This window comes from Primulina eburnea, chromosome 7 (genome assembly GCF_022965805.1).
Source record: "Primulina eburnea isolate SZY01 chromosome 7, ASM2296580v1, whole genome shotgun sequence".
In the NCBI taxonomy this organism is placed as follows: Eukaryota; Viridiplantae; Streptophyta; class Magnoliopsida; order Lamiales; family Gesneriaceae; genus Primulina; species Primulina eburnea.
Window position 1 is genome coordinate 2513467 of NC_133107.1, and position 58823 is coordinate 2572289.

The 58823-nt window shown below is 35.0% G+C and overlaps 9 protein-coding genes across 35 annotated transcripts; 5 read left to right on the top strand and 4 right to left on the bottom strand.

The window, feature by feature from the left end:
- The first annotated feature begins 1950 nt into the window (after positions 1-1950).
- Positions 1951-7324, top strand: LOC140836561 (transcription factor GTE4-like). Of its 5 annotated transcripts, none has more exons than XM_073202169.1 (5): positions 1951-4647; positions 4765-4810; positions 4909-5022; positions 6198-6274; positions 6687-7324. In XM_073202169.1, exons 1-4 carry the CDS (start codon positions 2431-2433, stop codon positions 6257-6259), a joined length of 2439 nt encoding a protein of 812 aa, XP_073058270.1. In that variant the 5' UTR covers positions 1951-2430; the 3' UTR covers positions 6260-6274; positions 6687-7324. The 5 variants fall into 5 exon arrangements, with proteins under 5 accessions (XP_073058270.1, XP_073058271.1, XP_073058272.1 ...); XM_073202170.1 differs by having other exon boundaries at positions 6705-7324; XM_073202171.1 differs by having other exon boundaries at positions 6778-7324.
- On the bottom strand, positions 6907-21977 carry LOC140836562 (UBP1-associated protein 2C-like). 20 transcript variants are annotated; one of them, XR_012119124.1, is made up of 4 exons: positions 10209-10582; positions 9142-9286; positions 8664-8973; positions 6907-7774 (listed from the first exon to the last, which is right to left on the bottom strand). XR_012119124.1 is itself a non-coding variant. In XM_073202182.1 (2 exons), exon 1 carries the CDS (start codon positions 21805-21807, stop codon positions 20374-20376), a length of 1434 nt encoding a protein of 477 aa, XP_073058283.1. In that variant the 5' UTR covers positions 21808-21977; the 3' UTR covers positions 6907-7774; position 20373. The 20 variants fall into 20 exon arrangements, 8 of the variants coding, with proteins under 8 accessions (XP_073058283.1, XP_073058276.1, XP_073058279.1 ...); XR_012119125.1 differs by lacking the exon at positions 6907-7774 and adding an exon at positions 7781-8167 and having other exon boundaries at positions 10209-10593; XR_012119126.1 differs by lacking the exon at positions 6907-7774 and having other exon boundaries at positions 8492-8973; positions 10209-10280; positions 10414-10663.
- LOC140836565 (protein trichome birefringence-like 31) lies at positions 11218-13280 on the top strand. Its single transcript, XM_073202185.1, is given in 6 exon segments — positions 11218-11412; positions 11415-11556; positions 11665-11839; positions 12325-12524; positions 12642-12788; positions 12926-13280. Coding segments are annotated over 6 exon segments (1206 nt in total). The 5' UTR covers positions 11218-11225.
- Positions 21978-25589: 3612 nt separating the features above from the next.
- LOC140836567 (uncharacterized) lies at positions 25590-27875 on the bottom strand. The gene is made up of 2 exons (XM_073202186.1): positions 27529-27875; positions 25590-27035 (listed from the first exon to the last, which is right to left on the bottom strand). Exon 2 carries the CDS (start codon positions 27033-27035, stop codon positions 26199-26201), a length of 837 nt encoding a protein of 278 aa, XP_073058287.1. The 5' UTR covers positions 27529-27875; the 3' UTR covers positions 25590-26198.
- An 808-nt stretch (positions 27876-28683) lies between these two features.
- LOC140836568 (ABC transporter G family member 10) lies at positions 28684-31315 on the top strand. Its single transcript, XM_073202187.1, has one exon. It carries the CDS (start codon positions 28936-28938, stop codon positions 30751-30753), a length of 1818 nt encoding a protein of 605 aa, XP_073058288.1. The 5' UTR covers positions 28684-28935; the 3' UTR covers positions 30754-31315.
- Positions 31211-34839, bottom strand: LOC140836569 (cold-responsive protein kinase 1-like). 3 transcript variants are annotated; one of them, XM_073202189.1, is made up of 8 exons: positions 34682-34839; positions 34429-34585; positions 33942-34049; positions 33569-33684; positions 33249-33459; positions 32924-33161; positions 32539-32689; positions 31211-31798 (listed from the first exon to the last, which is right to left on the bottom strand). In XM_073202189.1, exons 3-8 carry the CDS (start codon positions 34000-34002, stop codon positions 31394-31396), a joined length of 1182 nt encoding a protein of 393 aa, XP_073058290.1. In that variant the 5' UTR covers positions 34003-34049; positions 34429-34585; positions 34682-34839; the 3' UTR covers positions 31211-31393. The 3 variants fall into 3 exon arrangements, with proteins under 3 accessions (XP_073058290.1, XP_073058289.1, XP_073058292.1); XM_073202188.1 differs by having other exon boundaries at positions 34429-34833; XM_073202191.1 differs by lacking the exon at positions 34429-34585 and having other exon boundaries at positions 34682-34828.
- Positions 34840-37198: 2359 nt separating this feature from the next.
- Positions 37199-40746, top strand: LOC140836570 (probable beta-1,3-galactosyltransferase 14). Its single transcript, XM_073202192.1, has 7 exons — positions 37199-37957; positions 38571-38723; positions 38803-38885; positions 39001-39100; positions 39277-39390; positions 39921-40063; positions 40375-40746. The coding sequence occupies exons 1-7, from the start codon at positions 37611-37613 to the stop codon at positions 40473-40475; spliced, it is 1041 nt and encodes a 346-aa protein (XP_073058293.1). The 5' UTR covers positions 37199-37610; the 3' UTR covers positions 40476-40746.
- Positions 40747-40816: 70 nt separating this feature from the next.
- Positions 40817-46120, bottom strand: LOC140836571 (phosphoenolpyruvate carboxylase-like). 2 transcript variants are annotated; one of them, XM_073202193.1, is made up of 10 exons: positions 45776-46118; positions 44901-45292; positions 44659-44743; positions 43971-44193; positions 43728-43831; positions 43527-43614; positions 43158-43312; positions 42020-43018; positions 41544-41930; positions 40817-41263 (listed from the first exon to the last, which is right to left on the bottom strand). In XM_073202193.1, the coding sequence occupies exons 1-10, from the start codon at positions 45941-45943 to the stop codon at positions 40970-40972; spliced, it is 2895 nt and encodes a 964-aa protein (XP_073058294.1). In that variant the 5' UTR covers positions 45944-46118; the 3' UTR covers positions 40817-40969. The 2 variants fall into 2 exon arrangements, 1 of the variants encoding a protein (XP_073058294.1); XR_012119133.1 differs by lacking the exons at positions 40817-41263; positions 41544-41930; positions 42020-43018 and having other exon boundaries at positions 43296-43312; positions 43707-43831; positions 45776-46120.
- A 9290-nt stretch (positions 46121-55410) lies between these two features.
- Positions 55411-55938, top strand: LOC140837359 (protein LIGHT-DEPENDENT SHORT HYPOCOTYLS 10-like). The gene has a single exon (XM_073203496.1). The coding sequence runs from the start codon at positions 55411-55413 to the stop codon at positions 55936-55938; it is 528 nt and encodes a 175-aa protein (XP_073059597.1).
- Positions 55939-58823: the final 2885 nt, after the last annotated feature.

Consider the following 58823-nt stretch of genomic DNA (forward strand, 5'->3'; position numbering starts at 1 on the left):
CAACACTGCGTCAAAATGATGTAAAACACCATTTTGGCGCAACTTTTGGAGCCCCAACGGGGCTGCGCTATTTTGGTGAAATAGCGCAGCCCCTCTCTCCCTGCGCCAAATTTGGCGCAAGGAGAGACCCCTGCGCCAAATTGGCGCAGGGGTCATTTTTTTTTTAATTTTTTTTTTAATTTTTTAAATGTGTATTTATTCTTAATTTTGTGTTTTAAAAATTGTAAATGTTATATTAAAAATTGTAAATGTTATAAAATAAAAGTATAATATTTATTTTAATAATTAGATATTTAATCTTAAAAAAATTAAAAAATATAATTGTTGATTTTTAAAATATTTATTTATTTATATTAATTATTAATATTTAAAAACTAATTTGATTTAATGATTTTTAATTAAAATAATCTAATATTAACATTAATTATAATTATATTGTTAAATTTATAATTAAATAGTAAACAAAAAGAATATTCTAGGAATATATTTTTTAGTGTAAGATTTGAAGTAAATGGGTTGGAGATGAATGTTATATTTGGTGCAGAAACTGCACTATTTTGGTGCAGAAACTGCACCAAAATAGATTTATGGGTTGGAGATGGCCTTAGTATTCCATCAATTTATATCAATATAGACCAAGAATAAAGTTGAACTTTATTATTATAAAATTTGAGCCAAACACTAGGATATGCAAAAATGTTCGTTTAACTATATTGTTAAAATCAATATATAATTAAATTTTGAAATATGCAGTTACGTGGACAAAACTCAAGTGTTTAAGAAGTGATACTATAATATTATTTAAGTTTTATAACTCACTAATTATTTTTTTGACGGTGAACTTGCAATTTATTGAGTAAAGTCGTTCTTTACAAGTTCAATCAATCAAGAGGGAAACTCACCGTTCATCCAAACAAAAGATGACGGGAGTGAAGAAGAAAAAAATGCAATATTGTGGGCTACATTATTAGCCGATCTAGATTCATGGATGATTTCTGAAACCACCGATGCTTTCAAGTCATTAAAGATTTCTAGAGCGCATTTCCCAACGTATCCCAAGTCATCCTCCATGGCCGTGAATGCACGCACTGTCAATAAAAAATCTGTTGCTACTTGAACATCCTCAAAATTCTTCTCATATAGTAGATTAATCTCATATCTGATGGCAAGTGATTCTCCATTGACCACCGAGATGGGTTGGTTTATTTGCTTCCCGAAAGCCAAAAGAAGCCTGCCTTGTTTGTCCCTCGCTACCCCACCTACACTGTATCGACTTAATTCTCTCGTCGATCTATGATTTACAGAGTACGAAAATATTATTTTGAAATAGAGAATTAAAATTTACAAAGTGCCTATGTGAAGTGTGATATTCCTACGTACATGATTTTTAATTTTTTACGGTTGCTATGATGTTTACTTAGAATTGTCAATTTGACTGAAAGTCATTTGTCCCTTGCCTTTGGTAAAAATAACATAAATAAACATTTTTTTTTCTTGGTTTAATTTAATTTATCTATATCTCACAACAATATAATATTTACCACCTTAACATGCAAAAGAGTAGTTGAATAAGTGGGGTTTCATCACAGTGGGATTTCTGCAAAATTCCCAAATTAGAAATAAAATCGAATTATATCTTTCTAATTCACCTCTCTATTTTTTTTTTATATAGAATTATTTGAATATTTATTTAATTACTAGACTAAAGAGACACCATTAAAAAAAGATTTTATACCCAAAAAACGAAATGGAAAATGAACCACACGTGGTACCAGATCCCTCTACGTGGCAGAGCGCGTGAGGCAGCACGCGAACGAAACAGATTCCCGTTGGTCTCGTCATCAAATCCGTCACTATTGGGTGACGTGGCAGCCTCTGCCCGCTCTAGGATCCATTCGTCAACCAGCGCGTGAGATTAAAGGCCAAATATAAACATATCTGTCATTTAGAGAGAGAAACTAATGATTTTTTTTCTAGAGAGAGAAAGTCCGTAGTGTTTTCGGATCGAAGAACAGAAAAACGCCCCCCGGCTTCCTCTTCTTCGTCTTTCGTTTCCACAAACCCTAAATTATTGATTCATTTATCACTCTCTTTTTCTTCGATATTTTTTCTCTTAATTATTATTCTGTTAGGGTATCGATATCCTCTCTTTGGATCTCTCATGTGTTGCTTATTTCGGGATTTAATTTTTCGTTTTGTGTTGTGAAAATCGGATTTGTGTTCGTCTGTGCAAAATCGTGTGTCGAGTTTATTGAGCTGGTTTTGTTTTTGTTTTTCTGAATCGTATGCATTGAAACCCCTTCGTTTGGGTGCTTTTCGTCTGTTTCTAGGGTTTTTAAAACCCTAGGTTCTTGGCAATGGGGGTTTTCAGTTCTTAAGGTTGATTATAGATAAATTAGGGTTTTCAATCATTTACTGGTGATTATATGTATGGCTTCTGGGACTATTGGGGATGATTCTGTTGATGATTTGAATTCGAGAGGGAGGGTTCGATGGACGCCGCATAGTAAAGTCTATACTCGAAGAATCCGCAAGAAAGTCAAAGAAACTGTTAATGATAGTGGTTCTTCTGCCGCCACAACCTCTCTGGTCACTGCCATTTCGTCCGCCACACGAAACGAGGGTTCCCCAGACACATCTGCGGGCCCCAGTAACCCTGTCTCTTCCGAACCTGGCATTCCAGATGCAACAACTGTCCACATTGAGAATCCATCCTATGATGATGTTCCATTGCCTGTTGATGCCCTAGTGACAGCTGAGGATGTTAATTCTTCACAGGAAAGAGTGCAAGAAGGTGGTGCCCTTCAAGTTACTGAGCTGCAGAAGCTTGAAGATTCCCCGTTTCCTTCAAGTGAGGCCGCCCAGAATTTTAAAAAATCATCTCCCATCCACAGTACAAATGAGTTGCTGAAGATAAATGGGAATGAAGCTCTGAACATGAGGGCAGCATCACCATTGTCAAGTGTGAATGATTTATCGAATGCCAGGGAAGTTGAGACAGCGGAGCTTCCTGTCAGAAATGATCTGCAGGGCGATGGAGAGTTGGTACCAGTCCCAACTCAAGTTCCGAGTGACAATGGAAATGTTAAACCATTGGTGATATGCACTGCTGAGGATAGGATTAGATTTCATTTATCTAAAGCAACTCCAAAGAATGATATTGAGGAGCTTAGGAAAAGGATAGAGTGTGAGCTTGATCAGGTTAGGAGACTAGTAAAAGAGCTTGAAGCCAAGGAGATTCAGATGTCATCTTATAATAATCCGATCAGTGATATGAATATTAGAAATTCTAACAATTATGTTAGTTCTGAGGTTGGTAGTGTTGGTGGGTTTGGTGATTCCAAACCTCAGCATGCCCGGAACAATTTGGTCGACAAAAGGGTGTTGTTGAGAGTCAATTCAAATGTGAGTTCAATTGCAAATCTGGAAAGTAGACCTGTAGGATTAGCACGAATGAGTTCTGATGTGGGCGCAGCACGGAATTTAGAAGTGAGGCCTTATGGTAGGCAGCTCAGTGTTACAGTGATTGACAACAATCAGAGGCCCGGTGAATTTGTTGAAAAGGAGAAAAGAACTCCAAAGGCTAATCAGTTCTATAGAAAATCAGAGTTTCTTTTAGCAAAGGACAGACTGCCTCCTGAAAGTAATAAGAGGTTGAAGACAAATAAAGGGAGGAAACACAGAGGAGAATCAGAATATGCCTTTGGCTTTGGTTTTGGCTTTGATAAGAGAGCGATCAAGAGCTGTGGCAGCCTACTTCAGAGGTTGATGAAGCACAATCATGGTTGGGTTTTTAACGAGCCTGTGAATGCCAAGGCGCTGGGTTTGCATGATTACCACGATATCATTAAGCATCCAATGGATTTGGGCACAATCAAAACTAGATTGTCACAAAAATGGTACAAGTCTCCTAGGGAGTTCGCAGAGGATGTGAGACTTGTGTTTCACAATGCCATGACTTATAATCCCAAAGGGCAGGACGTCCACTTTATGGCTGAACAGTTGTCTCAGATTTTTGAAGAGAGGTGGCAAATTTTAGAAACAGAGTATAATCCATATTGGAAATATCAGATGTACCTGGATGCAGGGTTGCCCACTCCCACCTTTCGTAAGGTTGCCCCTCAGTCTCATTTTGCCCCAGCTTCTGCCCTGAGCGCTGCTGCTGCTCCTTTTCCTGTGCTGGTTCCGTCTTACGCCCCGGCACCTGTTGCTACTCCTACTCCATATGCTCCTGATGGACACATGAGAACTTTGGATAGACCAGATTTGATTGCAACACCTATGGCTGTTGATCCCATAATTCAGAGACCGTTTATCAGCAGAACCCCTGCTCCAAAGAAACCTAAAGCTAAGGATCCCGATAAAAGGGACATGACTTACGATGAGAAGCAAAAACTAAGCACAAATCTTCAGAGCTTGCCTGCTGAAAAGCTTGATGCAATTGTTCAGATCATTAAGAGGAGGAGCACTGCTCTTTCTCAAAATGATGATGAGATTGAGGTCGACATTGACCGTGTTGATACCGAAACACTATGGGAGCTTGATAGATTTGTGACTAACTACAAAAAGAGCTTGAGCAAATACAAAAGAAAAGCTGAACTAGCTCGGCAAGCTAGAATGGTGGCTAATCAAAGACTTGCAATGACGGTAGGAGCTGGGACTGTCTTGTATTTTTTTGGGGTCAATCAGGTGTTTGGAATCCGTAGCCAGTTTTGTCATACTTATCAAGATCCCTAATGACGTGGATTTTTTACCATGTTACAGGATACGGCACCAGCATCAGCTGATGTTCAAATTGGAAATGGAGCAGGTACAAATTTATTATTTGATTCTTATGTTCCATATTAGTTTGAATGTGAACCGGGTTACTCAGAACTGTGATCTGACTCATGGATTCTGTTTTTAAAGTTTTAGATAAGAGTACAGCGCCTCTTGCTGCCGAAGGTGAAACAAAGGAAAATAGTGCTAGTAGGTCCAGCAGTTCGAGTAGTTCCAGCAGTGATTCTGGATCATCTTCAAGCGGTAAATTATTACACTATAGCTTGCTTCCAGATCCTTTAATCTTTTTCCAAGGTTCCAACTATGTTTAGGTATTCAATGTCTATGAAATTTAATGACTTTTAAAAACTCTATAAAAGTTTAGATGTTATTAAATTTATAAAAATGAAGATTTTAAGCTATAATTCATAAAAAAGTTTTTTGTTATAATTGATAAAATATATAGTTTCCTTTGTTGTTTAGAAGTTACATTTTATTTCTTATTTTATGACTTTTAATCTTGAAATTCTGCTACGTTTATAAAATTATAGTTATTATAAAATCATAAAATTATTGGCTCAGAGAATTGAAAATAATTTTAATTTTTTAATTAAATTTTTGACTAATTCAAAAATAATGTTACAAATTATTTACAGTGATGTATTTTTAAAAAAAGTACAAATATACATACAAGCTCATATGTAAACATATATGTAAGGAATAAATAATTTAATTTTAAATATTTAAATTTATTTACTAATATATATATATATATATATATATATGTATATGTTTTTAAAAAGCTCAAACTGAATATGTTATCTAGGTCAATTAATTATTAGTTCAAACAACAATAAAAATAATATGTTACAATTATGTACAGAAACTATAGAATTCTATAAAAAGTTGACAAAAATTTATAAAAATCTTGGAAAAAAGTCTACGTGATTCAATATAAATTTGTGAGATTATATAGAAGTTTATAAAACTTTATAAAATCGACAAAAGTTATCATTTAAAAAAGTTATTAAGACTGTTGATTGAATATGACCCACTTAGTACACTGTTGTGCAGATTAAAAGTTTGGCTGAGGTTCCAACTATATCTAGTATGTGTTTGTGCAGAGAATAACAATTTGCTCTTCTATCTTTTAGATGTTAATAGGTTAATATATTTAATGGTATCTTTGTTGTCGTATGCAGTTCTTAGAAAATTCATGTTTTCGAGTTTGTACCTGTCCAGAAAAGAAATGAGTGATCGGGTTCCACGAGTCAGAAGTGCACTTTTTCTTGATATGTTATTAAATTGACTTTACCCCAAGATATTGAAAAATTGTCACGCCGCTCACGCCAATTTTTAAGATAGTACTGCCCTGTGTTAACTTTGTTTTATCTGAAATGCTCTGTTAATGTCTTACCTTAGCTTTGAATTTAACACAGATTCTGATAGCGATAGCTCCTCGTCAGATGGATCTGATGAAGGCAATTCACCTAAGACATGAATGGATTTGATAAAGGTATTGGATAGACTTTCACATGCCTCTTTTTTTATTATGAAAAAATCTTGTATGCTATCAGTTTTGGCATAATCCATTTTAGAGTTTTGCCATGTTACTCTGTTTTGTTTGAATATTTACGACCAATTTTGTGGTAGTAGCGGGGATAATTCTGCACTTTGCTGAAAAGCAATGTATATTATTAACTATATTTTCCATGTTCGAAGTTGGTTTTGTTCCCATGGATTCCTATAGTTCTGACTTAATTATACGAGAATTTATGCTTTATTTGAGGGGAAAATCTGAAACAAATAATTGCTCCACTTTGAAGGATGTTTCATGACTTTTAGTTGGAATCTTTGAATGATTTTTGTTTCAATCTTGTGTTGGCTTGGTCTCGCAAATACGATCAACACGATTCATTGTTTCACAGCACGTCATATTATGGCAGCACAGCTCTCTGTGGCTGACGCCTATATACCCAATAATCGTGCAACGCATCTGTGTGCAAACAGTGGTTTCAGGACAGTTCAAAATGCTGCCTGGCATAGACGAAAGTAGATACCTTTAAATTTGATGCTTTAGGCAGACGACTTGAATCTCTTTCTTACCTGTCACGGATCCATTTACGAATGAGCTTTCTTTTTATTCTAATGTGTAATTTTGATTGGTGATGATGGTTGGTACATGGAGAAGGCCATGGATTTGAGTTCAGCCGCAATCGACATCAATTATAGATGATCAGAATCTTGTGGTAGGATATTTTTCATCATTTCCAGAAGGCTTTGATGTTGGAGCCAAGACCTAATTGTGGAACATGCCTATTTAGCCGGTAAGTGTTAGAAAGTTGTATCCTATGTTTAAGTAGGTATTGTATTATACTCTACCTGATGTCAGGATTGTAGTGTGTACAGGGTTCCTAATCGTGCTGTCACTAGTATTATTTCTTTGTGGATGGAATTCGGAAATCCAGGCATTGAAATTAGGGCTGCACGAAACAGTTAAGTTGCTAGGAGACCTTATACTTTATTTATTTGATCGTGCCAAAATACAGAACGAATTGAATTTGAATTAGCTAACTACTCAATTGAGCTTGAGTTGTTACTATTGTTAGATAGCGTATCAAATCAATAACATTGACAGTTTGGATGGGTGTAGAGGCTAGAACTGAATGATATAGGAGTCCGTTCAAGTGATGTCGAGTTTATGGTCACTCAGCAGCGTGCTTCGCACTTCATCCTGTTCGGCCTCAACAAACTTTTTCATAAATTTAGACTCAGATTTAAAATTAAAAAACGTATTGCGACTGGGGATTATTCAAGGTCAATAATTCTGAGCTGATTAAACCAATTGAAGGTGTCGACCTCCTCTGAAGCGAGAAATGATACCTTCTCGATCGAACTGTAAAACTTGACACCCATCTCAACCTAACCTTTCAACTCCACTTTTAGCTATACTTGTGGCTCAAAGTAGAAATTTGAGGTGAGTCAAAGCAAAGAACTTCCGCCTTCCCGAGTTCACCTGTGGATGCAAAATCATGAAATTAATTACCGCATATTCTGAACCAGCTCTCTATGACTTAGTGATCCATCCATAATCCATGTAGCTACGTTTCTTATAGTTTTAACTTCTTTTTTCTCCATTATACGAGGAGTTTCCAAGAATAGAAACCAATATCAACTACATAATAATTAGAAACAATCTTGTTAACAGAAAGGGTAAAATGGCTCTGCTACCCGACTCATGTTGGATCCAAAGAAAGGTAGCTCAGTCATGGTCGATTGTATAAACGAAAATTCCACATCTGGGGTACACTACGTTAGCCACCTTCAAGCATCAGCAAGTGTGGCCCCTGTGTAGCTACTCGGAAATGATAGTATTGTCAGAAAAACCTTCCTCCAATCAACTTATCATCTTCAAAAGACCAAAGATGGCGGTATTCAGCAATATAATAAAACAACACCGAGCAGACATCTCAAAATGAAGTGATTCTTAGTAGCATACATATAATGGTAAGATATAACTAAAATTCTCGGTTGACATACATTATCGGACGGAGGAAATGAGAGACTAGGATTCAACATTTTGAGCTATGAACCATTAGAGTTTAAAAATTCATAGCCTTATATATGATATGAGAGCGTATTTGTCACGTTTCTGCTCAATAAAGTACACACAAGAACAATGACTACCAAAACAAAGTGTCCGTTTTGCCACATGAAAAGATTTCTTGATACGACAATTATATATTAGATATGATTAAATAGTTAAAATAAAAGCGTGCAACCAAATAAGAAAGACAGAAGATTCCTGTATTTGAATGCTTCTAGTTGGTGTCATTTATAAATGAGATTTTGAATCAGGATGCCCAAAATCAAAAGTCTAACCACAAATATAAAAGAAAACTTACACCATTGTAAGTGTGGCTGAACTCTTTCCAGCCTTGGCTTCGACAATTTGTGTCCCTGCCATCTTGTGTTCGTTTTGTTAGAGCTTTGATGCCTTCGTCTGATAAATTTTCTCTTGGACTTGCGCTCCGGAAAGTGTAGATGAACCATTTCCAGCCTTGGCTTCAACACTTCTGTCCCACCATCTTATCTTGCTTTCGTTTTGTTAGAGCTTTGATGTCTTCATTTGATAAATGTGCTATTGGGTGTTGTCAATTGTCAAACGCATGTAATTGATACCCACATCAGATCTGCACTAATTGATGCCCATATCTGGATGCGTTTTGAAATGGCAAAAATCTAGTGAAATGATCCAGTATAATCACCAACTAAAGGTACATTCACATCATCCAAAATGGAAACAAGTTCAAAGAAAAAATAAACAAATCTGAAATAACGCTTAATCACAATAAAATGAGAGCACAAACAGTTTTTCCACACCTGCCACATTGACTTTACCTTGGCCCGGAAATGTCTTGGCCCTGACCATGTCGAGAGTGGTCATGCCGACCAGTTTCTCCTCATCATATGTTCCCTTGCTCTCGAATACCTCAGCAGCAACTGGGACTTTGAATTTCACAGGTTCCTGATTATGTTGATGCACTCATTATTTTATGGACTTTCAGAAGAAGAAAAGAATCCACAGTAAAAATGGGTAATGTTAGGAATTCCTTGGGGGTAATGCCAATTCCAAGCATTAATCTAAGAGGCCAGCAGCGGTCATGCTGGGCTTTTTGGTACAACAGATGGAGATAGAATTATGAAAGGTGAGTCTATGTTACGCCGGCTGTAAGCACTCTGGGTTTCTGTTTTTGTATAAGATGTTTGTGCAATCATCTCACTTTTATTTTGCTATTTTGCAGTGAGTTATTCGCACTAACATCTTATACAAACACATAAGGAGTAGCACTCCCAGTATAGCGTAGACTCACTCAATTATGAATATGCATGAACCCTCCAGAGCCTGCATAGCTGTTTTTATTATGAACACTCAATTGACTCAGAACTCGAGAAGCAAGAAAGACGTTAAACTATGTGAAAGATACAACTGATACTGATTCTAGCAGGTGCTGATTGTTCTTTCACAGATTCCAGAAACAACATTGATAAGAGGTAACATCACGAAATTTGAATTAAAAATAACGGGAGATCGAGGTTTCAGGCTTCCTCAAAACATCTTTTGCCCTTGCTTATGCTTCAACTACATCGAATATAGAACATAAAAAAGAGTGTTTGCAAATGGTTTACCTACCCTAACAAGAAACTGAAATTAAAACAGGAAGCTGCACTCAAACTAATTGAGGGGGCGACTACCTTATGTTCAGATAAAACTAAAATCAGAATACATAAATCCAAAATCATCGAAGCAAACTAGAGATACAAACATGAATAAAAACGTCAAAAACCCTAGATAAACAGTAAACAATAACAAGGAAATTATAGAAATCAAAGCGACGAGAAAAATAAGAATTCAAGCTCGAAACAGGAAAAAAAGAAGCGCGTGAGACCTTCGATCTGGTGTCCAGGTGGCTGACTTCATCGCGACGCCTGGGGTCCTGGCTATATCATTTAGCGCAAGCCTGGAGACAAGGAGATTCAACTTCATGAGTATAGTAGAGCTGGCCAATCCTGCCGGCGGCTCCCAATATAGCTACTTCCGGTCCGGTGCCCGCAACGAATGAGAAGCACGCCGCGATAGGTAGAGAGAAGCACCCGATATGTAGCCGGAATTCCTCCGGAAACATCTCAACATTGGAAGCCTTCATCCGTAAAGGAAAATCAAACGGAATCGATGAATATCATGATGCCATGGGGTAAACGGTTCTTCGTGACTCCTACAGCGCTAATCGTTTTATAATAAAAATTAACAAATAAAAATAAATAAATAAATTCCTTTCTCATTCAAATTTTGTGATCTACCTTTTTCTGGAAAAAGGGGAAAAAATTGTGATCTACCCTATTATATCACTGTTAAAATTTTTTAATTAACAAATAAAAAATCAACATATGAAAGACCACACAGTTTAAGATACTTCGAAAAACGACATTGTTTTTTATTTGCGACTTTTCTTAAATTTTTTTGTTTAGAAAAACGAATACCAAATAATAAAAATTCACAGTTATAATTAAATGCATGATCGAAATTTTGTACAACTTTTCTGAGCATTATTTCCTGTCTGGACTGAGTTGGAAATTTGAGGATGTAACAGGCGTCGTTTTGACACCAAATTGATGTTAAAATCCTCCAAAACGGCATGAATATATCATATAATTAAATATTTTTAACAAGCTCTTTGCTACAATTTAAACAAAAGATCGATCTACTAAGGGAAAGGAATCAAACTTACATGCACCAAACACTTTACATTTACCAACCAGTAGTTGCAAGCTACACCTCACAACTATGTACAATATGCATGCTTAAAAGCCAAGGTAACAAAAGTTTAATACTCGAGAAACGTTAACATCCCAAATCCACCATCATTACCAATACACTACTGCCCTCCTCCGCTGGAACTCCGACCATGATAAGACGGCAATACTGGCGGCTCCACCACATCTTCCGGTTAGCATTGATGTCAGTCCTCACACTAGGGGCAGCCCGAGTTGTCTTGGATGGTATAAGGAACAATCTTGAGTGGAGAGATCATAAAACAGCCAGAGTTCCCATTGAAGTTTATAAGGAAGAAATAATTGAAGATGGATGCAATGTATTTGGGACAACGTAAGTTATCCTCTTTATAGAGAAGAGAAGTGCCCCTTTTTGGTTAAACAAACCACTTGTGTCAAAAATGGAAGGCCCGATTCTTTGTATCAGAATTGGAGGTGGCAACCAAATGCATGCAATTTGCCAAGGTAATTAATTTACGAACACTTGTATAGGACAAAAAAACGCACACGATATCGGACTACTAGTGATTACATACAACCATGGAGTGAGATTTTGTTCGACAATTTGATCAGATTTGATGGCTTGAAGTTAATGGAGATGTTGAGGGACAAAAGACTTATGTTTGTCGGAGATTCAATACAACGAGGGATGTTCGAGTCCATGATATGTTTGGTACAATCTGCAATTCCTTCAACCGGAAAGACATCTCTACAAAGGATACCTCCTAGGAAAGTTTTCCAAGTAGAGGTACTAATTTGTCCTCCCAAATCTTTTCCAGTCTAACCTCCAAAGTATAGATCAATATCAGACGTTTTCACTCTGTGTCCCACCCCACATACAAAGCATAGTCGAGCTCGAGTTCGAGTTATCCTGTGTTTGAATTTAATTTATATTTACTACTAGAACTTGGGTTGTCGGCTGCATATGCTTAGTCACATGCTTGAACTCAACTCAAATGCATGGGTTGCTCAAGTTCGAGCAAAACAGATTGAAGCGATGAAAGTGCACATCTCATCTCATCTCAAGTCTATATAATAAGTCGTCAAAACTGAAAATTTTCAAAAATCTAGGGAGGAACAATAATTTAATAAAACTAAAACTCAATCAAGTAATATTCGCTCCACCCTTAATTGCATGGCTGTTATTTACATGCTTGTGTAAGTGCATGTGTCTCGGAGATTCACGTTAGTTTGAAGTAGACTCATATCTCAAAACTGCAAACCAAATTCCAGGAATTCAATGCATCCATTGAGTACTACTGGGCACCCTTTATAATAGAATCCATATCAGACCAAGCAACAAATCATAGCGTATCGAAACGCTTGGTGAAGTTGGATTCAGTGGCTAAGCATGGCAGGGAGTGGAGTGAAGTCGACATTTTGATCTTCGAGAGTTACATTTGGTGGATGTACAAACCTGTGATCAACGCAACGTAAGGATATCAGCTCTAAAATTTCGCCCATTTCCTGCAATTTTCTGGGATTGAAAGCGATACATATAGTCTCCATACTGCCTGAAAATGGTTCCTGATTTGGCGCTTGCTTTTCAGGTATGGATCAACTGGCAAGCTCCAAGAATACAACGTTACCACCGCATACAGATTGGCGTTGGAAACATGGGCAAATTGGATCGAATCCAGTATTAATCCTGTAACTCAGAAGATCTTCTTCATGACAATGTCTCCAACACATTTGTGGTGAGTTACAATAGGGACCATGACAGAGAATGAACATTATCATAAGTTTTTGTGATCAAGTACAGTAACACCGAAGCACGGCAATTACAAACAATTTAATTACATCGAACAAAAAATGTAACAAAATTCATGTGCAGGAGTTGGGAATGGAAGCCTGGAACAGATGGAAACTGCTTCAATGAGGCACATCCCATTGAAAGAGCATATTGGGGAACGGGATCAAATCTTGACATTATGGGAATCGTACAAGATGTTATCAGACAGCTAAAGGTCAATGTAAGAGTGTTAAACATTACACAGTTGTCAGAATTTAGAAAGGATGGACATACTTCAGTTTTTGGCGAAAGGAAAGGGAAGCTGTTGACCAGAGAACAGAGATCTGATCCAAAGAACTTTGCTGATTGCATTCACTGGTGCTTACCTGGGGTTCCTGATATATGGAATGAAATTTTGTACGCAATCCTTTTACAGGACTATCGCGCACAAAGATAGAGCGCTGTTTCAAATTCAAAGTCGAGGTTCTGATTCTTCTCACCCCATTTTTTTTCAAATGCAGCTTTTCATTTCAGAGCTGTAACACCGAAATCTATTGTCACAATGAAAAGTCGTCATATTATAAAATGCAAAATAAGACATGTAGTTTGACTTCTTACAGTTCCTTGAAGGGGCTACCAGTAAGTTCCAACATAACTTGGTATAAATACTACGTGAAAAAAGGTGAAAATAGCAAATACCGAGCTATATAGTAGTCTATTAACATTTCCTGAAAAAAATATATAGACATGATTCATCAACAGTATCATTAAATGTTCCATGCCATCTTTCCATGCCATCAATTTGAACACAATTCTCTTAGTTTTTCGACCTCATCTATCCTTTGCAACCGAACACAACATAAAAACCTTCATGGTTAAGTAGGCATTACTGCCCAAGATTCACGTAGACAAATAAGAAGACAACAAGAAGACAACGAGCCGTGAAACTTACATATCATATCTGTCAAAATCATCAATCTCCAGGTTATTAGATACGTACTGGTGGCATATTTAACCAACCCGGCATTTACTTTTTATCATTTTTAAGTCCATAGGAAAATATATATGCTGTTAAAAATAATGACAACAATTTGAACACGAAAAGAACAAGAATACCAACCGTAGCAACCATCTGAACAGAAAGCAGGAAACATCAGTTTCGCTACTATCATCATACTCACCAAATATAAACATCATTCTATGATTTTCTATATAAATTTATGGTAAAATTCACAAATCATTAGAATGAGATGAACTTTTGAGGTAGAAGTCTTGATGGTATCGACTGTACAAATCAGAAGATAATAAAATAAACAAAGCCAGTATACCACAATTGTAGAAAAGAATAAAAAGAGAACTAATCGGAAATCGATCTTTATGGCTGACCGTTCGGCCTCTCCTCAGCAGAATAGCGTGTTGATTGCTTGCTGGGTTCAACTTCCGCACGCTTACCCATTACATTGATTTTGTCAATTTATTAAGTTATTATTATTTTTTATTACATTAACATATACATATATAAATTAATAAAAGTAAAACGCCATTTCTTCGTTTGACCATAAAACCCTTGAAAATTTTTAACCCACATGTATAAAACTATACGTCTCATTGTCATATTCTAAATTTTCAAATTACTAAAATATAATATAAGATAAAACATATTTTAATTAACAAAATTTTAAAATTGGCATTTCAAAGATCATAATGGAATGAGTGAGTGGCATCAATAATCTTCCATATTATTGTTTTTTGGGACTGCATGAGATTAAATTTGCAAACCATGTCAACCGAATCACTACGTCACGTTTCATAATATTCGGAAGCCAATACGCAATAATAAAAAAAGCATACTCAATTGAACTGGCAAGATTTTACAAGGGAAGGTTTTTCCCAAATTAAGATTTTAGAGTCGACAATTTACTAGCCAGCGATAAAACCATGCGTCTACCCACCATATTACTGATCATCCAACTCAAATTCAAATTCTTTAAATCAGGGGATTAACATAGTGTCTTCAAATATTTTAAAAAAAATTATTATGAACTTTTCCTTTACAAAGTTCTGTAAATTTTTGAAAAAAGTGTAACACCAAAAAGTAATATTATACTAACAGTAATTATATTACTTTGTAAACACCATCTAAGGCTCACTAATTCCACTCCCTTTGGTTTTGTTCCTATGCGCAAGCAGTGCGGATAGAATATTGTCTATGACCGCTGCTGTCACGCTTTAAGGGTAACTCGTTTCACGGACTTTGGTGTTGGGTCTCATCGTTTGGGAAAGGAGAGGATCTAGGTAATTTTTCAATGATATCATGGAGCATTTGGCTTAATCGCAATAATTTTGTCCATGAGGGCAAAATGTTGACGCCAACTGAAGTGGTTTCTGGTGCCAGCTTACTCTGGACATATTATCTAACTTGCTAATCAATGAATTCACCAAGGACTCCATCTCAAACACAATCTTCTTTTTGGCTTGCACCTCCCTCTGGGTTTATAAAAATCAATATTGACGCAGCTGTTGTGCAAGGATCTCCACGAGTGGGTATTGGGGTGGTAGTAAGGGATGAGTTACGGAATAGTGTTAGTGGTTCAGACTACGTGCTTAGAAGGAATCTTCTCAGTCCATGTTGCAGAACTTCTGACAGTTCGAGAAGGAATGATGCTGGTTTCCAAACATCAATGTAATCAAGTCGCACTAGAGTCTGACCACCAGTCATTACACCACACAAATGCCACATCCCAAGAACTGTGGTCAATCACTTATTTAACAACCTACCAAACCCACAAGGTAATTTTCAGGGATGACATAGCAACACAAACATTCTATTCGGTAATCATAATAATTCCCAGTCTGATAACCGACTAGGCGGGTTGGACCTTTCATCAAAGCCTTCCACAAATTTTGGTGAACTTCACTTGGACACAATCAAAACGCCAAAAGCCAGTAAATAGAACTCAGATGGTGGTATCATCATGAAATTAAGTGATGCATCACCCAAACATAAACTTTCTAGGTGTGAGATTCAGCACAAAATAGACCAGAGAAATAATGCAAGTTTATAATCAAGAAAAATGTCATTTCAGCTTTCTCCCACGCTCCAAATTTACTGTAACATGAGATACCAATCTTAGTAAGTAATTGACCGAGATATCTGAATACAACCACGTACTACGATATCCACTCTTTCAAACCTTGAGTTGGGCCTAAAAATCAAGACTATGGACACAATTTCACTCCACATAGTTCAAGGACATATCAGAGAGAATTGTAACAAATGCCAACTCAATTTTGTACGTCAAACATCTTTTGCCATTACCTTCAAGATCTTTGACAACCCCTCCCCATGTAAATAACAAAATTCCATTTTTTCCTTCTTGAATAGTAAAAGACAATATTAAAAGATAGCCATAAAACATTAACCAGGAGCCATTACACTGGAAATTGAAAGCAGTAATTTTTCATTTAAAACGGATGCGAAAATAAAATAAATTAGACCACATATTGTTTATTACTAAGCCTACAGTCTCAAACGATGAACACCCTCTACGACAAATTTAATTTAACTTCATCAAAGCATTGTCGGAAACACTGTCTGTGTTGGCACTAATTACGATTCGGCATCATTAATTATTAAATCAGTAACTTACGCTTCTTGATAAACCTAAATTCTTGTTATTATATATCTTTGCAATTATTTAACAGTAGGTATGATGCCTAGTGATCATTTAGAAAAAGTGAAGAACACAGAGAAAGGCTTTTTCTAATGATTACTGGTTGTTCAAAGAGCATGAAACCATGTTAATTGAAAGCTCGTGCCTGTTTCACCTGGTTTTAAGGAGATCAAGTCATACCAAGGGTAGTTGTTCGTGATACATGTGCCTTGGTCCTCCTACTCAAGACATTCTTCAGGCGCATTCATGGTGATCAGTGAATCCGAGATCAGATAGTCGTTCATTTTGCCTACAAACTAATGCACACTTGTTTGGTGTTCAACGATTCGTATAGCACACACATACTACATAACCAATAATATCTAACAAAATTTCCTTCAAATATAAAACTTCTAGCTTATCATGTCTAAAACCAACATATGCCTTTATTTTATCACGTGTAATGCCTCATCTTACACATAGCTTAGGGAAACCGGTGCGCCTTAGTATACCTTGCGCTTAATAGAGACACATTTAATATAATTTACTAGTAACAACAATGTGTAGCTTTACACTAGGAATTATCACATACTTCAAATACAGACAACATATTACAAAAGTACAAAACTTCTACAAGCATTACATCACCCATCTCCTTCCATACGGACATAGGCTAGAGGGCATCATCATCACACGTGACAACTAATGAAAAAAAGGAATAAAAACTCGAACACAAGATACCAAAAAAACTCCACATTGCAATTGTCCAAGGCAGAAAGCAACATGATCAAAACGTATAAATGCAGTTATAAATACAAAAAGTTACAGCTGCAAGATTGTTAAGGAAATAACAATAAACCCAAGGTACAAACTTATCAAGAGAATCCTAGCATAGAATTATCCGATACAACCATTTTCTAGTAAATAGGCTCTGATTATTAATAATCTATCAAGTACCACTCCCGATCCTAATCAAGGAATTATAAGTTCAATACATGATTAATATCAGTACTATTTTTAAAGTAAAAGCTCAAAAGAAGCAAATATCACACACGACTAAGTGACATTGAAGAACAAAAAAAACTTGAAGCTTATAAAAAGTTCTAGCAAAAATGTCATCCCCAAATCTATCACTATTAATCCAAGGAACATAAGTGTCTCACTTCAAAAATTGATTAACATTGTTCTCCAAGAGTCAATGTCAGGCTATTTATCTTACCGACTTTCAAAATCATATTTTATTCACCTTCTTCATCAACCAACAAATTTATGAACCAAAAACATATATTAAACTTCGAATTATTTTTATCGGTTTTGAAAAATAAACCAAGCTCACTTTCAAATACCAAACATCGCATCATCTTCCCATGATTTTTTACCAAACATAATTGAAAAAGCATCTTCCATAAACGAATAATTGAAAGTACAACCACACCATCATTTTTTTCTTCTTTTAATTGAAAATCAAAGTCTCACCGTATGAGATTCAATTGGTAAGCACATTGGTCTGAAGTGTATACCAAGGGGAAAACATAAATCAGCAAAGAGATACAACAATATTGCTCTGTAGAGACACTATAAATGATGCAAAGAGCATACACATCATACCGCTTGATTTTCAAATGAGCGAATAGAATTACTGAGTGCAGGCATATAAAAATTATAAAACCTAATTGTAGCACAATTGGATTTGCTAATCAGGTGCACATTTCACAATTACTAAAACCCATAAAATCCTAAAACCTTCAGGTGGGACCTAAACCAAAGACCCCAAAATTATTGGTTTTAGAAGATTAACTTTTGCTTCTTGAGTTATATATATTTAAAAAAAATTTAAAAATAACTGTGTCATATTGAAAGCAGAGACAAATGTAAAAGCAGAGACAACTGTGTCAAAACAAAGAAAAATAAAGTATTTTCTAAACGAACAAAGAGGATGTTATTTTAATACAAGAAAACGATGAGGTATTGTGGGCTCCTCGTAAATATACACACTACACAGTTTTTTTGTTCTTCTTTTTCCCTTTTTTGGTCTCTTTTTAAATACTAACTTCAAATACTAGGAGAAATCTGAAAGAACGTCAAAAGAGTAGATGAAGTGAAGAAGACACCAAATACACAGCAAATCAAAATCATCAAGCCAGAGTTCACATTGTCCGCATGAAATCACCAGAACCATTAAGGCAACTGCGCCAACAAGCTGCTCATTAACCTGAATCAAACATCCATCATAACTGAAATCATTCCACATTTTACAGGGTAAAATAGGTTTCAGGCTAACAAAGAAACATATAAAAGTTAGAATAATAATCAACTAAATCACTTCCAAATAAAAAAGGCAAAAATGGCTAGTTTCATCATTTTCAAAAATTAGATTTGCGCAAGAATTTTACCAAAAAATGCTTTAGAAATGTACCAAAAGAAAAATCAAGTTAAAAAAATGGATGAACGATAAAATAAAAAAAATGATTCAGGCCTGGAACAAATTCCTGAGAGGCTAAGACTATAATGTTGTTGAATAATTGGCATTGTTTGGTTGTCCTCTAAGAGATTGTGAAATAAAAAACCAAGTCAAAAGATAAAAGGAATGTGATACTCTAGCTGATATGAGCACATCTAATGTAAGAAAGATAAAGATATAACATTATGGAAATTTTTTTTTATGTTTTATAAACTGCAGCTAGGTAGCTGTGCAGAGTAATAATTTTTTGTTTGCTTTTTTCTGCCACCACAAGCATTTCAATAAAACAAGGTCTACCGAGTTTATGTTACAGCGAGAAAAAGACATGCAGAAGTACATCCATAATCACTTGGATAGCATCAACTTGTAATGACTGGGCATTTCCAATAAAGAGGAAACCATTCCAAATACAAAAATCAGAAATATATCGACTACCAACCACAATCATGAATATCTGACACTTTCATAAGGGCATTCACTTTCAATCAGGCAAAGAAATCAACTGTGAACAGTATCGAAGCAGCAAGCGCCATGTGTACCAAGGATGAAAAAAACTGACAAATAGAAGAAACACTTGCTTAACAAAATTTAATCTTTGTAAAGAAATATTTGCAGGTAAAATAAGAAAATGCATACATAAGAGTCACGAGTGTCACATCCTATTAGTTCTATCCTTCTTGTTTAAGGTTATTATCCAAAAAACTTTGCCAGGATAGCAGAACATACCTCTCAGCAGTATGATATTTTCTTTTAAAGTTGACATCTAAAGAACACTAGCCCATTGGCTAAATAACACCATCAGAAAGGACAGAAGTAAGGAAAACTATAAATTTCATTTGATAAAATCAACAACTCTAGCACAACATTGATCTAGCAAACACATTGCAATGATAAAGAATTAAAACCACAGAAAAAATAGCATTGACATGCAGCAAGTTGAAATAGCAGGCAACAAGAAACAAATGCAAGCAATCAGATTTTCATTTAAAATAAAACTGCAATTATTAAGAAACATAACCGCAAATAAAAAGCTGGAATTAATGTCGAAGCCTTTCACTGCTCTACGCAGCAAGATACATGACGGTTCTAGATGCCAAATAACAACTAGAGCATTCAATGTAAAACAAAGTTACACTTCAATTGATAACCCAGTAAATAAAAAGTTTCAAAGAAAGGAGTAGCACCCACATGCAAATAAAAACAAATTCGAACAAAAAAAGTCATCAGGGACAAAAAAAATTATTACCACAATCAGTCAGAAAAGCTTTCAGCCATAAACTATAAAGGCCCAAAAGTAACAAGACACAAGTCAATCAAGAAAAGCGACCAAACCAAAAGGCTATGAATCACATAGTTGCAGGCTGCAGCATGCACAGACAACACAGTCAGAAAACCTACATCAACAAAACATGCAAAAATAAACAAGGGAAATTACCTCAATAGTAAGGGTGCATCCCCTGGTAGACTCCTCCAGGAGGAGCTCTAGGTCCTGAAGATTGTCCAGCTGGTTGATTGTGCTGGCCTTGATATCCACTGGAAGACAAGCTGTAATGTGTACTCTGCAGGTAATCTCCAGAACCCGTTCCAGCAGAGCTAAGAGGCATACCATACAAGGATGAACCACGACCCGCACCAGCTATTGCTCCCCCTGCACCAACAAATCCACCAGCAACTCCACCAGTTCCTCCACCAACACTACCCAATCCAGCGCCTACACCACCCAATCTTGCTCCAGCGCCATATCCACTACCAGGTCCACCTAATGCAGCACCAGCACCAGCACCAGCACCTTCCGATCCACCATACCCAGATCCAACAGGTCCACCAAAATGAGAGCCACCAGCATAAGGCCCACCAGGTCCAGACCCAAACCCACCACCCGCTGCCAAATTTGACCCTGCAGCTTGGGCTCCAATAGCTGAAGAACCAGGACCCACATCACCTACGCTCATCCCACTTGAAAAACCACCATATTGTCCACCAACCCCGCCTGCTCCACCATATGGGCCACCCGGAAAAGTGGCCCCGATTCCGTTTCCATTCCCCTGATTAACTCCTTGCACTCCCATGGGCCCCGGTACCCCAATCCCAGAGGGCTTCCCTCTTTTCCCATCAATTGCCAGCTTACAATTTAACTGATGCCCATCAATATTCTTTATCGGATCCACCAAAGAGCTCTTAGCAGCATCAGAAGTTTTATAGACAAACAAAGCAAATCCCTTGGACTTCCCCGTCACCTTATCGTATCCCAAAGGGCCCTCCTCAATCTCCCCATACATGGAAAAATGTTGAAGAAGTCTCTCAGCCATCATGTCATACGGCACATTCGCCACATAAATCTTCCTCGTAGAGACATCGGCCGGACTAATCAGTCCTCCAACACCACCAGACACTCCCGGACCTCCGCCAGCAGGATTACCAGCAGCTGCAAGCTGCGTAACAGTCATCCTACCATCTATCTTCTTACTCGGTTCCTTCAAAGCCATAATAGCTCCATCAATGTGTTTAAAAGTGACAAAACCATATCCTTTTGACTTCCCAGTGACCTTGTCTAGGATAACTACTGCCTCATCCAATTCTCCATAAGATGAGAAGAGGGAGCGGAGCTTTTCAGTGGTGGTTTCCCAACCGAGGCCGCGGATAAAGAGCTTGCGCTGGGTGGTGTCGCGGTCAGCGATGGATCTCACGGCATCGAGAACGTCGGGATGGCGGAGTATGGCTTTTTGGACAATTTCCAACAGCACCTCGTGTGTGAGGGGCTCCAGAATTTTCCGCACATCGTCGACGGTGAGCATGAGAGGGCTGAAGGGGTCGGCGTCTGCCACTATGATGCCGTTGTCATCGATTTTGCGCTTCTTGATCGGGTCCATTTCGCACGAATAAAACCCTAATTTTTCGTGACGGTGTGCGGTGCCAGGGTCCAGAATATTCAATATTTAGACGGTTGCGCCGGTTTGATTCCCGCTCTGGAGATTTTGGGCTTTGCTTCAATGGGCCCACTTATGAGAACCGCGATTAACACTCTGTTTGGATATTTGAAATTTTGGCTTTATATTTGGATTTGAAAATCTAAAGATTTGGAATTGGATCTGATGTTTGGTATGAAATTCAAGAGTAAGTCTATTGTGAAACGGTTTCGCGAGTCTTTATCTATGAGACGGGTCAATCTTACTGATATTCACAAGAAAAAATAATACTCTTAGCATAAAAAATAATATTTTTTCCATGGATGACCCAAATAAGATATTCGTCTCACGAAATACAACTCGTGAGACCGTCTGTAAGGACCGTGTATCGCATTATCATAAATCTTATGTTGATTATCGATAATTCATGAAATTATCATGTGATTATGTGTATGATATATATCATGACAATGGAAGTGAGAAAATAGGTTGTGATAATAAAAGATTGTATTAGAAATTAATTTGTGTTTGAAACGTGTGCCGAACCGCAACAGAAAAGTGACACATGTTACGATTTTTAGCATAATTAATTGAGTATTAGTCCAAATGACCTGAGACCAATTTCATTGGAAAGCTAATACATAGTACTAAAACTTTCATGTTTTGAGTTTTGTCCAAATCCATTTGAAAAAAGGGGCAAAATCATCCCGAAGTACATCGTGTGCGTTGCAGCTCTTGCACTGACACATTTTGGGAGAATGAGCATAACTCTCGCATCTGATATCCAAATTGAGTGAGGTCAGTGGCAAATGAAAGCCAAGACATAGACTACAACTTTCATGTTGATCACTTTTACTAATTCGGAACCTAAAACAGTGTTTCGGATAGAGCAAGGCGCGCACCCGCGCAGAACTACGCGCGCGAGCAGAACTGGCCGCGCGTGTTTCAGCCCCACCGCGCGCTGTGTCCTGTTGTGCACGATTTAAGAGGTGCTAAGGATGCGTTTTTTAACATATTTCTTCATTTCTTTGTTGAAGCTTCGAGAGAAATGAGAGGAAATTGATTTCTTTCGTACGAAATCACTTCGAAACGTTACCCAAACGCGAAACAAATTATATATTCGTAATCCTCGCGTCGAGAGGTTCCTTTTGAGGTAAGTTTCTTTTAGTTTCAGCACCTTTATTTATTGAAGTGCTGGAATAGCATGTATTTGAAGTTGAGATACATATATGTGATAGAATAACCGACAAAAAACTCGTATTTAAAGTCGGAATTGAATTATGTTATGATTTCAATTTGATATGAATTTTCAAAGTTTCAAAAGATATTTGAAACTTATATTGTTGATTTTGAATGATGTTATTGATTGAAATGAATATGTTATTGATGTAGATAGATTATTATACTGATATCTTCAAGCTACATCAACTGGAACGAAGAATTGAGGTATGTTGCGACCGAGTAACATACGACAAATATCTATGTCATATGATATATGTTTGATTGATTTGATGGAGAATATGTGTCTATATACCTTATGTGATGACTTGATGTGGCATACATGACATTGTGATTGGAATATCGATGTATAAAATAAATATTTTGTTAACACACATCGTTTGATGCATACATCGATACATGACATGTACGTTGAGCTATGATCCTTGGATATCCTGATATGATATGATTTGATTTGATTCTGGGGTTTGTGAACACAATACTATGTTTCGTATTATATAACCCTTAAATCATAGTCATTTGTGGTCCCGATGATTGATTGAGATTTGGGATTTGATGGCGCTTTGTCGACGCTATCATACGAGTATCCCTGATTGAGGTCGGTGTGCCAGCTCGAGTATTGATTTGATAACGATTTGATTGATTCTGACATATGCTCAGTTGATGAGCATTTGACCTGATACCTCCACGACATACATGCATTGCATATCATATATCATTGTTTAGATATCTGTGATATATATGATGGTTGTTCCATACAGAGCTTTGCTCACCCCCAAGAGGGGCTGTTGTTGTCTTTGTATGTGGATAATAGCAGGTACTCCAGGATATCAAGAGACTGAAGATGGTACTTCTTGAGGGAGTCATGGTTGATTTGAGGTTTCGTGGTTTTTTCCAGTATATATGTATATATATCTATATACGGGGGCATGTATCGAAGATATGAGTTGTTTGTATGTGGTTTGTTTGTTTATGTATGGACATATTTTATGATATGAGATGAAATACTATTTTTAGTATCCAAATAAGATATTTTGGGCTCATTTTAAAGACAATTTAAAACTCGTTTTTCGCTATAATTAATTAACTATAATCAAATTGCATTTTAATAACAATTAGGAGTTAAAGGGCCTCACACCGTCTCACACAAGTTTTTGTCGAAATGCAAATATGTTGCAGTATTAGGGAACTTTATGTTAATGGAGAGTTGATGAAGAAAAATTCGATTGATTTGATTCATACTTCCTATAATTCCTAGAAGTAGCTTGTTAAACAAGACAAGGGCCGAGACCTTAGAGATTTGTACGAAAAATTTTGTTGGGGATCACCAATACCGGAATACTCTGGCATATTTGCTAATTTCACTTCAATAGACAGCGTTTCGACTAAGATTTCAGTGACGTAGAGGATCGAAATTTTGTATTCGATATGTTGCGAATTTGAAAAAAATGTTTAATATTAAAGTTGTAAAATATGAAAAAACTCTCTTAAAAAAATCCGATAGTGTTTGACAGGGCGGAGAACTGATATGACGATGCATAAAAAATATCACTCATTGTCTCGATTTGCATGATTTCGATGACCTAAAATTTTTACATTTGATTTAGACAATTATGTTAAGATTGTAGTTTTTTTTTTACTTATATTTTATTTAAACATAAAAAATAAATATTTTATTGTATTTTTATCAGTTTTTTAAAATATAATTTAGAATTGTTTATGATTTATTTATGAGAGGAAAAATATAATTATATTATAAATTTACAATTATTTTAAAAATATATTATATTCATATATAATTTATCAATTGTTATTTCTATAATTTTTATACAAAAAGTAACACAATTATTTATTATAATATATATTCAAAAAATAAATTTATCTATTCAAAAAATAAATTTAAATTTATTTTTTGAATAGAAAATTTATACAACTATCAATATAATACAGTTACATTAGAATATAATTTTAATTATTTAAAAATAAAAAATAATTGAAACATTCAAAGTCACATAACCATTGCATCAGTATAATATGTTAGGAATACATTATACACGCGCGTACTCGAGTAGCCAAACAGCTTTTACATATGTATATGTATTTATGTATAACCAACCTTTCATTTGCATGTGTATACATACATATAAAAAATTTCCTTAAAATGGATAATCACATTTATTTGTCATTGTCAAATTCATGGAGGAAATGTATTAATATTTATTTGAGTAAGTTTCTTGTGAGATGATGTAATGAATTTTTATTTTATAAAAAAAAAATATTTTTGAAATAAAAATTAATATTTTTTCATGACGATTCAAATAAAATATTCGTCTCATAAAATTAATCCGTGAGATCGTCTTTCATTAGTTTTTGTATATTTAAATATAATAGAGTTTTTTTTTTTTTTGCTTTCAGACAAACATCTAGAGGTAATTGTATTCGACCCCATCTAAAATGATATTTCCAAGTGAGAAATCAAACAATAGGTAATCGTCATTCGATATGAACTTTGTTGAGTTGTATCGAAAAACATGAACAGAGGGAATTGTTAATGGATAAAACACGCTTTAATGTATGTGTATTCTACCAACAAATTGGTAGAAGTTAATGGAAAGTGCAAACAACCTCATCAAACTCCTCTCTCGAGTAGGCTTCAAGAGAATGAAAGCGATCCCAGTCAGACGTAATTTTGACATGTACAGACACAATAGAGAGATCAAGTATAACCTATGAATCTCAACCAAGGTATAGACGATTTGAACAATCAGAACACGTTGAAGTTTGAAGAATTTTCGACAAATACTCAGCGTTGATGATCGTCACGCCTTTCATTTAAACAAACTCAGTTTAGAAGAGTAAGAGTATTACCAACAAGTAACAGCTTGCCTCGGCAGTTGGTGCTTCTTCACACTTCATCCGATATAACCAAAAGAGAAGAAAGTTTACGTAGCTTTATTCTGTGTTTCCTATAGATGGTCGGTCACTGTGCTAGCTGTGAAGCCATCCTCCCTGCAGCGCATTTGTCTGAAAAATGGTGTCCATAATTGAACACCAGCCCATACTTAAAAACCTGTTTCGCATCTATATTCCCCCGTAAGCAGCTAGTCAGAGCACCATCATATATTAGAACTATATCGCAAGGGATGCCGACGATGCAAAATCCTTTGCAGCCATCTTCTGCGTGGTTCAGGGGGCAAACAAACAAAGCACTCTCTTTCCTCGGAATCCTGTAAAATCTCAATAGCATCCAAATACATCTCACTAGACTGAGGGATATCATTCATTTCATTCAAGCACTTCAGGGCAGTAGATATTGAGTAATCGGGAGTGGCAACAGCCAATGCCTGAAGAGATGCCACAGGAATTCGTCCATTCACGAGTTCAACGAGTTTAGTAACACATCTCCGGAACTCATTCATCCATGCCTCTCCTTTAGGATGAGATTTTAATGCAGATTGAAGGGGAAGTTTTACTCGTGAAGTTAATGGTTCTTGACCATCATAATCATCTTCAACTGCTTTAAGCACCTGATGCTCGGGATCAACCAGCCTTCCCGCTAGTGGTTCAATTTCAACAGCCATGCATTGTGGGATCGAGGATTGGCCAAGTCCTTGATCAAACTTCCATTGTAAATGGCTTGTTTTTTGCTCAGTGCCACCTCTCAGATAATTTGCTATCGGTATCGGTTTGCCCTTTTCTTTGTTTAAGACGGGGCATATTCCATCTGCTATGTGCCGGAGGAGATGGGTCGTCCCACTTCTGCTTGAACATGAAAATACCTTCTGACAGTGATTGCACTGACATTTATCACTTCTCCCATCCTCCTTAATAAGCTTCGTGAAATGTTCCCAAACTTTAGATCTTGACTTTCCTTCTCTTTTTCGCTTGTCACCCGTGCTCGCTTCAGAATGATAGATAATCTCCATATCAGTTTCATTGTTTGCAACTTCCATCTATACAAGCATAACATCCAAGAAATTGACATTGAAATTAATATTTAGATCAAGATTGATAAAATTCTACTTGGAATATCACATAAAAATTTAAAATCATGCTAATTCAAAACAGAAAGGTATTAGAATGAAAACCATATCAATTTTTTCAGCCAACAAGTTGATTTGATTACTTTTCCATCTCAAAAACCTTAAATTTTAGAGTTTTACGCAAAACAGGCGTTGGTCTAAATTCCTGCGGCACAGGAACGTCCTCATGGTAAAAACGCTAAAAATTTCTTCTCCTCCTCAACTCCGCATAATACTACACAAATGAACACAAAAAAACTTGCTGCACTTCGTCATCAATTTTCAAGCCGAAAAGTTGCGATAACTCCCGAGAAATAATATCACCAACTACTCCACTTCTAAAATTCTCCGATTAACATGTCACCGTTTTTGAACACATCTTCAACAGATAAAAAAAACTGAAAACATATAAAAAGGTACTCACATGTAGCCTTTGCCCTTTGCTGTCAGTTGGAGTCGAATGCTTGAGTTTGTGATCGGTGGCAATGACGAGCTAACGAAAACCCTAGTCGACAGGAGCTGGATCTTCGCGGCGGGCCGACCTTGGTCGATAATGGGCCTGAATAGCATTTCGGGCTAGAAATTGGGTTGAATCGGCCCGATTTGGCCCAACATACTTCTCCTCCTTCCCCATTTTACTGTCGCTATCTCCTCTCTTCCCTCGATCTAATTAATAATCCGCACTTCGTTTTTTCTTCTTTGACACAATAAACAGAACTGAAATTTTAGAGGTTTTTTCATATTGGAAAATTTCAACCAAATACCGCATCGACGTAATATTTTTAACTACTTATAATATCACATTGACGAAATGCATTTCAATCCCACCCCGTGCACAACACACACACACACATGTTTTAGTAAAAACTATAAAAATTATTATTATCTTCAATTCTCCTTATATTTTGATATAAATTATTGAAGATGTTAAATGCAAGGCATGTGCCCGCGGCTGGCTAAGATAATAACGACTAACAACAGAAATGCGAACTACATCGTGCAAAAATGGTGGGTGGGACAACAGTTTCTCTTCTTTTTTTAAAGGTAACACAACTGGTTGCTGAACACACAAATCTACCATAACATAATAAAGACCTTTACGAACTATATCGAAATAGTCAAACGAAACTTCAACACACGCACACAAATATAATAAAAATATAAATATACATACATATCATACAATGAATATCGCTTGTTGTATGTGATGAAACTGTATATTATGTGGATGTTTAAGTGATATTTACGTAATTGTGGTTGTCCATCTATCAATTTGGTAGATGAGATCCTATTTACGTGGACACTACCGTAATTTCATTTCAACAGGTAAGATCTTGTCACACATATAATTTAAAAAAAAAAAATGAATTCTATATGTATGGTCAAATTTTGGTCATCATCCTATCATGAGGATGCATGAAATAAATATATCAATTCTCCCTGTGTTTATATATATATATAAAGTAAGCTTATATATATATATATATATAAAGTAGGCAACAGTAAGTTGGAAACATACTCATCCAACTGACGAACAACGAGTCTGCATGGTCAACATATGGTTCACCTGAACAAAACTAAAACTCTTCCTTCCCTTCCCTCGTTTGCTTTCTTGAAACATCCTCAAAATTTTCTCCATTCCACAAGAAACCATACAACAAAGGAACCTGAAGTCAAGCCAATGTTAAACCTACACATTAACTCCACATTCTTACGTCCATCAGTTGTTAAAAGCATTGGCATGCGTCAAAATATAACAAGGTTTACTGCGTTGGCTCACCACTTTGTCCCCTTTTTCCTCAAAAACTAAATTTTGTTTTCGGTCCCATGTATGATGGAACTGCCAATCAAGGCGCCTGTAAACGGTGATAAGAGGGTGTTATATAGAATCGAAACGAAGAACTTGTCCTACAGTTTTGAGTGCCCACCTGAAAAATTCAGTTGGTTTTTGTCCTGGAGGAGGACAAAGGTATCTCCGAGGTTCATCATCCAGAATGTAAACCTCGTTGCAAAACCAGGGGAGATCACAGCAATTGCCGGTCCTAGTGGGGCAGGAAAAACGACCCTATTAGAAATTCTAGCTGGGAAGATTTCTCCAAAGAAGGTCTCCGGTCACGTCTTAATCAATGGCCGTTCGATAAATGGTGAAAGTTTTCAGAGATTATCAGGCTATGTCACTCAAGATAATGCCTTGTTTCCCCTTCTTACGGTGGAAGAAACACTTATCTTCAGCGCGCTTCTGCGGTTGCCAGGTGGAAAACAAGTTGTATTTCAAAGAGTTGAGGTTTTGATGAAGGATCTTGGACTTGATCACATAGCAGGTTCGAGGGTTGGTGAAGGATGTAGCCAGGGCATTTCAGGAGGAGAGAGGAGGCGATTGTCGATAGGGGTCGAATTAGTCCACGATCCTGCCGTCTTGCTCATAGATGAACCAACCTCAGGCTTGGATTCAGCATCAGCCCTTCACATCACTGCACTGCTGAAACTAATGGCGGTTAATCAGCTCAAGACAGTAGTCTTGACGATCCACCAACCAGGCTTCAGAATCCTCGAGCTATTTGACAGACTTGTCCTGCTTTCAAACGGACATGTCCTGCACAATGGTTCACTAAAGTTACTCGAAGAGAGGCTTAAATACGTCGGCCATTCCATTCCTTCTCATATCAACGTTCTTGAATATGCCATTGAAGCCACAAACACCATAGCCATCGAAAGTTCAGAAAATGGTGTAGAAACTGAACAAAAACTCATTAATGTTTCCAGCAACAATAGCGTTAAACCAGAATGTCCCGCCTACACAAACAGTCCCTTTCAAGAAACTCTAATACTCGGGCAAAGATTCAGCAAAATCATTTTAAGGACCAAAGAACTCTTTGCAACAAGAGTAATACAAGCTGTCCTAGTGGGGTCGATACTTGGAACTATATACATGAAAGTCGGCAAAGATGAGGGCCAGGTTGCTCTACAAACCCGACTAGGATTCTTCGCATTTAGTCTCAGTTTTCTGCTGTCATCCACTACCGAAGGCCTTCCAATTTTCTTACAAGAAAGAAGAATATTCATGAGAGAGACTTCAAGAGGAGCATACAGAGTTTCATCTTATGTGATAGCCAACACTATTGTGTTTTTGCCTTTTCTATTAATGGTTGGTTTTCTCTACAGTACAGCAGTTTATTGGCTAGTCGGCCTGAGGCGTGATATTGACGGTTTCCTCTACTTTACACTGGTAGTTTGGATGGTTGTTCTGATGTCAAATTCTCTGACAGCATTTTGCAGTGCATTAGTACCAAACTTTATCATGGGTACATCTGTTATTGCCGGGCTCATGGGATCTTTCTTTCTTTTTTCTGGGTATTTCATAGCTCGGGACCATATACCAGATTACTGGATCTTTATGCATTATTTAAGTCTTTTCAAGTACCCATTTGAAAGTTTCATGGTCAATGAATATGGAGGGAAGGGAGGCAACAAGTGTTTAGAAAAACTGGGAGATGAATGCGTGCTGTTTGGAAATGGATACCTGAGACAGCATGGATTGAAGGAGTCACAGAGGTGGAATAATTTGGCTGTGATGTTGGGCTTCATTTTGGCTTACAGAGGACTTTGTTTTTTCATCTTATGGTACCGAAGTTATAGAACCAGGAGATAAGTTATCAAGCACCACCCTCCAGAAACAACTCCTGAATTTTTTAGCACAGTGGAAATTGTATTATATATTCATGTAAGCATCTGAGAAAGAGTGAAAACAAATATTCATCTTATAGTCTCTTCTGATTTCATTCTGAACATAATACAATAGCTGAGATCACCAAAGGGAGTGTCGACCGTATCTGGCATTTTATACAGAAATATAATCCTGGATTAAGCTACATATTTCACTGGTAATAAATGTGTGTAACCATCTAGATTGTTAATTGGACTTTATTATTATCTGTCAAAACTGCAACTTGATATTAATTTTGCTGCTTCATTTACTACACAAAAGAACTTTTGATATCCATTAACCAAACTTGCAAAATGTACATAACCCACTGACATAATATTCTCTCTATTTTACCTATTTGGTTCAAAACTGATGACGGCAGTGGACATACATGTATTATGTATAATCGGCTACTTTTCCTTGTTCACTAATTGTAACTTCTGGTATTTTAAATACAAATCCAGATGATAAAATATGTGAAATTATATAAAAAAAAAAAAACCCAAAAGATCCACCAATTCTTGAAGCATTTTAATTGAAAGATATATAATTAAGGTTGAAAATAAATATAGTTAACGGAATTGCCTCATCTTTGGTCATATGTTGAAGTGAAAGTCATTGTGGCATGTGACATGTTTGTGCTTTGTGACGATGAAGACTCATCTTGTGTTCCCGATCCTGAAGACGATAGATTAGGCGCATTGCTCAAACTCTTCTGGGTAAATAGCTCTTTCACCACGCCCGGTCTCTTCTGGGTAAATAGCTCTTTCACCACGCCCGGTTTTGATATCTTCATCTCATCCACATTCATCTCACCTTTAAGCATTTTGGCAACAGTAGACATGGTTGGTCTGTCTTTTGGAAAATCTTGGGTACACAAAAGCCCAATTTTCAAATATCTGCAGGCCTCGGTAGCATTAAATTCCCCTTCAACTTCAAGTGATGTATCCACTAGATCAACCAGCTTACCTTTCTCATGCAGTCTCCACGCCTAGGCAAAAAATTGCAATGTACTACAATCAGTGAAGAAGTAAAACCTCATATTCATCAAACACCAGCATATCTAATTCCAATGTAATGCAAATGACGCTTTGCAAACCCATTCATTCCCAATTTTTAGAATTGCTGCATACGACCAACTGAATGTATCTCGCTTCTGTTGAGGAAATGCACTAGATAAGATTTTTAAGAGGAAAATAATCTGCTCTATCAACTCTTTTCCTCTACTCCTCCTCTTGATCCCACCATCAGTGCAGTCAAAAAGCTTTATTTAAAAACTATGGTACAACCCTTTCGCGAAAAAAATACAGATTCAGTAAATAATGGAGCCTGATGGTGGCACTGATTAGTTTACTCTCTACAAATGCTAATCAAATAATAGTTTGTTACTTGGTTTCATGCTACACGCAATGATATTCACCAGTTGCATTACTTAAACTCTGAGCTGGAGGTATATATTCTTACATTCAAAGTAGGAAAAGCTGAAACTATTTCCAATTAACAGGTCCATGGACTGGCTAAACTTGCTTCCAGTCGATCATTCTTGCAGCCAGGACAAATAAAACAATCCAATGGTGGAAATAACAAGAGCCAATTCCTGACGTTTTTGTTTTTTCGAATGAAATAGTCTCCTGTGTAGCTGATTAACATGAGTAAATTTGTTGTAACAAAAACAATCTCTAGATTACTTCTCATTGCTAACAAGCAAACTGTAAAACAAGATCTCCATACCCTTTCGAGAAGATTTTGATCTTCAGCGGGTAATCTCCTGTTTGTGTTGCATCTTCCGCACACGATTTCTATGAGAAGAACACCAAAACTATATATATCAGCTTTCCTTGTCAACTTGCCACAAACTGCATACTCAGGAGCCAAGTAACCACTGTAAATTGAAAACGTTGCTCCTGGTTATTGAAAATTAAATGACAATGGGATTAAAACCACATGGACATTAACGATACGAAACTCCGTAACTCAAAATTACACACACAGAAGTGTCATTTTTATCCTAAATACATTTACTAGTCCCATGCCAAAAATTCCAGTATTAATCCTGGTACCACAGTGTTAGGATCAACATCACACATACAACAGTTCTAGAAACTCAACAACTCACCGTGTTCCCGCAACCCGTGTGCTTACGTGAGTCAAGTAATCTGGAAAAATCTTAGCCAGACCAAAATCCGAGATTTTTGGGGTGAAATCTTTGTCGAGCAGAATATTGCTGGCTTTAATGTCTCTATGGACAATACGAGGCTGGGCTTTTTCATGGAGGAATTCAAGCCCTTCTGCTACACCTACGCAGATTTTAGCCCGTGTTTTCCAGTCAAATTGATCTGGATTGTAAAGGCCACCTACATCACAAGCTAATGTTCATCCTTCACTCATGTACAAGAAATTACAAGAATAATTAAAAATATAAATATGTATGAATATTTTACCAAGAAGAGTTTGAGCAAGGCTATTATTTTCAAGATAGCCATACACCAATATTCTATGGTCTCTTTCTGTGCAGCAACCATACAATTTGACCAGGTTCACATGTTCCACGCCTGATATCACCATTATCTCGGTTATAAACTCTCGTACTCCTTGTATAGACTGGGCTGAAAGAACTTTTATTGCTGCTAAGTTATCATCCTTCAGCCTCCCCTACAAATTATAATATAATTTGACTAGAATGTTGAGTAAGTGTCGAGCAACGTGCCTAATAACATCAAACTGCTCAAAACCTGGATCAATCAAGATGACATACAATTACCTTGTAGACAGAACCAAAGCCTCCTTCTCCAATCTTATTCTCTGAACTAAAATTTCCTGTTGCATCTTGTAATTCTTTGTAACTGTACAGTTTAACACTTTCAACGCTTGAAATTTCTGCAATTAGTTTTGAATACTCTCAGAGATGCTCTTGCAGATATAAAGGTTAAAAAAGAGAATAGACTAAAAGGACTCGACAAGAGTATCATATACCACAATCAGAAACTACAGTTAAATGGTTCTTAAAAAAGGAAAAAGTACTCAGTGGTCGAACTGCAAATTGAACTTAAGAAGTCACACGACACCTGTAGTAAATTAACTCAAACATATATTTCAGTTACACATGATTTGAAACATGGATACAGGATACCTACCTCTATTGATATCTAAATCTTCTACGGCTCGTGACCGAAAACACATGGTGAAACAAGTCATCACACCCGTCTACGACTTAAAATCTGGAGTAACATATGTTCCTCTTCCTGTGATTAAGAAACATAAAAAAATATTTGATTTCATCATATATACTGTTGCGGATAATATAGATAAAAGAATGGTTTAAGATATTTGTGAGACATTGGAAGCTTAAGAGAATTGCAAATGCTTAGGTGTATGAGTGAGTTCCTGTTCAACCACTTTAACCATAGCAATCTCCATCTGCAGGATTCTATCTAGGACCATAACTAAAGAAAATCACTTAACAATCATATATACGACCTCAGGACTTCACCAGAAAGGACGGATAACATTGGATCGGAGGCAAGAAAAGTGCAACATTTAGGACCAAACGAAGTACAAAGACAAAACTAGAAATAAAAAACTTTTGACATTGGAAAGCACCTCATTCAAAACAAAACTTACATCATTATTGTCTCTTTCTAGATTGCACGGCTGCAGCACTCTCCCAGAAAAAGGTGATGGCAAGAAACAAAAACAACTGGGTGTGAACCAATAGGGGGTAGAAAGTATTTCAAAATCTTCGTGTCAACCCCGCCTTACTCAACCGCCTCGCCACTTTCTATGACCAAAATTTATTGTAAAAACTTCTTGTACGCGACACTGCCAATGGGTAGAACTGATACAAATATATAAATATAGAATTTACCCATCGCACCTGTAGAGTTAGTATAACATGATTGAAGGCCTTGTGCTCAACTCAAGCAATTTATCTGGAAAACACAAGTATATTTTACAGAGATTATCGGCTTTGACGAGGCCGATGTGAAGACTTGGGATTCGAAGAAAATATCAGCGTAGCATTTAATGACGGATAAAGTCTCTGTCTTCTTTGACTCTCCACCTACCTATAATGATTTCGCTGTAAAACTGTCTTTTAATGGGACATGCATAATAATTTCTTATTGACAAAAACTTATGTGAGACGGTCTCACGGGTCGTAGTTGTGAGACGGATCTCTTATTTGGGTCACCCATGAAAAAGTATTACTTTTTATGCTAAGAGTATTACTTTTTATTGTGAATATGGGTAGGATTGACCCGTCTCACAGATTATGACCCGTGAGACGGTCTCACATGAGACTCATTCTTTCTTATTTACTTACTAGAAAGAAATCTGTGGGGTATTAAATAATACAATTTTTTAAATAATTTTGATTTTTTAAAATTTTAAATGTAATATTTTATTATATTTTTTAAATGAAATTTATTTAATGATTAGAAACAGGAAACGAGAAAATTATATTTTTCGTCATATATGATTTTTTTTTATTTTGATAATGAACAAACCTATGACACGTCTTGTGGGGCTTAACCTACAACCGTGCCAAAACTGACCAAATAGTTATCTTTTTCGGTAACATAAATGAGTAAAATAACAATAAACGAATATAGTGCAAAAATACAATTAAAGTTTATGTTTTTAAATTTTATGTCAACTGTTTTAACAAATTAATCATAAGAAGCCTTTTTCCTCGTATATCCTTTACTAAGTCAAAGTATAACCCAAAATTCAAATTTTTTTCGTGGACGTAAATTTTAGACCATGCACATGAATTGAAATTTGGAAACCCGAAACCAAAACCCACCCGACAATTAATTTATAAAAAGGTTTGGGTAATATGCCATCAATGAAAAGTAATTGGTCAAAATGAAGACTATTTGAATTAAATAAAAAAATAATAATATGTTTGGCTTTGGATAAATTTGAACCCGATCAAGTCTATTAATTATTGGATTGGAAATTATTAAAATTGTGTTTGGATGAAAAAATTTGGATTTGTGAGAGGATCTCATATTTTCCAGATAATTATATTATAAAATGAATTTAAAATTAAAGGGAAAAAAACATTCAAACAATATGAAACCAAGTGCACATCTAGCTCTAGAGTAAGTCTTTTGTGAGATGGTTTCACGAATCTTTATCTGTAAGACAGGTCAACCATACCGATATTCACAATAAAAAGTAATATTTTTTTTTATGGATTACTCAAATGAGATATATGTTTCACAAAATACGACCCGTGAGAAAATACGATCCATGAAACCGTCTCAAACAAGTTTTTGTCCTAACGCCTTAACTCCAAAAACAAGTGTAAATGGATATCCATTCGGACACCAGTTATATTTTAGTTGGTCTGATTCAAATAAAACGAGCAATTTTGTTGCAAAATGAAAAAAGATTTTGTCATTAACACTTAGTTACATCACTAAAATTTGAAATAATTTATTTTCACGAGCTAGAAATCTGGAAATTGGCTATTGATAAGCTAAAGTATGAACAAGATATTGGAAATAGAGAGTGAATTTGCGAAGTCTTTGCTTAAATTTGTGATTGATCTGGGTTTTTTTCATGATTCTTTCCATTGCTTTTTGTTCCACTCTTCCCAACCGTTCTTTCCATATTTTCCCATGATGTTGTGTGTGGATTGTAGAGCTGTCAAAACATATTAGATACATCGAATCAACCACGTATTATTATGAAAAATTATGATTTTAGTGGTTCGTTTAGGCCCGAACAGATTAGACACATCAGCCCAAACCGTCGTGAAAAAGTGGTTAATTGGGTTATGGTTTTAGTGGCCGTTTTGAGGCGAGTTGCATTCATTATTTGTTATCGTGTAAAATTGATAATATTTTTGTTTGAAATATCAAATCTTAGTACTACTTACAATTTTTTTTTTTTTTTGCTATATGACCTAACCCAATATTTTTTTTTTTTTGGCTATTTGACCCTCTTAACCTGAAACTCGCAGGGTCGAGGTTATTTCCATACTCTGGATGGGCTGACCGGCCCGTCTCACCATGTTTGATGGCTGGCCATGGCTGAGCGAGGCAAGAGTCCATGAATTGGTTAACCTTCCGATAACCTCTCGTGTTTATTTTCTATTGGTCTTTGTTCTTATTTCTTTGGGCTCAACAATTTTAATTATTGGGTCAACAATATCTGTATAGATGTAGATTAGCTAATTTAGATATGCATTTTATGTATATATACTTATCTTAATTTTTTAAATTATAAATTCTAAATAAATCATTGGTTATATAATCACGAGAGATTAAATTTAAATAGATTATAGATCATATTAAATTGAAAATAAATGATAATTTTTTTTGAAACAAAATAAAAATAAATGATAATTAAAATTTATCATATTGACAAATTTAAGTAGAGTTTTGTTTTATCAACGAAGATGTCTCCCTCGACATTGGCTGTTTGAGTTTCCGACTTCCGGGGATTCTTACAGGTGAACCGAAACATATTTATTTATTGAGGATTTCGTGTGATTCCTTGCGGTAATCTTGTCTCCCTCTCTGAAAATACGCTCCGATAAATCTTTGTGAAGTGTTTATTCGATCGACGGCTACTGATTTGCGACTCTACAACTGCTGTGAATCCAAGTTCTTACTCTTGTGTTCGCACACCCACATTTGTTCCTTGATAGATAAGGGGGAAGAAGAAGCAAAATATCGATCCAAAATTCAAACTTCGAAACTAATCTTCTTCTTCTTTTTTTCTTGTTAAATACTTTTGGGTTTTTTGGGTTTATGTTTGTTGATTCAATTCTCAAGACTTGTTTGTGAGATATGCCATCGTCACAAAAATTCTTCTATGCGCGCCCGTCTTCTTACAGCCGCAGATCGACGGCTCTGATCCTCTGTTTGCTAATCGGGATTTCGGGTTTTATTTTCGGGTTTGTCGCGATCTGGCGTGGTCTGGGATATGAATGTGAATTTGGTAAGCCTATGTCAGTGTACGTGAAATGGGATAAGCATTCCAGTGATAGTAGAAATAATGGTGGCGTTCCGGAAGAAGGACAAAAGCGTCATAAAGTGATGGGATTTGTGGGTATTCAAACTGGATTTGGATCTGCGGGCCGGCGCCGGGCCTTGCGTCAGACTTGGTTCCCGTCTGATCATCAGTCGCTCAAGCGGTATTTTGCAATTATTTGTTTATTTAGTTATGTTCTGTCTGTACATCGCCTGCATGTAATTTAATTGATTATGTTATCTATATTATTCTATATATGATTGAAAATGGGAAAGATTTTTCCTTTTTCTGCTCTCTCTTGTTATTGTGGCTTGTTTTTGATTGATTCTGTGTTTCTTCAAAGCTTTCGCCAGAGGAAGGATTACAATATTGCTTGACGCATCTATTAATCTCGGTCTGTTTTTTTCTATGGCCTATAAGAACAGAGAGATAGGGAGGCCATCGGTCCATTTATTTTACACTGAATGGATGATTGACGCGGTTCTTGTAGTAAATAGGTCGTGAACATCTAAATAAAGTTCAAGATATGTCGTTGAAAGTCAGTGTAGATTATAAAATGCATCAACAAGTGTAGCATAAGATTTAAATTTCTGGTTGATGCGCATTGTTATTTGGAAAAGATGTTTGTCCAATTCTGTATTTTCCTACTGTTCCACGGGAATCCTCAATTTTGAATTGGAATTGGCGTGTATCATTTACTTTTTTTTCCTTTTCTCGATTGTTTTTATTTTATGCATGGGTGAATTGAAATTTTCATACACTATATTCTGTGGCAGGTTGGAAGAAAGTACTGGTTTGGCATTTAGATTCATAATCGGTAGAAGCGGTGATAAATCAAAGATGGCAGAGCTTCATAAGGAAATAGCAGAATATGACGATTTCCTGCTTCTAGATACTGAAGAGGAGTACAGTAAGCTCCCATACAAAACGTTAGTTCTGGCTCATTGTATATGACCACTAGTCCAGCTTTTCTCTATGGTTTACTCTAACTTTTGTCGATGTTTACAGTTTAGCTTTCTTCAAAGCTGCCTATACTCTTTATGATTCCAAGTTCTATGTCAAAGCTGATGATGACATATATTTACGACCAGGTGGACAGATTTAAGAAGTTGAAACTAGTTTTGTGTAAATACATGTATTTGTTTGTTTGTACGACCATTTGACATTGTTTAATAAAACTTTAGCTGTACTTTTATTCATGAGCAGATCGGCTTTCTTTGCTCTTGGCTAAAGAGCGTCCCTATTCGCAAACTTACCTTGGATGCATGAAGAAAGGTCCAGTGTTTACCGATCCAAAATTAAAATGGTTTGTTCCATAACATTATTATTACATATACAACTATATGCAATTTGCTGTCACTCACCACTCAACCAGTTAAATTGAACTTCCAAAAAACTAACTACCTCATTTATGTATTGCCATCGAAATGATTGTAACTTTCTCATTATTGTGAGGTGAATTGATCTCTTTGTTTTGAACAGGTATGAACCTCTGTCACGTTTGCTAGGTACTGAGTATTTTCTTCATGCTTATGGCCCAATTTACGCCCTTTCTGCAGATGTGGTGTCAAGCTTGGTTGCCTTGAGAAATAACAGGCTAGTTCTTTCCATTTCCTTTTTATGAATTCCCACCTTCTTCAGATATCTATTTAAGTTGGCTGTGATACATCAATTTCATTGTTCTTCTGGCGTATTTTTGTTGTAGCTCAACCAAATTTGTTTTTTTCTTTTTTAGGATTCTAGTTCGTGTTTGAAAAGAACAATTAGCATGAAACAATTACTTTTGGTGATGTATTTTCCAACCACCGTTGATACAGTTCTTTAAATTCCTTCAGGACGCGACTGTTGCGTATTAGTTCTCTTTATATACGCAAATCTACAGATGAAATTAAAATGTTTAATTTTGGTGCTTGTGAACTCATATCTTAAATATGCTGTTATATCGGATGAATCTCTTCTCCATTAAGGCATGCTAAATAACCTTTGCAGCTTCATAAAGAATGTTTCTTAGAAAATCTGTCTGGTTACACCAAATGTTTGTCAATGATAAGTTCTATTTTAGTTGTGTCCCTGTTACTTTATTACTGTGAACTTCTGCTAATTTATTTAGTTCTGTATGCTGTTAGTTTCCGGATGTTTAGCAACGAGGATGTTACCATCGGTTCATGGATGCTTGCCATGAATGTCTATCACGAGGATAATAAGAAGCTATGCCAAGCGGAGTGTACACCCTCTTCTATTGCTGTGTGGGATATTCCCAAGTGTTCGGGTATGTCTTTCTGGTATTTTGAGCAGGAATCTTTCTTTTTTCAGGTAATCCAACTAAATATCTGTGAGACATGGTATAAAAAGATTCGTTTATTTATGCCATTAAAATTCAGTTTTCTACCCAAGTAGGCTTATAAGAGTCATATTCTACACCCGCGTCTCAGCATCCACATAGATCATCAATTTTTTATTTTCAAAACTCTAAAATTTCAGTTTACCTTTATCAACAATGTTACCCATTTTTCATAAATTAGTCATCTAGTAATATCACTGGTTTTTATGATATTGATTTCAATGTGTTGTGATTTATAGGACTCTGTAATCCCGAGAAGAAGATGGTAGAACTTCACCGTAAAGATATATGCTCGAAAAGCTCAACCATACCATCTGATGAAGATGAGTTCGTCTCTTGACTGCCTCCAGCCAAATTCAAGAAACTGTTACAATTTTCCTGGACAGAGCTTCCTCGAACCATGCAAATAGTGAAATAGTATTAAGTATACAATCTGTCGTACCTTAACGGTACGGTTTTTTATACGATGTTAAGTTTACATTGATTCGTGGGTACATAGTTTTTTTCTCAGGAGTGTGGATTTTTTTATAGAAACATGGATGGTAGGAGATACTTAATTCTTGAGATGTATGCCAATCTTATAGAGAGAATTACAAGCCAATTTTTCGAAATTGTTGTTCTCATGCAGCACCGAAACAACCATAACCATGAAACTGAAAATAGATAAAGAGATGAAATTAAACATTATTCGTAATATTGATGTTAAGAAAAGTACAGATAGAATCTTCTGCATTAAGATGTCAAAAGTCTATATGATGAATGGAGAAATCTCGAACATATATAAATCGAATAATTTGTTTTTTTGAGCAAAAACAAAACGCGACGTGTTGTTGGTTAGCCAGTGTTTTGCAGTCCAGCAGCAATACCCTTCATCGTTAAAATGAGGGTATCCTCCAATCCAGGAGCATACTCACTAGTTGGATTCAGTTTCACGAGTTCGTTGGCCGGTTTGGATTCCATGTACTCTTTGGAAATGCGAGGCCTCAACTTTACATGATAGTTTGGGTCTCGAATCCGTTTCAGAGTATAAGCTTGGCTGACATTCAATGTAGTAATATAGGAATCACGTAAACGGAGGCGTTGCTTCAAGTATGGGTCGGCTTCCAAAAGATCCTTGTGTCCAACAATCTGTGAAAGAGATAAATAAGGATATGGTTGGATTGAATGATTCAAAATTAAGTAACCGTGAAGTGTGAGCTCATGGTCTAGAATCTCTAGATTTGTCTAAAAAATTTCGAATTTGTTTTTCGAACCCGAAAACCATTAATCTATGAGGTTATTTTTCCAAATTCAAAAATCATTCCATCCAAAAGCAGTCCAAGCTTATTCAACTCGCATTTACACAGCTTTCATAATTCTTCATCATCAAGTTTTCTCCACACCCCAACAGAAAGACTTTAAAAATTACCTGGAGCAGAAGGGACTTGGTCTCCTCATAGTTGGACCTCAAACGCTGGCCAAACGACCACAAGTCCTTTGAAACCAGGAGTTGATCGTACAATGCAGCAATACCAGGGTCACCTTTGGCAAAAACCATCTCGACCAAATCGATCGTGACTCTAAAGAAAGGCCATTTGTTGTACATTTCTTGCAGCATTTTCAGGTTTTTGATGTCCTTATGTATGGCGTATTTGAATGCCGCCCCAAATCCTAGCCAAACTGGGAGATGAAATCTGGTCTGCGTCCATGCAAATATCCATGGAATAGCTCTTAGAGATTCAATGCCTCCACTAGGTTTCCGTTTTGATGGACGACTGCCGATGTTCATTCTTCCATACTCTAGTTCTGGAGTTGCCTATTGTTGTTTACATAAATATTCAAAATGTTGTTCACAATACAAAATATTTAGGAAGTAACAAAGGTAATTAAAATGTGGCAACTCACGAAGCGAAAATATTCGACAAAACGCGGTTCTTTGAAGACAATTGACCGGTACTCTTCCGTGGCAACAACAGCTATTTCTCCCAAAAGCGCCCGCCACTCTGGTTTGGGTGAGACCGGGGGATGCATTCCGTGTTCGAGTGTGGCGGCAGTAAAGCGTTGGAGTGTTCTGAAGCACAAGTGCTCCTCCCCAAATGATTGCTCAATGACTTCTCCCTGAATCGTGACACGAAGAGATCCATGTACCGTGTCTGGTGGTTGAGACAATATAGCAAGGTGAGTGGGACCTCCTCCTCTTCCAACGGTTCCTCCTCGACCATGGAACATGGTCAGTTTCACACCATGTTTTTTGGCAACTTTTATAAGCTCCTCTTGGGTTTTGTACAATTGCCATGCAGCAGATAGCCGACCAGCATCTTTGCCAGAGTCTGAATACCCAATCATGACTTCCTGCTTACCATTGATCCGGTTTTTGTACCAATCAACTGAGAAAAGACGTGCTACAGCAGCAGGAGCAGCCTCTAGATCAGCTAATCTCTCGAAAAGTGGAACAACTCTTAGTGGCTGCTTCACATGGCATTCACGTTGCAGGAGCTCGACAGCCAACACATCCGATGGGGCAGTAGCCATTGAAATGATATATGCACCAAAGCAGTCTGATGGGAGTTCCGCCAAGATATGGAACGTGTCCAAAACATCGGACATCTCTTCGGTTTTTTGAAGATCTGCTCCAAATAGGGGCCGCTTGCCGCTGAGTTCAGACAGAAGCCATTCTTGTCGACGTTCTTCCGACCACTCTTTATATGAACCTATATCCAAGTGCTTGGTAATGGCATCTAAAACATCGGTGTGTCTGTCCGACTCTTGCCTTATGTCGAGCCTCACAAGGCAGAGACCAAAGGTTGAAACCTGCCTTAGAAAATCTAGCAGTCTCCCATCAGCTATAGGACGGTCTCCGCAAGCACAAAGCGATCTGTAACAGAGCTCGAGAGGCTCTAAGAACTGTATAAAATTTAAACTTTATTCAGTTCAATCACGGAAAGTATTCTTTACTTTGTGACAGGAGGAAAATTATAATTTTATCATAGAATTTAGAGTGGGACCTGAACTTCAAATGACGAACTATAAAACGAAAGAAAACCTGCGCAACATTGGTGTATGTAGAATCCTCTGGGATGTCAGATGTTCCCTGAGCTAATAAATTCCGGGAGCGTTCACGTGTCTGATAGAGCCTATCCCTCACATCACCGAGAATGACGCGATAAGGTTCGTTCAGTGAGATTATCTTCCAAAACTCTGCATGACAAGGAAAATTGATACTCTTCACATTTGGAAATATTGGTTGATGGTTGCATATGTAAACACCTAGATTATGTAATAGAATGCAAGTTGTTCATATTTCGTTTATAGAAATTATAATGCTCTTAGTCTCTGTTGAAATATATTCATGGAAAGTAATCAGAAGATAAAGAGACTACATATTTGAAACTACGTCATTGTCGTAGGTTACCTATAAAATATTTCGCATGTCTCCTCGAATATCTGTGGAGTTCATCTGCTCGAACACGAAGCTCATCATTGCAACGCCACATGGACAACTTGAAAACATAACGGAGTTAGGAAAAAATCACAATTCACAAACATGTGACAAGGCTTAACACTCAGATAAGAAGGAATCCAAAATATATACAGATAATTGTTATGTGATTACTTCAAACATCAGATCCTCAATTTGAGAAAAGTACAAGTTTGCTGCCATCATTCTGGCCAACAAGCAGACATGCCTAGTGACCTCAGGAGTTACCCTCGGGTTGCCTGCCATTTAATTAAACAAAGATAGAGGCGTTAATTTAAAGAGGACATGTACAAATGTTTCTCAAGAACTCAAGAAAAATGGCAATCTGTTGTAAGCACTTGCGTTGAAAAAAAGGAAAATGAAAAAAACGTGAAATACCATCACGGTCTCCACCCATCCAAGAAGAAAATTGAATTAGAGGGGCATTGTATGGAACACGCTCTTTAATTCCTATATTCTTAAGTGCGGTATCAACACGACGCAGAAACTTTGGTACACCTTTCCAGATTGTTTCATGGAAGTAACTCATCCCTGCCCTCATTTCATCTTGGGGAGCAGGGGGAGTCCTTCGGATTTCATCAGTTCTGAAAGCAGCTTGAATCTGAACACATGCAAGATATATATATTTTTTAAAGAGAGCAACAGAAAAACTAAAATGATATTAATGTTACATTTAGTTCAAAAGAAAAGAGAGAACTACAAATGGGAAAATGAAAAACGACTCTCAAACTTGATAGGATAACGAACTACTATATTATACCAAGCGATTCCCTTGTATTTTCTAAGAAGTTTTTTTGAATTGTTGTTTCTACTGATGGCATTATGATAAATCTTCCAATGTGGACAAATGAGTAATAGGAAATTTCCACCAAATCTCTCATGTACTAATTTGTCTGCTTCATGAATATCAATCACCTCGAAAAGCTAGCGTAGAATCATCCATATTCGAATCCAAAGATGTGAAATAAAAGAGTAGTTCCATCTTATCTCATGTAAATGCATCAGTATTCAAGCCCGCAAACACATAATCATTGTCAGCAATATGATGATGAGCATTAACATTCACCTCCCTCTGTAATGCTTCGTCAAGCTCCTGTTTATCATCAGGTGTAATGTCTTCGTCATACAACTGGGCTAAGCAATTTCGAATCCTGAAAAGCGGCAATCCATTAGTGGGGGAGCATTGAAGAACTTGTCAAGTAAAAGGCACTTTCCTAGGCAATGTATATGATAAAACACTAAACTAATAGTCTCCTTCTCGATGAAAATGCCTGATCCAAAAAAACTAATTATAGTTAGAGAACCGACCTTCCATGCTTCTGAAGCAATGATCTTCGGATAGACTGAGTAGGATGAGCAGTGAAGACCAGATCTACAGTCTGATTCTTTAATGCATCAAAAACTTGTTGTGGGGATTTTTGTAAATCAACCACAAGTCTCTTGAAAGTCTCTTCGATGTCCGATTCGGTAGTTGCGGAGCTCTCATCTGTATAATCTCCCTTCTTTAGTTTGTTCCGTCGACGATAAGCAATCTGTACCTCCTCAGCCAAGTTGGCCAAGTTAAGCATGTGAGAGAAAGCCTTCGAAGTAACAATCGAGTCCCCGGGATCCAAACTTGTCAACACATTCCCAAGCTCTTCCAACTTTTTAGGATCACGCTTGGCTTCATACTCAGCAGAAAGTTCATAACATGCTTGAACCTACAACAAATGACAGAAATTAAAGACACCAGTACCCCGTTCATGCATTTTTCCAAGAATCATAGCATACACATGAACTAAACTTTTGACATAGTCCGGTCCACCATAAATATTCATTCTTAGAACTAAAAGCAAAACCCAAAAATTCAAAATTCAACTTTTCTTGAAATTCTATCTTATTGATCAGAACCAAAGCAAATGCTCATTCTTTACTAAAAAGCTCTTCAAAAAGATTGAACTTAATTCTTGCTCATTAATCTCAACTTAGGTACACACCAAAATTCAGGCACGCAAGAAATTTAAAAAACTCTTAATGATCGCATGCAATCATTGTCTGTAAAATTATTTTACTTGAATCTCGGGGTTAGCACAACAATGAGAATCCATCATCACTAGAAAATCAATGATTTGGTTCTAAAACCAAAGATCAACTTTTACTATCGTAATAAGCAAAAATAGCGTTAAATTAAATTCATTTCGCACCGTTTCTCTAAGATCCACTCCATGCAAATCCTGAAGAATGTCAAGAAACCGATCCAAAAGCAATGCATCATACTCAACGAGCTTATCATCCTCGGACACTTTTCCAGGAACCAAAAGCCTCAGCTGGGCATCTATTGATGCCATCTTCTCCAGATTTCTTCCAGCCATTATCCCGTCAAATTTCTACCTCCAAACCTGAATTCTCAGTGCAAATATATATATGTGTGCGCGCGCGCGCGTCTATAGTCTGGACCCTGCAAAGAAGTGAGTGCAAAAATCATTCATCAATAAAGAAAATCCCACAAAAATCTGATCACGACCCAGGAAAGTAGGGACTACGCATGATTAAATGAATTTTAAACGATTATAAAGTTGAATAAAACAGCGTAGTCGTGTCAAAATTTTAAATTTACATGCAACATGCAAAGATGGCCTTTTTTCTGTCGATTTTTTTTATGGTCCCGGATTTAAAATCCAAATACGAGAGTGTCCAAGAATCTGGCGTAGTTGAAAAACTTGGAGTACAAGTTAAATGAGAAACTGTAAAAGAGATTAACGCCGCGATCGATGGAAATTATAGTAGTTTGGAATTCGGATGATATTAACAAGCCCATTAAGATTCGAAAAACTAGTCGAATGTGATTCATCAATTTAAATTTAAAATTGGCTTGAAAATTGAATTAATCTATATTTCGAATAATATTTTTGGAATATTAATTTGCTCAAAAACGTCTTCCTTGTATATCATTTTATGTGTAGAGTTATTGGGATTTGGATCTTCTACTGTTTTGAAAATACAATACTTAATATTGTATACTTTTTACACGAAGTGGACATCACACTATATGAGATAAATTTAAAAAGTTGTCAAGTTGTCGATTAAACGAAATGATCATGTGATCATCACGTATAAAAAGTACAATGATCTAAATCCGAGTTATTGTTAGTTCAAGTCAAATCATACCAAGCCAAGTCAATCGACGATGAGAGAGGTGCAACACACTGACCGAGCTCGTGCCCACGCATTACGCACGGACGCAAAAAGGCACATTGGATTATGTGCCTAGCAACTAGGTGCCACTAAGACGAGTGAAGTTGCAGCGGCTGATAACTGTTAGATCCTATGGTAGCTAGGATTCCAAAATGCTTATTTTGTAAGCATTCATGCTTAAAATATAAATTTGCAAAAAAAATATAAAATCGTGAATTTAGATTTCTAAGTCATAACAATTAAATTTGAAAAACTTGAAAGTTTGAATATCAATACAATAACAAATGGAGTTATAGACTTGGAAAACACAATGTAGTCAAATTTTCGAATTGGCAAAAACTTGTGTGAGACGGTCTCACGGGTCGTATTTGTGAGACGGATCTTTTATTTGGGTCACCCATGAAAAAGTATTACTTTTTATGCTAAGAGTATTACTTTTTATTGTGAATATGGGTAAGGTTGACCCGTCTCACGAATTATGATCCGTGAGACGGTTTCACATGAGACTCACTCTTGAGAATATTGTATAATCTATGAATTATTTAAAAAATAACACTTAAATCCAAATTTAACAAGAAATAAAATCTTGAATTTGAAATTATAAGTTTATAATGCTTAGAATTCGATAAAGCTTGGAGTTCTTTAAGCAATATACTTAAATCCAAAGTTAACAAGATATTGAAATATTGAATTTGGATCTAAGTTTATAACACTTAGAATATGTAAGGCTTTAAATTTGTAACTAATTGCACTTAAAAACCCAACCTTAAAAAGATATAAAATCCTTAATTTTGATTTCTAAATTATGACGTTTAGAATTTGAAAATTTATGATTACCTAAATTGTTGGGGAAGCAATCTAATTGACAACCTATATTCTCACAAGAACCATAAACAAGAATGATATAACTCTTTCCAAATATAGAAATACCATAAACATTTCTACAAATATCTTGAAGTGTTGAAATTTTGTGTCAAAAACGATTAATTATCTCTTATTATACATACCGATAATCGTAGAATTTACGCCTTGAAATGAAAGGAGATATGAAGTACGTCGTGCCAACCATGACAACATTATCAAGACAAAAACGTTTGTCGAAATGAAACAATGATGAAGTTGTAACTGAAACTCGTCTTAAAAAAATAGAGACGAAACTAAATTTTGTTACAACAGAAAATAACAACTAATTTTATACATAAGATACAAAAATTGTCGCAAACAAACGAAGATACTAAACAACAAATGAGACAATGCTAAGAAGATTCAATGTTTGGGATCTAATTCCTATCGAATTGCCAGTGGATGTAAATCTACATGTAATGGCGAACCCATATCACAATGAGAATATTCAATTGTAAATGAAAGATTGACTTACTTTATAAACTATGCATGTACAAATATTTCTTATGTGCTCAACAAACTTAGGACATATATATGAGATATCAATTATTATCAGAAGGCCATTGTGATGAAAAAACATATTTTTCACAGAGACTCCAAATCCACAAATAGATATCTAGTTATCATTAATGGTGGAACAATTGTGTACAACTCGATCTACTATAGAATCCGAGTTCATAGCCTCGAATAAAGTTGTTGAAAAGCTGAATAGTTAATAAATATCTTGAAGATATATATCTCGTATAAATTAAAATTAGTGTTTTACGTGATGATACTTTATAATGGCCAATTGACTATTGGAAACACAATGTTGTATTTACAATGGTAAGTCATGAAAAAACATAATATTATTAAGTAGTTGATCTCTGGTAAAATTATCTTAGTCGATTATGTGAAATTAAAAGATAATTTTATGGATCTACTCACAAAAGTTTGACTAGAGATCAATATATTGTAAATCAACAACCAAAAAGATCATGGCGGTAACCCAATTAAACTTACTGACTGGAGATCCTAAGATATTGATTCAATGTGACAGCTAAGTTATGAGAGGTGTTGCAAGAACACTTGAGATGAAATTTACAACAAAGTTGTCTTCTCATTCCTATGATCAAAATGTGATGTCTACCATATGTAATGATCTCAATTTTAAACTTTTAATGATTTTTATACTTGAAAAATCAATTATGACACGATACTCGTTATATGAGGTCGCATATATAAAATTTGAAGATGGGTCGATTCAATGAAACACTTATTAATCCAAGATCATGTACATGGACAAAATTGATCCAACTGTAAGAATTATAAACGTGAGAATGGTTATTATGTGGATATCATTGACTTGGTTTTCACAAATAATTGAATATTGAATAATTCAAGATATCATGTTTATTAAACAACTATTAAATCTGATGATACTCTATTACGACAAAGACACAAACTATATCTTATGATTAAATAATCTTTTGATCGAACTTTCTAAGTCATTACATACCTATTGATTTGTGACTAATGAGAAATTGATTGTTTAATGTTGACAACAAAGCATAATAAGATTTTATCGCGAAATGAGAAGTGATTGTCCCACATTTTAAGTTTATGACTTTCCATATTAGTTTGTGTGATAAGTCAGCACAGCACACCCCTAGAGATGACTGGTTGATGTAGCTAGCAACAGGATGCCACTAAGACAAGTGATGTCACAAAGATTGAGAAGTGTTGGATCGCACGGTTTCCATGAAATAATTATTCAAGAGTGATCTGGGCTCACCTCCATGTAAAAAAAAAAAAAATTGTCTCAGAAAAATCAGAGTCGTTGGATCAACCCATGCGGACACTGCCCGCAGAGGTAGGGTCGACCGAACCGTGTAATCAAGACCATTTTATCATGATTGGATGAGTTTGATTGATTGAGATCAAATAGATGAAATCTAGACCATTGGATCAAGATAGACTCAGGGTTGCATATTCAACGGATGTGATCATCTTAAAGAGACGTGATTTACAATATTTCATTCGAAAAAATGGACACACCAAATTGAATCGGTGTGTATGAACTATATATTAATATTTTTGTATACTCTAATTTACTGCATATTGGTGACTGTTTCAAAATCTATTAATTTTATAAATTAATTTAATTAAAGTATATATTTTACCAATATATTTGACATTTCAAACTACTCTATAAAATCCGATATAATTTAGCAAATGGGCTGACATAATTCAAGCCATTCGTTAAAACTTCAACCAATCCCTGGCCCATTAGTTGATGGGTAAATAGATCTCTGCGGTAATCAAGATTCAACCTTCACCTTTCAAATATATATATTTTTCCCCACCGAAGTAAATGAAATATATTTAAAAATAATTTTAAATGAATTTATATTTTTTTACAAAAAAAAATATAAAAATCGGGTCCCAATATCAGTGCTATGTATTCAAATCACATGGAAAATAGCATCGGGTTTATATAAAATTGTTCGTGACAAATTGACATGACTGGATGTCGAGCTTGATTGACATGAACTTATGTATATCAAAATCTCAAGTTTAAGATAAGATTTTAAGTTTAAGACTCGATTATCATCTATATATTAATTCTTTTTAAAAGTATTTTTCATGTTGAACTGTATTATTATTATTATCATCATCTATATAGATAATAATTCTTTTGTACTACCTATCATAGATAATATTTTTGGCTGGCAAAATTTAATTTATTTTTTCATAAAAGAAAAATTTTCGTAGAAGCCAACGAATTGGAGTAATGTTTGAATTTTATAAACATTAATAAATTCATACGAAAATGTTCATTTCAGGGAAAAAAAAAAAAAAAGGACTACCATAGGAAAAGTTAAGTGGAGAGAAATGAGAACAATAATTGAAAGAGGTGGGGGCAGTGAAGCATTCATTATATGCTGATTAAGGCTTTTTAACAAATCTTTCTCTAAATTCGTTCGTTTTGACATTAAAATTAAGACAAAAACTTGTGTGAGACAGTCTCACGGGTCGAATTTGTGAGACGGATCTCTTATTTGGGTAATCCATAAAAAAGTATAATTTTTTATGCTTAAAGTATTACTTTTTATTGTGAATGTGGGTAAGGTTGACCCGTCTCACAAATTAGTATCCGTGAGACGGTCTCACATTAGACTCACTCTAAAATTAATTTCGAGGAGACTTTTAAGGCAAGAAAAACTTCATTAGCATTTAAAAAAATATTTTCTACTTATGTATCATAATCATTTTAAATTCGATAATCGACCAGTCATTTTGTATTCGGTAACATTAATTAATTTCATGATTGTTTCTTGCGCATGTGCTATTATTCGAGATACGACAAATTTCAAATATTTGAATTCAAAGTTCTCTGTGATGAAAATTTGACTGATTACATAAAGTTAGGCAAGATTGCTTATATTTCTAAAAAATATATTTTAAAAATAAAAGTCTTTGCACGAAAATAAAAAATAAAAAATAAAAATGTTATTTTTTTTAAAAAAATCGACGGTAAGCTGCTTTGACCCGTCAAAACTCGTGACCCGTTTGAGTTGGCCTGCTTAGACATGCATGCCCCTGATTCCGGAATGAGCCACTAAAATATTAATCCAACCCGTAAAATTTTCATGGCATGATGGGCTGGCTAGACGGACCATACCTATTTCGACGGCTCCAAACATAATTACGTTTTTACAAAATGTATCATATCGATAATCGACGGGGATGAATTTTTTTTTTTTATCTAGAATGAAAAATTAAAAAATATATTTAATAAATTTGAAAGAATTAAACATCTGTTATACACACACGTACATAAAGTAATTAAATGTCTGACTTCGATTTTTTCTACCAACATTTTTGGATGAAGTTATGATAAAAAATTTGTTTCATGCGATTTATCTGACTAACATAATTTATATACTATTGCGTTAGTAAATAACGACGTTACGTTACAAAAAATAAATATATGATATGAATACACATATCATATATGGAGTAGAAGATAATTATATATCAATAAATAACTCGAAGAGAAGTATAAAATGTCAATTTAATGTAAACTATTCTTTAATTTCCTATTACAGGATATGCTCTTAATTGGGATTAGACGCATTCACGTAAAAGCCACAAAAGTAAACAACATTAAAAGAAATTAAGCCGACTAATGACAACAAAAACATCACTGACAGCACTATAATCGGATACTATTATTATAATTAAGCATTATTAGCTGCCTTAATCATAGCAGCGACAATTATTATTTCGATATCTCTATACGTAATAAATAATAGGATGTAATGACCATAACATATATAATTCTTTGACATCTAATGTGACATATGTTGTATTTAAAGATTTTTTAAAACAACTTTTTCACAAAACAATTATTGAGACATCTTTCTTTGATGAAAAGTTTATATATACACGTGTGTGTGTGTGTTTTGGGTTTTAATATTCATACAAATAGTAGTTGATATATTACATATATAGGTTGAGTTGGACTTAATTTAATAATACGCCGTGTGATTTAATTCATTCTCAATAGCCATGTGAAATGATCATCTTAAGATGATCATTTTGTCAACAGATGCTCCTATTACACTCATAGTCCCGAAGGATGAGAACCAACTATATAACATCGACATCGAAAATTTAACTATTGTATACATCATTAGTCCGATCTTTTGTAGGAATTACATGTAATAACGAAAAATAGATCTGTTTATCATAAGTGTTTGTGTATTGGGTTTTAATATTCATACAAATAGTAGTTAATATATTACATATATATGTTGAGTTGGACTTATATGTAAGACTCACTGCAATCAGCAATATACAACTTAGAATTTAATAGAATTTAACTGTATTTTTTTAAAAATGTGGCTACAAATGATTGGGGGATTAAAATTAAGTTTTAATTAGCTACAGATTTTAGGTGATCTTTCACTTTTTATTTATTTTCTGGTAAATCTTTAAAAGAGTCAACCTAAATCATAAATGAAATTCCCGACTTTTCCTTGTTGGAGTGGTCCAACCTTAGACCAAATATTCTCACCTTTTTCGTATCCTAAATTCCTAACCATTTTGAACAATTTTTTTTGGGTGTAAATTATTTATATAAAATAATTTATTATCTCGCGTCTATTATATATAATACCTAGGATTGATTCGAACTCAACCAAACTTAAATTTAAGAGTAGATCTCTTCTGAGACAAGAATCTTTATCAGTGATACAGGTCAATCTTACCAATATTCGCAATAAAAAATAATACTCTTAGCATAAAAAGTAATACTTTTCATGGATGACCTAAATAAGAGATATGTCTTAAAAAATAAGACTCGTAAGACCGTCTCACATAAGTTTTTACCTAAATTTAAATCCAATATGTCAGCATACAAACTCAAAATTACTTTCTCTATATATTTTAATTAAAATAATTGAGTACATACTCATGTATAAGAACACTAGTATATAAAGATCGTCGAATAATTTATGAATCTGCGTAAAATATGATTGGAGAATTGTTTTAAATTTATGGAGAATTAAAATAAAAAATAAATTCATTAAAAAGGAAAACAGGAGTAGCGTAAATTTGGCATATGTTTATTCATTTGGGCACATTATAATTAATTAATAGTGGTAGACTGAAATCATAAATATATATTTATTAATCAATTACGACGTGCGGGTGTAATATTAAATGATAGATTTAAATTTCCAGAAATGCAATAATATTAATAATTATTAAATAGTTGGAAGCAACTGTCTCAGTTCTCTTTGGGGTCCACCACATAATATTTCCGATTAAATGCCAAGAAGGGAAAAAGAACAAATTGGTGCAATTGGAAAATGCGATAACAAATATAAAAAAAGATTTATTCTGTTCGGTAGAAGTGAATATTTACATTAAGTTCAATTTTTTAATCAATATCTTTTCGTACGAACTTATTATACAAGGTTTTTTCGAGGTTTATCTAACTAATATGATTTATAAACTATTGTTTGATAATTTACGGAGTACAAATATCGAAAAGTAATATTCACGGATTCATATTTTTTTTTTTTTTGAAAAAAGGATTCTATGCCAAAATGAAGCCATTACGACTAGCATGAATGAGTAGCTTAAATAGTCAACTTGTTTTGACCTTTTAATATAATCAAATTTAATAATTGATATACCTTCAAAGTATCTCTCTCAAATATTCTATTTTTTTTGGGTATGTGAGTGAACCTTTCAAATCAATTATATTTCTTTTAATAATTTATGTCTAAGTAAAAAGACTTTAATATCCTCGTCGAATTTTAAAAATTAATGATTTATCCAAGGTAAATAACCAAGATAATCATCTAAGTTTATCTATTTTATATTTTGGTTCCGATATTCAAATTTGAGTTGTGTTATGTAAGTTAGTTTGTGTTCTGACTTTTTATCATTTTTAATGAATATTGACATAGCATCATATACATTAGTATTTTTCGATGTCATATCAATATTTTATTATTTTTACAGTTCAATGTCAGCAATTTCAAACGTCAAGTCATTATTCCGAGAAAAAGGAAAAAAAATAGAAATATAACCTAATTTACAATAATTCAAAATTGAATACCTATAAGAAAAAACACCAAATAGAAAATTTTAGAGATCTGTTTTTGTTATTTTCTCGATTTACCCGTAGTTGTTGTTCTAACTGCAAGTTTTAGATATGTATTGCATGAATTTTGTGTTTTTCGAACAGCAAAGATATTTTATTGAATTTTAAGAATAATTGCAAGTAACAATATCACATGAGCTAGTAATACGTTAATTGGCTAAATTCAATCATATAATTTTGTAAGGAAAAGTGCATAAAAATTTTGAATTTTTAAAATAAGACATATATATATATATATATATATATATATATATATATGTAAGGAAAAGGTTATATATAACAAATATAATATTTGGTAGATAGGAAAAAAAATATTGTCGAGGGAGATATAGACATATATTAGTTTGTCTTCTAAGAAATGTAAATTCGTTTATAACATTAGTGTGGTAATTAGTTGCAAAAGTAAAAAAAAAAAATATAGGGGGTATATTAAATTATATATATTCTGATAGGATAATGAATGATTACTTGCCGTTCAATTACTAAAGGTTTTCTTGTCATGTAAATTTGAAATTCAATAAAATTGTTAGATGTCCCATATCGAAGGATTAAGATCTTAAGAGTTGTGAATATAGACTTAAACAATCTTCTCTCTTAATTAGCTTTTGAGATTGAGTTATGTCAATATCTCAATCTTAACATCGATCAGAGCTAAAATTCAACGTTATATGTTGGACTACTCTATAAGTCACCAGATAACCTTAGCTACAGGTTGCATTTATTAGAGCTCTAAAATTGAAGTTTTAGAGGGGCCAAACTATAATTCAAATGGTGTCAATTCTTTTTCCTTAATATACTTGATGATGATTACTTTTCAATGATGCTATGCTTATCCCAAACACACAAAAATGAATAAATGATTAAATAAAAGAGCAGTAGTACTAAACTTGAAAACACTTAGTACCCATTAAAGGAGTGTTGAAAATGAATAAAAAGAGAGGAATTAAAGCACTTTTATTGGACCATATCATGTCTCCTCGATTTGGCCATGATTTGATTACCACTTGATCATGAAATTCTTGCTCATTTTCTACTTCTTTGTGAGAAATCCTTGAGAGACCCAAATCAAATATCAATATGATGCCACCAAATATTGCTCTAGTTGGAGATCAGAGGTCGTCTCCGGCAACCGATCATCATGCTCAGCGGCCGCCTCAGCTGAGCCGATACGAGTCTCAGAAACGTCGCGATTGGAACACCTTCGGGCAGTACCTGAGAAACCTTCGCCCCCCCATGGCCCTGTCCCATTGCAACTACAACCATGTCCTTGATTTCCTTCGATACCTCGACCAGTTCGGGAAAACTAAGGTTCACACACAAGGGTGCATTTTTTTCGGGCAGCCCGAGCCTGCGGGACCCTGCACTTGTCCCCTCAAGCAGGCCTGGGGCAGCCTCGACGCTCTCATTGGTAGGCTACGCGCAGCCTATGAGGAGAACGGCGGCGCGTCCGAGAAAAACCCTTTTGCGAATGGGGCTATACGTGTTTATCTGAGGGAACTGAAGGATTCTCAAGCAAAGGCAAGAGGGATACCCTACAAGAAGAAGAAAAAGAAGAGGAAAGTTAACGAAGGGACGAGCTCAAATTTTCATCAAATTCAATCGTCCTGAAATTGGATAACTATCATGCATGAGTTGTTTTGGTAAGTTTATTTAAAATACATAAATTAAGATGCTTAATTAATTTTCCAACCTTGTTGATTATTTATTCATACTCTCCCATAATTTATGCTTCATTTCTCTTTTAATACAGAAAATATTATACATATCTATAAGTATATATATATATATATATATATATATATATATATATATATATATATATATATGGATGCATCTAGTGGATATCCCCAGATGAAGTAAATTAAAATGTTCTTTTACTCCATTTCTTTTCATCATGAAAATAAACCCTAAGCCATGTTTTCTCTTGAACCCTAATCTGCATTTCTTCTTTTAAAGTTATAAGAAAAGTTTATATATAATATAGATACACATCTAAAATATACTCTCCAAGTGCTACAGTACCCATTAATCTACAGAATGTTTCAAAAGGCGAAAACGATACACAGAATGGATCGACAAACACGCGCTCCCATCAAATTTGTAAATCTTCGAATTATATATATATACAATTGTTTAACTTGTAATCACGTCTCTTTAGCTAGCCACGGAGTAAGAAAAGCGTATATAAAGATTACATAAATCACTATGCATATATACATTTGAAAATATTTTTTTTTTCTGCATCAAGATGCTGCTGATCAGCTTGAGTGTGTGTATATATATATATATATTTGATATTTTGTAGATTGTAGATATATATATTAATTTAGCAACAGATTTCATGTCTGCTACTACGTACATACTTTGAATTTGTGTCATATTTAAGTTTTTTTTTTCCCTTTTATTTCAATACGGATTAGTATAGTAATTGATGTCTTTTTCGTACCAAAAGCAACGTTAATTGTCATTTTGTCTCTTCTCTTCTCTACGAGATCATGATCAGATTTTGTGACGATTTCATTGGTGTGGACATGTTTAATATTTTTCAGTAATGGGGCTGAATTCGTCCTTTATCTAGTAATTTCCTTTAATTAAAAAAATAACATGCATTAATTAATTTAATTATTCTCATGTAAATTAGTAATTGAATTTTTTTAAAAAAAAAGAGGAAAATTTTTCAGTATTTTAGCTAGTAATAACTGTGTGTTTGATGATTATTATTATTTAAATGAGGCTAATTAAAACACAGGGAATGAACACATCAATGTGTATTTTCATTTACATTTCGTACAACTTATCTTCTATTGGTGATCCTTGAAAATCTAGATTTTATATTAAAATTAAGAACTCTAAAATGATTTTTTGATTATATTTTTTTTATAATTTATTAGAATAATTACTTAAGTTGAATAATTGTAGAATTACTTTCAATATTTATAGTGTTCAATAGCGATTTTTTTGAATTAGGGGTTATATAATCATTTTAACATGGATAAAAGTTGAAATATTTTTTTTTACTGGTTAAATTAATATATTATTGTGATAGTTATATGTTAGTAAATTTACCACAGTAAAAACTTTTCCAACATCAAATATTATACATAGGAAATAACACACCATGACCTCAAAATTCAAATTCTAAGCATCTCATTTTTTAAACTAACTATGTAATCCGCATACATTATCATTCGATATATACAGAGTCTATTATGTACAAAATACATGCATTATTAGTGAGAGAAATAGGATAACATAACTCGAACCCAAACTATTTTTTTTTTAACCTATCGTAACACAAAAAATAATTCGGACCAATTTATAAAAATTAAAGATCTATAAGTGTTCCCACGACACACGAGTCTGGGATTTGACTTTTGAGAGAGCTTTAAGATCCTTAATTATGTAATATCTATAAAAATATGTTAAAAACTTTTTAATTAAGCACGTGTTTTTTCATTATTGGCCAATTCATTTTCTCGTAACATTAATTTCTATTATTCATTAGGGGTCCCTGATATAAATTCATGTCCGCTCCATCTGTTGTTCCTTGGACTTTGGCGTTTTAGGTACTACCTCCTCCGTCTTAATTATATAATATATATGTTTGTTTGTTCTTTTTTTTTCACAAGATTAAGAAATTTATTGGAAACTTGGATGTTTATCCTCCATAATTTAAGTTCTTGAATTACAAATTATAATGCACCTATTTTTAAATGTATCGATAAAATTTTAATCAATTTTTTTGTCAGATCAAATTCTTTTATCCAAACACAGACGAACTTGGTAAAACATTATAAATGGAAGGAATCGAATCAAGAAAAAAGAAGAAGAAGGACTAGAAATTAAAGAGTATTTCCCTTGGGCAAGAATAAAATTAATTTGATAGTGGATTGTGAAATGAAAGATCGTGTAGTAGGAAATTTATTGTATACCTCTTTTTGCATCCTCCCATGCCAAAACATTGGACACATATAAATAAACTTATTTATTAGGATGCTGCTGGACATGGCATCAACTGCGCTTTATATGTTGCGAATTAAATTATTATTATTATTTTTAAAAGAAAAAAGCTATATCATTACTATTATCTAAGTGATAATAAAATAAAATATTAAATGCTATAATTAGTTTTAGCACACCAAGCTCCATTTTACAATTAGAAATGATATAATTTTGACACCCATATGTGTGAGTTTCCTAGCTTTTTGGGATCAATGATCGAGCAAAATTTAATGTCAACTTAGGCGTAGTAATGATTTTTAATAGAAAAAACGAAGGTTCATACGACATTAGATGTTAAAACTAAGCTCAAACACCTTTGATACATGGCGAAACTAGACTATCTGCATCAAGATTCGAGTTTAGTTCGTACGTACATACCACAAAACTCCATCTTGGGCGACAAAATTTTCATTCTCAAGCTACCAAATTGGGTTCCCCAATTGCATAACTCTCGACTTGGGTATCAAACTTCAAACTTCTGGCAACATCGA

What these genes read in the sequence shown, in the direction of transcription:
- LOC140836561 (XM_073202169.1), top strand. Translation starts at nt 2,431, where the DNA reads ATGGCTTCTGGGACTATTGGGGATGATTCTGTTGATGATTTGAATTCG. An exon ending in ATCAAAGACTTGCAATGACG is followed by an intron (nt 4,648 to 4,764) that starts GTAGGAGCTGGG and finishes ACCATGTTACAG; the next exon opens with GATACGGCACCAGCATCAGC. An exon ending in TTCTGGATCATCTTCAAGCG is followed by an intron (nt 5,023 to 6,197) that starts GTAAATTATTAC and finishes AATTTAACACAG; the next exon opens with ATTCTGATAGCGATAGCTCC.
- LOC140836562 (XM_073202182.1), bottom strand. Translation starts at nt 21,807, where the DNA reads ATGGACCCGATCAAGAAGCGCAAAATCGATGACAACGGCATCATAGTG.
- LOC140836567 (XM_073202186.1), bottom strand. Translation starts at nt 27,035, where the DNA reads ATGGAAGTTGCAAACAATGAAACTGATATGGAGATTATCTATCATTCT.
- LOC140836568 (XM_073202187.1), top strand. Translation starts at nt 28,936, where the DNA reads ATGATGGAACTGCCAATCAAGGCGCCTGTAAACGGTGATAAGAGGGTG.
- LOC140836569 (XM_073202189.1), bottom strand. Translation starts at nt 34,002, where the DNA reads ATGACTTGTTTCACCATGTGTTTTCGGTCACGAGCCGTAGAAGATTTA. An exon ending in AGATTTAGATATCAATAGAG is followed by an intron (nt 33,685 to 33,941) that starts GTAGGTATCCTG and finishes AACTAATTGCAG; the next exon opens with AAATTTCAAGCGTTGAAAGT. An exon ending in GCTTTGGTTCTGTCTACAAG is followed by an intron (nt 33,460 to 33,568) that starts GTAATTGTATGT and finishes TATAATTTGTAG; the next exon opens with GGGAGGCTGAAGGATGATAA.
- LOC140836570 (XM_073202192.1), top strand. Translation starts at nt 37,611, where the DNA reads ATGCCATCGTCACAAAAATTCTTCTATGCGCGCCCGTCTTCTTACAGC. An exon ending in GATCATCAGTCGCTCAAGCG is followed by an intron (nt 37,958 to 38,570) that starts GTATTTTGCAAT and finishes ATTCTGTGGCAG; the next exon opens with GTTGGAAGAAAGTACTGGTT. An exon ending in TGACATATATTTACGACCAG is followed by an intron (nt 38,886 to 39,000) that starts GTGGACAGATTT and finishes ATTCATGAGCAG; the next exon opens with ATCGGCTTTCTTTGCTCTTG.
- LOC140836571 (XM_073202193.1), bottom strand. Translation starts at nt 45,943, where the DNA reads ATGGCTGGAAGAAATCTGGAGAAGATGGCATCAATAGATGCCCAGCTG. An exon ending in ACATGCGAAATATTTTATAG is followed by an intron (nt 43,313 to 43,526) that starts GTAACCTACGAC and finishes CTTGTCATGCAG; the next exon opens with AGTTTTGGAAGATAATCTCA. An exon ending in TTGTCGAATATTTTCGCTTC is followed by an intron (nt 41,931 to 42,019) that starts GTGAGTTGCCAC and finishes AAACAACAATAG; the next exon opens with GCAACTCCAGAACTAGAGTA.
- LOC140837359 (XM_073203496.1), top strand. Translation starts at nt 55,411, where the DNA reads ATGCCACCAAATATTGCTCTAGTTGGAGATCAGAGGTCGTCTCCGGCA.